This window comes from Lactuca saligna, chromosome 1 (genome assembly GCF_052625555.1).
Source record: "Lactuca saligna cultivar CGN05327 chromosome 1, ASM5262555v1, whole genome shotgun sequence".
Lineage (NCBI taxonomy): Eukaryota > Viridiplantae > Streptophyta > Magnoliopsida > Asterales > Asteraceae > Lactuca > Lactuca saligna.
The window spans coordinates 41,975,770-42,047,858 of NC_136417.1; the positions used below are offsets into that span (position 1 = coordinate 41,975,770).

Consider the following 72,089-nt stretch of genomic DNA (forward strand, 5'->3'; position numbering starts at 1 on the left):
CAATCTAAAAGAGAATCGAAGATCTCGTTCTTGGTATCGAAGCAACAAAAAGTTAGGCAAGAACGGACGTCAAACGAAGAAGTTATGAATTTATAACGAAATTTTCTGTCCCGGCCTATTAAAAATAAGTAATAAAAATAAAGTCAAAATTAGCCGACGGAGTCTAAAATAAAGTTGTAGAGCGTAGTCTCACATTCATGTGGAGATAAAGAACGTCGAAAACAGAGTTCGTATGAAGAATATATGAATTTTCGAAGTTTATTAAATAATTGATAATTAAATTTAACTATTAAATCCCGGTATTATCCGAAGACGAGTCATCGGACTCATCCGAAGTACGCCCAGCGTACTAGCGTACGCCCCGCATACAGCGAAGCATGACACGCCTCGCACTCGAGTTCTTCGGATGACGCATGCAGTGACGAATTCGGAGGCTTACGCCCCGCGTAAGGCTGTACGCCCAGCGTACTCCGAGGCTCCAGCGTCCTATAAATAGAATGCGAGGGGAGCCGGTTCTTTTGCTATTTTTCTCTCTTCTCTCTCCCGTTTTGCATCGATTTGCCTGCCAGAAGTACCCCGAAGCAAGTTTCGAAGCCCCGAAGATCCCGAGAAGTGTGATTCCTGAGCCGAAGCTCTGTCCGCGAGAAGTTTGATTTTTGTAGAGATCTTCCAGATCTGCTGAGGATTACTACTTCTACAAGAGGTAATGCTATCCGATCATCTTCTGATCAAGTGAGTGTGTAGTTACTTTCTTCTAACGCATAATTATGAAGTATTTTATACGAAATACGTGTTATGTGTATAATATTGTTGGTATATGTGTGAATTTATATTCATTCTCTTCTATCTCATGGATCTGATTTATTTTCTATGAAATACGTGTTATGTGGGTGTGCCTCTTCTGTTATGTGAAATATATATTGAATGAAAATGCTATACAGGTTTTAAACTATGTATAAGAATGTATATACTTGGGTTGTGGTGACTTGGTAAGGCATGTGGAAGATATGGTGGATAACCTATTGACCCATGTTCAAATCCTGGCACCACTCAGCCCTTGTGGCCATGGAGGTTCGCCTGCAGTGACTCCAGGGCATGAGGCAAAGCTTTATGTTTGCAGCGGGGGATTAGTCGGTGCGCGAAAGCTGGCCCGGAAACCCTCGTTAGGGAAGTTCCCCTTTCCAAAAAAAAAAAGAATATATATTTTTATCTACTAATATGTTGGGTAGAACATGGGTAGATAATTGGTGTGTAATAAACATATGAGAGGCCTCGATGTTGTTGTTGTTGACCTAGTTATTCAGCGGAGTATGGATAACGACCACAGACTCCTTCTAGACAGTCTCGTGGAACGCTAGCAGGTTCATAACCTGTAGGTGTTGTGAACGATGTGTTCACCGGTGTACTCTATCCCCCTCATGGTTGCCTTTAGGATATCTATTGTTGAGGAAACCCCTTAGCAGTAATGTCTGTCCCGATGAAAATCCTAGATTAGGTCCCTTGAGATAGATGTTGTTTTAGGGACGTAAAGTGAGGATAACGGGAATAGGTAATCGGGATAGTGATTGGTTGGTGAAATTAAATATAATTTATTTATTGTGGGTTTAAAACCCTATATGCTCACCAGGCTCCTAAGCCTGATCCACTCAGTTTTATTTGTATTACAGGAAGTGACGCAAGGGCGTAAGATGGATGAATCATCGAGTTGTTTTGTATACAAGTCTGTATATGTATATATTTGTTGAATGACTTGTAATGTTATCGTTTATGCTTTATGGTCTATATCAGAACATAACATCGGGAGTTTTGATTATATAATGAAAATGCATCTCTTGATGAAATGCTTTGATAAATATTATTTTATCATGTTTTGTTTTGGGAACAAATTCCGCAACACTTTTAAATCAAAAGGATTTACTCTGAAATTATTTTAAAAAACATAAATGAAATCGGTCTTTTCTGGCCGTGATTTTGAGGATGTCACAACTAAACTAGAATGGATTTGAACAAACATGTCCATATATACGAGAGAGAGAGAGAGAGAGAGAGAGAGAGAAAGAGAGAGAGAGAGAGAGAGAGAGAGAGAGAGACGTGTCATTTATTTTATAATAAAAAAATAAATAATTAGACAAATTAAGTGAGCTGGCATAAGAGGTACCAAGTTACCCCTTCGTTTTGGTAAAATGACATATTCGACCCAACAAAAACAATTTTGTTCATTTAGAGGGCAAGAAAAAAACTTAAAGGACTTAATGGGGAAAGTCAGAAAAGATAGTAGGGCCATTGTGTCATTTTCCCTTGTAAAAATAACAATTTTTATAATACTTTTGTGTAACATATTGATATCTTACATTAATCTTACAATATTTTCTTTGTTTGAAAGATAATATCTATTATGAAAACAATTTTTCAATTTTTCTAAATACAACAGTTTTTTATAAATTAATGTAAAATAACAATCCACTTTATAAAAACATTATAAAAATGGTTATTTTTAAAAGAAAAAAAACTATTTCACAATAAATATTATTTGTCAGACAAAAAAGTTTCATAAGATTAATGCAAGATAATACAATTCGTTAGCCAAAAACATTATGATTGTTATTTTTAGAAGAAAAAAAACTATTTTCATAATATATATTATATGTCAGACAAAGAAAAAGATCATAATATTAATATAAGATAATACAATTCGAAAGACAAAAAATATACTAAGATAATAAAATATTTAAAAAAAAATCAAAAATAGTATATTTTTAAAAAATCCTTATGTATTTGGATTTATTTGTGAAAAATCATTATATTATATTGGTGACTGATTTATTTGGTAAAAAGATCTAAATAAATAGAATTGTTAGTTTTTGAAACTTAATTGATTGGAAAAAAACATATCTAATGACTAAATCATTAATAGGACAATAGATTTCATTTAAGTATTGTTAAACTTTCGATTTCGTTTGGATCACGTTCACTTCAAAAACCCTACCCCATGTATGTGGCTATGTTTGACAGAATAGCTAAAAAGTTACTTGATAGCTGAAAATAGGGGTGAAAATTATTTGGTTCAGAACCGAAAAAACCGAAAACCAAATTGAACCAAAATTGATTTCAAACCGAACCATATTCAAATTTGGGTTTTGGTTTGGTTTGAGACCAAACTGAATTGAGAATTTGGTTTTTAGTTCAGGTTTCGGCCTCATGAAGTTTACACAAAACCGAACCATAAAACCGAATTTCATAAATCAATTAATTTAAAAATATATTTTATATTTATATCAAATAACAATTTTAATTATAAAGCAAAAATCATTTAACCCATTTACTCTTTGGATCATTTTGTATGAAACTTTATATCTTTTTGTTTGCAACTTTAAGTTTTTATGTTAAAAATATTTTAATTTATGTTTGAAAATTTTTTAAGTTAATATTTGGTTTCTTTGGTTTTCAAACTGTATTAGAATTTGGTTTTCGGTTTGGTTTAGAGTATTTGAATTCGATTTGGTTTGGTTTTCGACTTGGGCAAAAAATAGTTTTCAAGCTGAGGAAATCGATTCGAGGAAACCGAAAAAGCAAAAAATCGAACCGATTCTCACCCCTAAGAAACTAACTTGTAACAACCATAAATTTTACGCCAAATTTAAACTTTTTCAATTATAAATAAAAACCACACAACATTGTTTACAAAATGTTTTCAAATCATTTTCCGTCAGAGTGTCCCAAAAATCATAACATAGGGATGAGGAGCGATACGATCACGCCTTCGTCTTTCCACGATCTCCTGAAAACTGTAAGCTCGGGGGCTTAGTGAGCTACCCCCAAAATACCAATACCACACCGACAATACCACAACAATAATAATCAATTCAATCAACATGCATACCGGGCCATCGGTCTGACTGGACCGCCCTACCGGGCCTACAGTCTGTCTGAATCCATCCCGAGCCTTTGGTATGACTGGGCCGCCACGTGGGCCTACAGTCTCCCCGGACCGCTCATAGGGTATATTGGCCTACAGCACAAAGCAGGACCGCCTCAACCCAGCCACAAGCAAATAACCATGTGCGCATACTATCATATATAGTCATATATATATATATATATATATATATATATATATATATATATATATATATATATATATATATATATATATATATATATATAACATCAAACATATATGTCACACTGATCATCAATCATAGAACTCTCCCGTAACTAGAGTACCGACCTAGCAGGTCACTAACATATCAATCCCTTCGGATCATAAGAGCATAACATACTGTCTACCTCAATTCCAAACTAACAGATCATAACCACATTCAACATACCATAACAATAACAACTAAAGGGTCGGCCTTGGTGCCGTAGACCCTATCGATATAGTGAGGATAACTCACCTTGCAAATGTCGACTCGGAAGATACACTCCAACCCTCGGATCACCTAACACCAGCTCCACCACCTAAGATCATAGTACAATATGCTCATAAGTCCTTAACCTTATAAGGTACCCCATAACCCACTAGTCAACCCCTGGTCAAATTCGAAGTTCTTAGTCAAGGTCAACAGTCCATGTTGACCTTAACTCGCTGAGTACCCTTGGGTACTTGCCGAGTTCTCTGAAGTACATTCCAACTCGTCGAGTTCCTTCGATTCTCGATCAAACTTAAGGTCACCCGTCGAGTTCCCTCCTTGCAACTCGACGGATACACACTCATACATATCCAAGAGAAAACTCATCCGACTCGCCGAGTTGTTCTTCAACTCGTCGAGTCTTATGGCGATCTTCATCGGACTCGTCGAGTTGTTCATCAACTCGTCGAGTTCACGACCATCTTCATGTGACTCACCGAGTCTATTCAGTCCTCTTTCCATACATACTTGTTTTGAGCCCTGAAACTGCTCCAACTCACAGATCCAAGCTTCTAGGGCATGCTTATCACGTAAAGTTGCAAACTTTACATGCATGCATGGCCTTAAAGGCTCCAAATGCCAAATCTAAGTTCTTAATGGGGCTTCATGCCCAAGAGGGACCTCAATCACAACCAAAACTGTGACTTATGCTTCTCAAATCCAAGGAGGGTCCAGATCTGAAGTTACAACTTTAAATCTAGCCCATAGCTCATCATACCAACTTGAAAATCCATAAAAGCCCTAGAACTCAACAAAAGGGAAAAAGGGAAATAAGGATGGCACTTTGATACATCCAAAGGATGCTAGCTGAGGTAAATCCTGCTTCCCACTCCTTCCTTGCTTCAATTTCCTTTGCACTCTTAGCTTTCTTCCTCCAAGATCCTCTTTTCCAAGCTTCAACACCACACCAAGGCACACACACACACGAATTAGGGTTTAAGGGGGCTCTCAAAGACTTTAAAGAGGCCAAATGAGGCTAAGTCTCCTTTAAATAGATATGCAAACCTCGGGATTTAGGGTTTCCACTGCCAGCTCTTACTCACCGAGTTCCATCATGGACTCGTCGAGTAGGTCACTTAAAACGCGATCCCACCCCACTGCTACTCAACGAGTATGTCAACCAACTCGTCGAGTAGAGCTGAACCCAAAAAAAAATCTTATATAAGCAATACCTGAGAATCAGAACGTTACATAGCTAATAGCTGAAAAACTAGCTGATAACTAAAAAACTAGTTGCTAACCGATAAAAATGACATTTGATAAAAGATAGTTGATAAGCTAGCTGAAATATATAAAATAAATTTTAAAACTAAATTATTAGCTGCTTGGCTCGACAAATCATGAAAATTAAAAAATGAATTGGCTGAAAAGACATCTCATTTTATCATAAAGACACGCTAAGTAATTTCTGAAATATTTTTATTGGTTGAAATTGTATTATTTTCTGAAAAAAAAAACTGATTATGAATAGTTAGATTATAAATTGAATTTCTTTTAAAAATGATAATAAAGTATCTAACATTATTTCATTAAAAAAAAAGGTTAGTTGTTGCACGCCAAAAGTGTGAAAATAAATTTTGCAAGGATCAATAACCAAATAACATGAACTTTGTGCATAAGAGATTAAGAGATACTTTATAGCCGTATACATTATTTTTTTCTTCTAAATCTACTAAATTAGGGTGGACCCATTTTAATATTATGACCAAAGAACGTACACGTATAGAAAAAACTCAGAATGTCCACGATTCGGGCTCATGAGGGCCCAACTCAAACAGCTAAAAACAAGCTCTTGTCATTTATTGGCTTGTAGACCAAGTTGTAGCATGTTTCGCATCGGCCAACACATAGATCAAGTGCCCAGTATCGGGAACAGTTATCTCACGTCGAAAGTAGCAGAATTACGAGCCCCATCGATAGTCGACATCACTTTATGATACTTTTGAGCTCTTTTTAAGCTCACGATTCGGTCTCCATCTAACATAAACCAGAATCTGCAAACATGTACCAAAAACTTGATCCTCCCTCTCGAAGCAAAACCAGTGAAGCCATCTTATTGTGTTCGAGCACTCTTGTGGCTTTAGATAACCTAAACAGTTCAGAGGAAGTCGACTACTTTGATGGGGTGTTCAATTACTTGAATAAAATGCTCATGGAAGAAGATGATCTAACGATAAGGCCTTGCATGTTCATAGACAGCTTGGCTCTCCAAGCTACCGAAAGATTGTTTCATGATGTTCTTGTCGATAATCCTCCACGCACTGAAGAAACCGAACAACTGGAAGCATATGATTCTGCAGTTCTTTGTGAAGATGTTAACAATCTTTGGCTAGAGTCCAAGGCGTATCCGGGTTCTTTTCCTGAGTTGACTGACGGTAATGTGAAGAAGAAAAGGAAAAAGAAGGTGGATGAGATGATGGATTTGACGGAGTATTTAATCCAGTGTGCAGAAGCAATGGCTAGAGGTGATACAAACAAGGCTGTTCATATCCTGGAGAAGATACGAAAACATTCATCTCCTCATGAAAGTTCCTCAAAGAGAATGGCTCACTACTTTGCAAACGCCATTGACGCACGCTTGAGTGGCTCAGGAGCAGAAAAATACCGAGCATTTTCCTCCGCCACCACATCAGCCGCTCAAATCTTGATGTCTTACAAGGCATACATCACTGCATGCCCGTTCCATAGGATGTCCAACATATTTGCAAACAAGTCCATTGCAAAACTATCAAATGGTAGTGATAAGCTACACATAATTGATTTTGGCATCTTGTATGGATTTCAATGGCCTTGTCTCATAGAGGGTCTCTCTCTACGACCCGGTGGACCTCCTAAGTTACGCATCACTGGAATTGATCTTCCGCAGTCTGGTCTTCGACCCGCGGAGCGGATCGAAGAAACAGGCTGCAGACTTATGGAATACGCGAAGAGATTTAATGTCCCTTTCGAGTACCACTCGATTGCTAAAAATTGGGAAAACGTTCGGATTGAGGATTTGGAGATTGATCCCGAGGAGATGCTTGTGGTGAATAGTATATACCGGATGAGGAATGTAGTTGATGAGAGTGTGGTGGAGAATCAGCCGAGGGACTCGGTGCTTAATTTTATCCGGAGGTTAAACCCCGACATGTTTGTACACGGTGTCTTGAATGGAACATATAATACAACCTACTTTCTTACAAGGTTTCGAGAAGCGGTGTTCCACTTCGCGACACTTTTTGACATGTTTCAGGCAACTGCAGAGAATGATGATGAGGATCGGAAGTTGTTTGAGAAAGAGGTTTTTGGGAGGGATATAATGAATGTGGTTGCATGCGAGGGGAGGAGTCGTGTTGAGAGGCCTGAAATGTACCGGAAATGGGGAATGAGGAACTTGAAAGCCGGGTTCCAACAACTTGAATTGGATTCGGATCTTGTGAATGAAGTAATGTCAAAAGTAGAGAAACAATATCATAAAGATTTTGTGGTTCATGAAGACAATAGTTGGATGTTGCAAGGTTGGAAGGGGCGAGTCCTTTACGCACTTTCCTTTTGGACACCCGCGAAGAGGGAATAATCACCCCAACGAACATAAGTTAATGCGGGTTAATTAATTACTTTTTACTTTTAATGAACGTGTAAAGTTTTGTTGTTATGAAGGTCAAACGAATAATTATCCATCAACCTAGTAATAATTTCCAACAATAAAATGTTCCCGACACAAAAGAACAAATTCTAATTAAATACACTAGACACTAGTAAGTAGTAGATAATTATAAATGTAAATAAATTAGAGAATGAACACGTTACAAGAATTCTAGTAGTGGAACACAAGGTGTTAGAAATGAGATGTCACCTACAGGAAGTGCTTTAATCAAGTATAATTACGGATTTGAAGCTTTCCGAAACAAATAAGCAAACTTGCTAAGATGAAATAGTTAGCTTTGTAATGATGAAATACAATATAATGAAAAAAAAAAAAAAAAACCCCAATTGTAAACACTACGATTTAAGTCGTTCACATGCTACCCTTAAATGCTATTCTACTATACATGAATCACCTCTATTTAGCCGGATTTCACTACCTAATTGGCTACTTTGATATGCCAGAATGGAGTTCCTTAAAGGTGGGATACAAGTTGTTAGAAACTAAAATTTTACGAAACAAACAATTTGTTAGAAACTAAAAATTATGTCGTCTATGTAAATGTAAACTATCATTATATTTTCACCAATATTTATTTTTAAATAAAGTTGTATTTACTCTACCTATAATAAAACCATTTGCCATATTCATGAAGCTTGATTTCAACCATAAATATCATTATTCAACTTATAAACGTGTGATGGGACTTCATTGTTTTCAAAACCCAAATGTAGAGAGTAACATAGATTTCTGCATTAACAAAACCATTTAAAAAGCACAAGTAACTTGAAATGGACTTAGATTTTGAGAACACAGCAATATCAAAAGTAAAGAAACATTATAATAAGCTTTTGTGGTTCATGAAGACAGTAAATCGGTTGTTGAAACGAAAGGTACGAGTTATGTGCATATATTTGTATGGACACCTGACCGTTGTTTTTAGATCGTCGATTAAGTGGAAACTATTGTGATCCATATAAACGTAAGTCACTACCGATTATATTTTATTTCTAACATGCCAAAATACAAATATACCTCAAATTAAACCATCTCCTAAAACTCTAAAAGGCTACAACCTATATATATATATATATATATATATATATATATATATATATATATATATATATATATATATATATATATATATATATATATATATATATATTATTTTGTTTTTACTAAATATTGTGTGTCAGAATGCATAGATCTGAGCCAACGGATGAAATTAATCAATGGACATGATTTGAGAGTGTATGATATTACAATGGAGTAACATGTACCATATAATCACACATTTTTTTTTAGCAAAAAGGGTATTTTGGACAGTTAACTACATTTATAAAAGGAAAATTTCGGATTTTTTAGAGATGATTAATTCTCCTAATTTTAAAAAAATCTGATTTTTTTAATTAATTCAATTTCAATTTTTACCGATTTTATTCTATCAGAATATTTTTTGTTAGAATGATACTCTTTCAGAATTTTATTCTAATAGAATATTATTGAAGAAAAATAAAATTCTTGAATAAGATGTTGAAAAATAACAAACATTCTAATATATTCTTATATATCCGAACTCAAATAAAAATTCATACATATTTTTACAGACTAAAAGTCTTATACATTTTAATATAGTTATAAATATTCTAAAAGAATATCAACAAACACGAATAACATTCTTAAAAAATAACAACATTCTGCTAGAATACTCTCATTCTCCAGGTTTTCTTCTTGAATTTTTGAATTCTAAAAGAATATTGCTGTTTTTGGATGTTGAATCCTGAAATTCTGAAAAAATATTGTTGTTTTTTTTTCATTCTTTGAGAATGAAGTATCACATATCTTTTTTTTTTTTTCATAAGTTTCCTCATCATTCCTGCATCATCCTAACATACATTAAATTCTAACAGAATATCTAAGAAACACATGTTCAACAAAAAATACACACCAACTATTAGTTTTTGTTTTCTTCTTATTATCTACAAAACTCGGAAGTTTTTAGTTTTTTTTATATAATTTTACTCAATTCAAATGGTTTAGAAAAACAAAACAACTAAAGCCGGTATATGCAAAAAAAGATTCTAACATAAATTGACTTTTATATATAAAATCACTACAATAAAACGTAAAAGAACAAGTATAAAAACAATTCCAAACCAATTACTGAATTTTCAAAAGTCAAAGAGAAGAATTGATATTTCCCACTTGTTTACCTCTATTTCTATCGATGACGGTCAAGGAAGGCTCATCGGGAATCGATATTTTCCTCCTCTTTCGAATCGGTGAAGCACTGGAGGTGCTTCCTGATTTCTGATTCCAATCGTGCTTCTCCTCCTTAATCCGACGAAGATGAGCACCGGGGGATCTTCCCCTTGATCTTCTTTGCTGCAGACGACGGGAGAGGAACGAAGAACCATTGACTGCCTTCCTTCGCATCTTCCGCCATTGAAGAATTTTTCAATTGCAATTCTATCACCGGTCTCCGCCATTGAAGAATACGAGCAACATAAGAGGGATGAGGTGAATTTCAACGTTTGGGGAAGCGGTTTTGTGGTTGTGAGCTTCTTGTAGGAGACGTTTCCATGGCGGCAGAGTTGGCAGGGGATTGAACCTGGAGGTCCGGTTGGTGAACTTGGAGTGAAAAGGGTTTGAGGATTTTGGAGGTTTTATTAGACAGGATTTAAGAAAGAGGCTAGGTCAAATATACTTATTTTATTTCCTTAATTGCAAGATTCAATTAAATGATTTCCTTAATTAAAAGTATAAAAGGTCCAAAATACCCTTAAATGATTTATTTAATTGTTTATTATTTCTTGAATTCTCATTGGTGCATTTAAGCACACAATACTTGCTAAAAACATTCGAACCTATATATATATATATATATATATATATATATATATATATATATATATATATATATATATATATATATATGGGCTTAGAGAATATGTGGTTGTTATGTACCTAATATTAGGTATAGATCCATTAAAAATTACATAGTTTTAACAAAATACAATCAAATCTCTCTACCATCTTTCTTGTATTCTCTATTAGACTAGATGATAGGCTTTGTACATATTTTTATGGAGTTTTAAAATTTTTATTTTGCAACACAAACTATGTATAAGAATACATTATCAACTACCTATAAATCTTCATATTCAAATTAGAAATAGAAAACTATAGTAAAAGATTGAAATTATTTATTAAAAACCCAATAAACTTTTTCCCATAACACATCAAAAAGAACCATACAGGTATACATATGGTTGGTGTCAATGAAAGTTATGAAGCCTACTAGAGGTCTAATATAAAAACAAATTCGAAATACATAGATGTTGAGGATAAATTATGAAATCACAAATAATGTGAGCTCAAAAACAACAGGAAGAAGCTAACAATGAAAAAATATGTTTATTTAATCAAAATGAAGTCAATTTTGATGGTTCTATACCTAATATTAAATACTTGACAACCACATATTCACTTTTCTCATATATATATATATATATATATATATATATATATATATGTGTGTGTGTGTGTGTGTGTGTGTGTGTGTGTGTGTTTGAGAACTCCTGAATAAGAATATTTCCTCATACCGGTGGAAATAAACCATTTCGACCGAACAACATAAATATTGTCTTTATATGTGTATAATTTCATGAATTATCTGATTTACTTCCAAAAAAACCTTTTGCGATTAAATCATTGGTCTTCATGACCACTTCTTCAATCATCATATTATAAAAACACTTTTTTATTTATGTAATAGAATAGTTTGAGCTATTTGGGTTGTATTGACTTTGTAAAACATGTGGAAGATATGGTGGATAATCTATTAATTTATGTTCAAATTCTGGCACTACCCAGCCTTCGTGGCCATGGAGGTCCGCTGCAGTGACTCTGGTGCATGAAACAGAACCTCATACTTACAGCGGTGGATTAGTCGGTGTGCGAAAGTTGACCCAGAAACCCTTGTTAGGAAAGTTTCCTTTCCAAGAAAATAAAATATTTTGTAAAAGGAATTATATATCTTGTTTACACTACAAGAAATCAAAGCATTAGCGGCGACGCCTTTAGCGGCGACGCATAGCAATAGCGGCGACATGTAAATGACGCGTTACATGTCGCCGTTATTGCTATGCGTCGCCGCTAAAGGCGTCGCCGCTAATGCTTTGATTTAGCGATCCACGTCATTTTCACCCCATCCGACGGATTTTATTTTGATCTAACGGCTGTAGAGGAAAGCGGAAACGCGCATTTCCTTTTCCCTCCACATGTCGCCGCTACTGCCCTGATGTCGCCGCTATTGCCCTTGCGTCACCGCTAAAGGCCGTCGCCGCTAATACTAAACGCAGATTACCCCTTCACAGGTTCTCTTTCTGCCATTTTCTTCCTTACCTTCCACCTTCTCTCGTTTTCCTCTCTTTCTTTCTTCAATATCACGATTTTTTGACAAGTTTGTGGAGTTGGAATTGCTTCTTGGACCGGTGCTTGCCCCTCCTTCCCCCAAGATTGCCATAAACCGGTGATATTTTTGCAAATTCCGAAATTGCCCCTCCTTCCCCCAAGGTCGAATTTCTCATCTTTTTCTATGATTTTTCTGTTTTTGTGTTAATTAAGATGATAAAATGTGAACATTTTTTAATTATATTGAGTGATTATGTTTGTATTTTGAGATATGAAGTGGTTAATGTGAGCATTTTGTTGGATAATTTTGTTTGATTATATGTATTTTGTTGGATTATTTTGTTGGTTTGTGTGTGTGTGTGTGTTTTTTTTTTTCCAGATTTGTGGGAATTTAATTATGCATTTTGTGTATATTTTGATAATTATGTTTAGATTACATTGATGTATAAAAAAAAATGACATGAATATATACATTTGTTGGATTGAAATTTATGTTTATACCACATTGCCTGAAAATGAAATTTAGATGTTTATATTTGTATGAAGTTGGATGAAATTGGAATATACAAAGTGTTTAATTTTGTTAGTGACTTAATGTTTGGCCTACTTAATAGCAACATACTTTTAGTGACTTAATGTTGGTCATTACAACTTTAGCTTTAATTAGGTTATTAATAGCAACGTACTTCTAGTAATATTAATTTAATTATAGAATAAATTTAAATTAATTTAAAAAAAACATTAAAAAAATAACAAATTAGTTGTAAAATCAAGTTAATGTTAAAATTAAAATAAAATAAAGTTAGTTTAATAAATTAAAATTAAAATAAAGTTAGTTTAATAAATTAAACTAATAACAAAAGTTGTAAACAGAGGGGGATCGTGCTCGTATAGCAATGCATGTTTCAAAGAAGTAAGCTATGATATGTTTAATTGTTTATTTAAATTATAATTAATCTAATTTTTAATGTTAAATAGGACATTGCTTGAATCGAAGCATTTCGTAAGGCTAATACTGATCGCCATGGGGTGTTTAGTAGTCCTGCAGTCGAGCAACAATACGTAAGTGGTTAATTTGTATTTTCATATAAGTACTTATATCGTCAAGGGGTAGTTAGTAATCTAATTTTTATTATATTTTTTATTTTTTGAAAATACAGAATGCTTTACTCTTTGAGATCAGTCAACAAACTCAAGCTTCTTCTGAAGCCAGCGGTCTAACACCGAAGGATACACAAAATTGTTTTGAAAAAATATTGGGTGTTCGACGTGGCCATATCAGAGGCATCGGACGTAAACCTTCTACGGTTGTGTCGATGTACGATCAGGAACAACCACTAACACAACCACCACCACAATCACAGGTGACAAGACTATTTAAATTTGGTAATTGTTTAAAATGTTGGTAATTGTGGGTTTAGTAATAGTTTTAAATTTTGGTAATTGTTTGTTTGATAGTAGTTAATATATTGGTAATTGTTAGTTTTGTTATAGTTTGATATATTGGTATTTTATAGCTTGGTAATTGTTAGTTTGGTTATAGTTTGATATATGGAATGTATATTTTGTATATAGAATGTTATAATGCAAGTTTAACTTATAAGACTATGTTGTTTTATTTGTAGTTGGAAATGCTTCAAACAATGTTAAAAGATCCGGCATGTAGTGCTGCGCTTGAAGATTGGTTTCGTTCGTTGCCACAACGAAATGAAATTGGAGGAAACGAGGAGAGCGATGATGACGAGTAGATCGTTGTAGGATTTTTTTATGTTTTATCTGTGCAAGTATTTTAGACTAGTATTTTTGTTATTTTGTTATATGTTAAATCGGACGAGTATTTTAAACGGATACTATATTAATATTTTGGAATTGAATGATGTAGGATTAGATTAATTAATATCATACCAGTTTTTTTTTCAATTTTATTGAGATATATATATATATATATATATATATATATATATAAAAGAAAAACACCAATACCGGCGACGCCTTTAGTGGCGACAGTCGGTTATTACCGGCGACAGGTCTTTAGCGGCGACATGTCTTTAGCGACGACAGATAAGTATTAGCGGCGACAAATCAATCAATAGCGACGAAACATCAGCGTCGACGTTTTAGCGACGACACGTCGCCGCTAATGGTATTAGCGGCGACAAGTCCATCTTTTAGCGACGACACGTGTCGCCGGTAATACTCTAGTTTCTTGTAGTTTTTAATTGTTCTTCAAATACCAAAAGGCCATTGAACCCGACACATGATGAACAACCATCCACTCATAAAGTTGGAAATCCTACTTGGAGCATAGATACATTTAGATGTAGACTAATAGCAATTTAGGTTGACATGAAGAAAAAAATAAAGTTCTTCAAATTCACCATATAAGGTGAAAAAGCATCTTTATTTCATAAACCGTAACCGACTGGAGTCCATTTAATTTCGTTGTATAGATTATTAAATAAACGAAAAATGGCTCTATAAATATACATTTAACCATATATTTACAAAATCACCTGTAGTGCTTCTTGTAACCGAGAGTCATCAACGCATTAGAAGCTGGAATCCTTCATTATCGCTTTCGATTTCGTAGTCATATCCAAGATCGTTGGCACAACTACGAAACTCATTTAATTCAGTTGTCGGAACTTGAATCCCGATCAGTACATTTGCACCCGTTTCTCCCTTTTAGAATGGAAAAGCTTATGATTAAAATCTTTAATAACAAAACTGTGATTAATAAAGAGTGTAAGTGTTACCAAAAACTAACCTGTGCACGATAATGTAACAAGCTAATATTCCAACGTGGACTAATAACGTCCAAGAATTTCACTAAAGCTGCAGGCTTCTCAGGAAAAATAAATCGACAAAGAAGCTCATTTTCAACGTTTGATCGACCACCCATCTGAAGATTCAAATTAGTTTTAGTTTTAATTTCGAGGTAAAGAAAAAAGTTTATATGAATTAATAAAGATGGTACCAGATGACGCAAATGGTCTTTAACCATGTCGTTGTGCGTGAATTCTATCGTATCTAGTTGGAAAGACTTCATCCTCTCAATCATGGCTTGAAGTTCGCTCTTTGTATGAACGCCAACACTATATATGAACAAAAGAAAAGAAAATTGATTTTTTTTGCTCTTTGAATTATATGTAACATTCCTAAGATGAGCTTATATATATAACGTGCTAGAAATAGCACACCTATCTCATAAAAGTGTAGGGAATTTTAAGACTCGAAATTATGAAATTCGATCTTGCCTGTATAAAATTAGAGCTCGTTTTTTGTTAGCATCATATCTATACTTGAACTCGGTGATACTTATCGCTCCAACCTGCAAACAAGTTAATTCCTGTTAGTCATAGACTTCCACTTAAATCGAGTGCAACATTTGTTACGTACATACATTCATGAAACATGACTGGATGTGAGAAGGGTATTAATAAATCTATTTCACGCAAACTAGTGATCAAAACTGAGTCAATGTCACATCTTATTCCACTTTGTGGACAAAAAACATTGACATATTTCTCTTAATGCAAGCTAAACGTTATAACATGTTTTGTTCATTTGTTGTGTTGTTTACTTACAAGATTGTAGAACTTTTTAATGCTTCCAGGCTCTTCAGGCATGAAAGTAGTAAGCACAGCCTCTCGTTGCCTACCAACATTTGCAAGCTCAGTTACCAATCTCAATCTATCGAAGTTCATGTTAGCTCCACTGGTTATGGCTACAACATTAACATCCTTAAGGTTATAGAATCTGCAATATGCTTCTGCTCCAGCAAGAGCAAGAGCACCAGCTGGTTCAAGAATGCTCCTTTTTTCCTCGAACATGTCCTTCAACACAAACACACACATATATATATATACTATTTATTTATAAAAAAGAGAGAATAACTGATCAACACGATGATCAGAAACTGGTAATTAATGGCTTACTTTTATGGATGCGCAGATGGCATCACGGCTGACAAGAACAACTCCGTCGATCAGTTCCCGGCATAAACGAAACGTCTCAACTCCAACCTCCTTGACAGCAACACCATCTGCAAAGCCACCGACGTGATCAAGCATGACCCGTTGACCATGGTGCAATGACAGCGCCATTGCGTTTGCATCAGCGGGTTCAACTCCGATGATCCGAACCTCAGGGGAAACCCTCTTCACGTAGGCAGCAATACCGGCGATCAAACCGCCACCACCCACCGGCACAAATATGGCGTGGATTGGGCCTTGCAGCTGGCGCACGATCTCCATTCCGACAGTTCCCTGACCAGAGATTACATCTGGGTGATCGAAAGGAGGAATGAAGGTCCGATTTTCCTTTATCGCCCTTTTCTTAGCGTACGCTTGAGCTTCATCATATGAGTCGCCTTCAAGAACGACTGTTGCGCCAAGTCTCTTAACAGAATGCCACTGATCAACATAACGTTAAGTAAGCAGAAGTTCATAAATCAAGCATTCGATCGTAACGTGAAACATGCAAAATCAAACCTTGATACGCGGCGTGGTAACTGGCATAACGATAACTGCATCGCAGCCCAGTTTCTTGGCTGCTAATGCAACACCTTGCGCATGATTACCAGCTGAAGAACAGATGACGCCTTCTGCGAGTTGTTTCTTTGAAAGCTTTGCCATCATATTATATGCTCCACGAAGTTTGAAGGAGAAAACCTATAAAATCATTTTGTAATTAGAGTCAGTAATTAAGTATCTAATTACTATACAAAGTAATAAAAATTCAAACTTTATCTTTAATGACGCATTTTATCAAACTAGTTGGCCTAATTTGACTTTTCAATATCAATAATCAAATAAGGTTTTCAGAACACGAAACTCTAAACATTCCGATAAGATGGGGTTTAAAGTCCCAATGCGTTAGTATTATAAAAATGGTGATGTTAAATCTTTTAAACATTTTTATTAAAAAGTTAATCTATAATAAACTATTAAACTATTTACAATTTATTTTAAAAAAAAAACAATGTAAATTTAATTAATAAAAAAACTTTAAAAATCAAAAAGAATGTCTAAATGAAAAATTAAGGTGTCTTTTTAACCAACTTTTTATAAAAAAAATAGAATAAATGTAACGGGTAATCTTGTTTAAAGGCAGTTTGGTTGTGTTTTACGACGTATTTCCAAAACTAAAAGATAAAAAATCGAAATGTTGCTATGTAATTAACTACCTTATTTCTTGTCGTGTTTTATGACTTATTTCCAAAACTAAAAGATAAAAGAATCGAGATATATTACATGATGATGACTGATATTAATAAAATATATGTAATATAATAAAATATTAGTTATAAACGACTTATTTGATAATAATTTTAGGAAAAACCATATGGTATTCATATCGTATTGCACATGACCAGTCTTTACTAAAAAATCTTTTTTATTCGGAGTATAAATAAAATGATCTGTAAACGATTTTTTATTCTAGTAAATGTATAATAAAATTCATCAAGACTCAAATACATAAATTATAAATTTAGAAGCAGCATGTATAACATAAATTGTCAATTTGTAAGTTTTCTCAAGTAAAACTTATAATGAATTTAGAAAAGGACTGCACTATAATTGAGATAGGTCTTTATATTGTTAAGTTATCAGTTTAGTAAAAACACTTTGTTATTCATGAGACTGTATAGAGATTTTGTCATTTTATATATTTCGTTTTCATGTAGTCTGTAGAGTACTACAACAATTGACTGAACACAAAAAAGCAACTAATACCAAATTCTACCAAACATGCACTTACCGGTTGAGTATCCTCTCTCTTCAACCATACATCAACACCCAGCTTTTCCGACAGCTTCCCGGCGTGTTGCAGTGGCGACTCCATCGCCACCTCATAAACCTTCGACGTCAGTATGTTTGTCAGGTACTCCATTGCACCAACCGGCGGTGAGTCTGAGACACGACCATCGGGCACAGCTCCAACCTTACCCTGTTCATACTGCAGTGAATCAAAAGAGAACTGTAGCAGTGGCTGCAGTGGGGCAGCGACAACACCGGCGGTAGATGTAGCAGAGATCGATCTTGACACGGCGGTGACGGAGAAGGAAACAGTAGCACTTGTTTTGGTGGTGGTTCTCGTACTGAGGTAAGGGAGTGGTGGTAAGTTACAGGGATATGTCACAGCTGCCATTGTCGTTGATTGACGGTGGTTTGACGGTGGTGAAGATGGTGAAGTTAAGGGATACTGAATTACTTGAAGCTTGCCAACTTTTATAATAAACCTTACAGTCTTACACTCCACCAACCACAATTAATTATCGAATCATCGTGTAGATATAATAATAAGATACAAAATACTTAGTTGGAGTTTATTAGAGATTATAAATGTTAGAATTCAAACAGGCATGTCTTTTTCTTTTTAAAATATTTTCTACGTCTTTCTTATATCTTTATCAAATTTCAAAGGACACTACTAGCTAGCTAGAAACATGATTTAAAAATATGATCTAGGTCTTTGTTATATCCTTTATGTGTTAACGACTCGAAAATTCAGCATATTTTGTCTTGTTTATATAGGTTTATTAATTATGGAAAACAAAAACCCTAAAAATCATAAAAATACATAAAAAAAAATACTTAGAGACCTCAAATCTTTTTATATAGAAAAATCGCTATTTTTACTTACATTTCGCTGAAATTTTTTTTGAGAAAAAACAAAAGACAAAACTGTTTTTTTTTAACGATTTTATAAAAATACCTGTAATTTTTTCATTAAACATTTCAAAAAAAAATTGTAATCTTTAAGTATTTGGTTATGCACTTTTATGATTTTTAGGGTTTTTTTGTTTTTCAAATAACCATTCCATATATATATATATATATATATATATATATATATATATATATATATATATATATATATATATATATATATATATATATATATATATATATATATATATATATATATATATATATATTAAATATTTGCCATTTGAATTTGTTTCATTATAAAAAGTAATATTCTTGGTTGTTACAGATAATTTTATATTAGATAACGACTTATAATCAACCATAACAAAATATCATAAGTACACGAATTGCTAGGAAAATATAGTGTTTGTACATGTATCACTTAATGTTTTAAAAACCGGCTCAAACCGGCTGGTCAAAACAGTCGGAACGAGAACCGTGAAACGAGAGTTTTTGAACAATGATAGAATTTATGTCAACTTCTACACCAAATAGAATCAAACGGTATCTTAAAAAATCAAGTCGAACCAATGTAATAGAATCAATAAAAAAACATGTTTGAACCGATTTATTTTAAGAAAAATAGCAAATACCATAAAAGCCACAAAATTTTTACGCATATTTGATAAATGCCCTATTATTATTATTATTATTATTATTATTATTTTGTTGTCTCTGACAATAAATGGGACATAAAATTACCATTCTAAGCACATTTAACGATTTTCATTATTAAATCTTTTAAAAAAAAACGATTTTCATGGTTAACTGAGTTAAATTTTTTGTAAAATTGGTCCTAAAAGTACAAATTCTATCCCTATAGTTTACAAAAAAAATTGCACCACATGTCTAAAACTCATTTTTATTTTTATGTTTTTTAACTTCATTATTTTGATTTATTTTTATTTTTTAGTTAAAACTAAACTTGTTTTTATATTTTTTTCGTTTTTTATATTCTTTTTATATTTTTAGTTTTTTTTTTCATTTTTTCGTCAATTTGATAACTTCTTTTGATATTTATCAAAATGTTTAAAGTGTATGAATATATTTTTTTCATTTTTTTTGTTTTTTTTTTCGTATTTTTGTTACGTTTTGTTTTTCATCAATTTGATAATTTCTTTTGATATTTTTTAGAAAGTGTAAAGTATATGAATATATTAGAGTATATTACATTTTTGGTGTTTGAGTTTTTTTTGGTTTTCTAAAAAAACAAAAAAATATATATAAAGAAAAAACAATAATAAATAAATATGAAAAATAAATGAATATAAAAAACGAAAAAAAAAGAAGTTAAAAAATAATATATATATATATATATATATATATATATATATATATATATATATAAATTAAAAAAATATATATAAAAGCAAGTTTTGCATTGATTAAAAAAATAATAATAATAAAGAAGTTAAAAAAACATAAAAACCAATTTTTGGACATGTTGTGTATATTTTTGGAAACAATAGACACCAAATTTGAACTTTTATGACTAATTTTGCAAAAACAATTAACAAAGTTAAACATGAAAATCGTTAAAAGGGTTAGAAAGATAACTCCATGTCCCAATTTATGATCAGAGCCAAAAAAAATAATAATAGAGCTTTTCTCAAATACTATTATCGTTAGTTTTTAACCATTCATCTTGTTAACCACTTCTTCTAAATTACACGAATGACCCCTATGGTTTAAATTTCTTTTGTAGTTGGTTCTTTACCACCTACGGATTAAATTACACAACTAAAAAAATACTACATTTAGGAAACTCTAGGCACCAAAGTGACAAAAAAAAACATAATCGTGTTCTTTTTTTAGAACCGGTCAACAAAAAGAGTAAAATGTTGTTTGCATTGCAGATGATTTTTCTCCATCCAACCCACCAATCGGTCACAAATCGAGACATAGGCACAAAAAAGATTCGATCTCCGACCTTTTCTTCTTAGTTTCTGGCTATTCACTGGAACCACAAAGAAATTAAGCCCAACAAGTTAGGGGATCAATATAAGATTCTAGAAATCATCAACTCAGTCTCATGCGCATTATCCCATTGTCTCATTATCCCTATTACACACCTTTGTATATTGATTCCACCCCCAATTTAGATTGCAACTATAAGCAATAACAAAGAATTCCAATCAGTATATAGGATTTTCAATTTGAGTCGGATTATTATTTCAAAAATTCACAACCAAAAACAAATCAACTACAATCTACAACTCCAACCAAAGTAATACCTAAGCCACACTAAGAACATGGGTGTTCATATACTTTTCGTATCTGACTTCATTTCCTTAATCTCATATATCTATCTATACATTTTATTTTATCTACTAAATTGGATGGTTGAAAGAAGGGTATATCTAAACACATGCTCTTGAATCTAGGTAATTCGCAAATGGTGAAAGCCTGATTCCAACTCTATTAGTCCTAATCTTATTTACATTGTGTTCCACTACTTCTAAGGCAAATTTGCAACGATTCTCTATTGAGCCACCATACTCGTCAGCTGGGTCATTGATTTGATCTTTCAAGAACTCGTCAAACTCATAATTCTCAATCAATTAGTCAAACATATGTTAATCCTTTCATGGTAATACCTTCGTGTGATGAAAAAACACTGTGAATTTGCAATATTTTAATATTGTGTTAACAAGTTATGAGTCCTAATCAATATAACCAATCTAGGGTTTGCAATAGCCGTTAAAAATTGACTCCATAATAGAAACCACAGGTTCATGGTTGACAATAGCAGAGTCCGACCACAACCAGCCCCTACTTGCACCATATGCAAGCCCGCCAGTAGCATCAGCGAGCGTTGCTCTATCCTCCGTGCCCTTTTTCTCCGCTATCTTCGTCTCTTTATCGCACACATAAAAGGTGAGGGTTTACCCCTTTGGTTGCACTGTCGTCATCGTCGGTGAAAGGCCATTGGCCTCTTCTTTTTCTCGTTGTCAACTCACCACATACATGCACACATTTTTGTTTATGATTCTTTTTCCTCCAAAAAAAAAAACAAAGTAGGTAGGAATGGGGGTAGAATTATTTATTTAAAACTAGATTATAGTATAACCATAGTTACAAAGTTATATAATTTTTTATAGGAAAAATCATAATTATTAATTAATTATAAACTTATAGTAAACAATTAAATATAAACAACTTATTCATTATCCTTAGTTATTTGTAAAGATAGGTAGAAATTTTGTATATAATCTTTATAATAGTTAATTTAAATTAACATGTAAAATGGTATATATATATATATATTGAAAACGGCTAAACAATTTTATATAAGAGGGCAACCACTAGCAAGAAACTAGAGGAAACCAACAACAGAGAGTAGAGTGCAATTTAAAAGTAAAGAAGATTTAAACTTAAACTTAAAGAAAGTTACAAGCAAGCATATGGTGATATGCACCAATCACACCATCTAATAACCCCCAATGAGCCCCTGTGTTTTAACCAGAAGAACACCAATGCTTGTATATCATCCTATATTTTGATAAGGCTTGCCTTCATTTGTTTAAAAATTATGTCGTTGCGAGCTTTCCATAAACACCAAATTAATCCGTAACAGATCATCATAAAAACCTTGTGTTTCTTGGGACATTGACTCCAATTAGATGAAAAATCCAACAGATCATCTACGGTATTAATGGGTCCAAGAGTTACACCACACCATCTCATGATCCATTCATGATCCAAGGGGCGGCAGCCCCTGGCGGGGTCCAAGGGGCAGAGCCCCTGGCTGGGAGTAGAGTATTCAAGTACTTGAAAGGGACCATTAATTATGGTTTAACTTATAGTGGATATCCTTCTGTTTTGGAAGGTTATTCAGATGCCAGCTGGATTAACAACTTAGAGGATCACTCCTCTACCAGTGGTTGGGTGTTTCTTCTTGGAGGAGGTGCTATTTCTTGGGCATCTAAGAAACAGACCTGTATTACTAACTCAACCATGGAGTCTGAGTTTGTTGCATTATTCGCTGCTGGTAAAGAAGCTGAGTGACTAAGGAATTTGATTTATGAAATTCCATTATGGCTCAAACCAATATCTACCATTTCTATCAGATGTGATAGTGCTACAACATTGGCTAAGGCTTATAGTCAAGTATACAATGGAAAGTCTAGACATTTTGGTGTTAGACATAGCATGATTCGTGAGCTCATCATGACTGGTGTGATATCTGTGGAGTTTGTAAGAACTCAGTTGAATTTAGCCGATCATCTAACCAAAGGGTTAGCAAGAGATCTTGTGCACAAGGCGGCTGTAGGGATGTGTTTAAAGTCCACTTAAAATCTTTTATATTGAGATACCCAATTCCCATCTAATGTAATATTAGATGTTGAATTCAATGTGGAAAGCTTGATATTTGAAGATTGGAACACATTATTATCATCATCCCAAGGTATGTGTTCAGTATTGCAAGTAAAGGAGGTTGAATTTATATTCTTAATAGTTCTTTTGAAAAATTGCATTTGCAGCTGCAAGAATAAAAAGACTACCTATATAAGCATGAAGTTTAGCTGCTTCAAGAAGTTAGGACTTGGCTTTGATATGCTTATTGAAGGATGGGACACAAGCTAGTAAAATATAGTGTCAAGTTAGAACTTATGAGAATATAAACTGTTGTGTGTATTATTTTCATGTATTCACTATGAATAGAAAGGGTTCAATCCTTAGAGACACCCTGATATTCGAATATTTGGATTGAATAATATACTAATGTGAAATTTAATAGTCACAACATTTCATTTATGCATCAGTTTGTTGTTGTTATGTTTTGTTTTAAGTTAATCAAGATTACACTTAAATGGGGGAGGTTTGTTGGTGATTTTGCATCATCAATGTGTATTTAAGTGTAATTGATTGACTTGTTGACCAAAAATCAATCTTTATGAATATTAAACAAGTAAGGAAGGTGCAGAGTGCACATTTGTTTGAGTTTATTCAAGATTCAAAGTAGACTGTCATTTAGGGGCGAAACCCGTAAACGAATGGGGGTCCGGGGGCAGCGCCCCTGGGAGCGGGGTCCAAGGGGCAGAGCCCCTGGTTGGGATAGTTTGTGACTGTTATAAACCTTTTTGACAGTTGGAGTAGTTTTTTTGGACAAAGAAAACTGCCTTAACAGTTTTCAGACAAATGATATACATAATCATTCTTTGGTCATTATTTTCCTGGTACAAGAACAATCACAAAATCATAACTTCATATTCTCTATTCTAAAAACTCTTTTGAGTCTTATCCGATTAAAGGTTGGGAGTACCACCCAAATACTTTACTCTGAAAGTGTTTAACACAATTTTCAGGATTTCCAAGTCTTTCCATATCCCAATTTTATAACAGGGTTTCACTTCCAGAGTTAGCAACAACACTGGCATAACTCATACAACAAGATAAAAGTTATTATCTATAGCAATGCAAAACAAAGTGATCCAAATAAATTTCTGCAAAAGGGTTTAATACTAGATGTACTAATTGCAGCCTCTTACCTGCTAATATCACCCTTCTCCAGATCATTATTGTTAGAATGTGAAGCCTCATCAAATATCTTCCACGTTAAAGGAAAACTATCGGTTTTGGATTATGAAACAAAATTTTAAAAGAAAACTGGATCAATACTTCTAATTCATAGCAACAAGGTATGTAAGATGACAGATTCAGATGTACGTTTTACGTTTTCGTTTTTTACAATTACACAAAGCCATAACATCTTCCCATATGGATATTATTTGACAGATTAAGCTAGATGAGAGTAGATGCCCACAAAACACACACACCAGATATGAATAGAGCATCTGATAATATACTGGATGTCCAGAACGAGTCTGGTATTGGAAGTTTCATCGCTAATTAACTAAATTCTATGAATGTTAAAAGTTATCAAAAATGGAGGTTCACTAACCTGAATCTTCTCTACAGCAGCGGCCGATGCTCTGCTTCAACATCGGTGAAATTAGAAAAACCAGAATCGTCGTCTTTCTTTCATTTGAAAAGAAAATCGTAAAAAGAGTTTCTTACCGAAAAGACGAAGGGTAGAAAGAAAAGGACGGAAGCAAAACACTGGAGGTGTTCGATTGTATATGCAAATCCACTTTGCCACGTCACTCAATGACTCGACAATTTAGTCATTTTACTTTTAGCCTTTTTATCAACTTTTAACCCAATAACATTTTTCCTACATAAAAACAAAAACATGCTACGTCATAATATAAACTAGACAACCTTTTTAGTATTTATTCAAGTTCAGAGTTTGATACAATACTCCAATATTTCCAACACCCTCCCTCAAGTTAATTTCAACACGTCGGTTCAAAAAGTATGATGAAATACATTCGAGGCTTCTATAGTTTCTTTGATGTTGAGTGTTAATTTAAACCACCTTGAATACAATACACCATGAGCTACATTTTCACGAATAAAGTACATATCTACGTCAATGTGTTTCATTATTTCATTAAACACTACTGGATTGGAAAATTGGAAAGCTAACAAAATCACACACATGTTATATATATATATATATATATATATATATATATATATATATATATATATATATATATATATATATATATATACACACACACACACTTGTAAGGAACCCACACGATGCACCGGCGGCAAATTATTTTATTACGGCAAATAGCTTATTCGTAACAAATAGTTTCGGGACAACGATTAATTTTAATCGAAGAATAATTTTCTCTTAGAAGGTGTTTGGCAAAGTTTTTTTAAAAAAAACTTATGACTTTTTGACTTATAACTTATTTTGTGAAATAAGTAAAATAAGGAGTTTTTAATAAGTAAAGGATATGTTATTTATCACTTTTTAACTTATTAGAGGTTACCAACAACTATAAGTTGTTTTTATACCCAAACAAAATTTTTTGACTAATAGCGGTATCAAACCGGTAATAAGTCAAAAAGCTCATTTTTTACTTATTTACGAAAAAGTCCCAGACTAAATTTTGTTTACGAAGAAGCATGAATTACTGGTAAAAATGACGATTTAATCCATTTTTTCCGGTTTACCAGTTTTATTACTTACCTTTTTTCACTAAGGTCTCATTATTTTACCCTAATTTGCGAATAAGTCCCAAAATCACAAATTCTTTGTACAAAAATTCCTTCTACACATAAGAAATAGGTGGTGCACTGGATGGCGATAATGGCTGAAGATGGAGGGAACTTCTTAGTGCTTGCAGAAAGTATGGTGAAAGTCTTCTAGGGAGATGGAGAGTTGGCCTACATACCTTTTGGAGGTTTAGGATTAGGCTAAATTCATAGAGTAAATGCTTATCTCTACGATTATTCAGGTTTAAAGGAAAGATGCATGGTATATTGTATACTAGGTGTAATACCTAGTTCCTGGTATGTATTTTAATCTAAGTATTTTTGCTTTTTTTAGCTGGGACTCGACGAGTTGTAGGCCCGACTCTCCGAGTAGAGACGAGATATTGAGCACGTTTAAGTTGGCAACTCGGTGAGTCCATATCCTGGAAGCGGTGAGTCCACCAGTCTGGAAGAAACCTTAGATCCACGGGTTTTGCACCCTATTTAAACCATGTTATGAGCCCCAACCTCGCCTCCTTCACCCTCAGAGCATCATTTAGCAAACCCTAACCATTTCTTGAGCATTTTGAGCATTTCTTGTGTGAATCTTGAAGTTTTGAAGAGAAGAAGGAAGCTAGATCCAAGGGGTAGAAGGAGATCCAAGATCTTGCACCCACTACAGAGTTTATTGAGGTAATAATCAGATTCCTTCTGTTTCTATGATTGGTTCTCCATTATTAATCACATTTAAGCCATTTTATCCATTTCTTAGCTTGTTTATAGTAAGAGATCACATTGGGTTGATTATCCTTCGGATCTAGCCATGTTTCAATTCCAAAAACGTAGATCTAACACCTTTATGGAGCCATTTTGCATGAAAGCCCTAGATCTACTCTTTTAAGTGTCTTTTGAGCCATTAAATCCCTTTTATGCATTTGTACACATAAAGTTGGAAACTTTACGTGGTAAACAAGCCTTAAGAACCCAGATCTATAAGTTGTATGCATTGGTTTTGAGCAGAATCAATTGTATAGAAGTTGCATACAACCGACTCGGCGAGTCGTTCTTCAGACTCGGCGAGTCAGTAGGGTGACTCGGCTAGTAAGGTTGACCTGGAAGGTTGAGTTTGACCAGGACTTTGACCTTGACCAGGGTTGACTTGGTTGTCTTTCGAGGGTCAGTTAGACTTAGTGTTGCATTGATATTGGTAGTTCGGGGAGCAAGGGGAGCAGGAGTTCCGTAAGTTGTTGGGTAGCAGCTAGTGAGATCATCAGCAGGTTCAGCCAGTGCAGGTGAGTTTCCCTTTATGTGAATGGGTCTAAGGCCACAATGCCGGCCCATATAGCTATGAGTAGAAGACCCGGGGGTTAGCCCTAGGCACAATATGCTAGTATGATTTTCAGGACGAGGTCCAGTGATAGCAAGCGGGTGCCCAAGGATTTGTTTATATGATAGTTTATACTTGTTGTCTATGTGATACATGTATGTGCCTGGTAGGGAGGTGAGTGTGGGCAAGGTCTCGTATCTCACCAATAGCTGAGTGTGGATGGGGTTCCACATCTCAATAGTCGCATAACAGGGGCGAAGCCCAAGTTAGGGAAGGAGTGAGGGTGGGTTGGGACCGTATCTCACTACCACTAGGAGCTTGGACGGGGTTTCATGACTCATCAGTAGGAGTACATGGGTGAGGCCTAGGATAGGCGAGGCCTTAGGACATAACCAGTTGTCTGTGTTTAGTTATGTGTTGTGATATGTGTATGTGATATTAATTGTTGGCGGGCGAGGCCCTGTGACAGGCGGGGCCTAAGTAAAACAGATCTGTATCCGAGCGGGGCTCGAAGCCAGGCGGGGCCTGGAGCGGCGGGGCCGTGGTAGCGGGCGAGGCCCGAGGTAGGGGAGAGGCCCAAGATAGCGGGCGTGGCCCAGTATGTGTAGTATGTGATTATGCATGGTATGTGGTAGGGTGGGGAACTCACTAAGCTTCGTGCTTACGGTTTTCAGTTTTGGTTTCAGGTACTTCCGGTAGCGGAGGGAAGAGCTCGGGGTGATCGCATGGCACACACCATAGATTAGACAGCCTGGGAATGTTTACTCTGATAATGAACATGTGTTTTGAAAACTTATACTCATATTATGTTTTGGAATGATGACTTTACTTTAAGTAATGATTTATTAAAAGAAATTTTTGGTCTTAAATTTTGGGGCGTTACAAGTTGGTATCAGAGCCTTGGTTTGAGGGATTTGGACATGCACTCGGGTGTGTCTGAACTCAAACTGAGGATTTGGTATGGGAGTTTTCAAAACGAAAGGACAGTTTTGTAAAAAGAGATTTTCGAGAAAGAAAATGGTTTTAGAAAAGTAAAAAGAATTCAGAAAGAAAAGAACTTTGAAAAGAGAAAAGAGGTGTGGTGCATGCAATCAACCGAGCTCAAGTAAGTACCCCAAAATACCCATACAAGTTTATGTTTTGATTATCAGTTAATAGAATAGCATGCTAGATTAGGACTAAGGATCTAGGGAGGATGCCTTATGTGCCTGTTATATGTGCTTTTGATCTGCATGATAGTGCTGAATAGTCAGTAGTAGGATAGCCTGATTAGGTCATGCCTGAGTTTATGAGTTGTGTTGCATGCTAGTTCGGATTCTTGCTATGTGGATATGGTTGCTTGAGTATGATATGGTTAGATTTTCCCTTTGTCTGAATGCTGCTTGCTTTGTGCATGGTGGGATTCTGAGTGATGCAGTTAGCCATTAGGTGGATACGGTACATCACATGTGATCAGGGTTGAATAATCTCAGAGTGTTGGATTTGGTTCTATTGCACAACTCTTGTTTGAGTCCAACCGTTGTAGGAACGAGTCCTCTACTTGAAGGATTATCTGAGCCTCGTCACATGTGATGGTATCCAGGTGATGGCTAATTGGCATCACAAGGGGACCTTCAGCAGCTGAGGGCTGGTTTGAGTTGAGTCAGAGGTTTCCCTAGGGCAAGCCTAGGATAAGGTAGTGCTGGGAGCAGTAGAAGTAGAAAAGGGACCTGGTGGAGTCAAAGCAATTCTTGAGGAAAGTACAGATAGATGTGGAAGGTAGTATGGGCCCATACGACTGAAAGTAAAGGATCCGTACTCAATTCGGGAAAGGCCGAGACAAGACCGGGAACCTGGTAGTGAGTATGTTTGGTCTCGCAGCAGTGAGGAGTATTCTGATAATGGTTATGTTATATGTTTCAGTATGGTGACATTACAAGAGGGACCAGTGGGCGGATCAGGCGCCGGAGAGGGATCGGGCTCGGGTTTAGGGGCCGAACAGCTCGAGGAGCGGATGAGAGAGTTGATATTAGCCGAGGTTACGCGCAGTATTCTAGCTCAGACTCCTGTGATCTTTGGTACGGTCAAGGAGGGTATATTGGAGATTTTGGATGAGAGGCTGGGAGCCTTCCGTACTGAGATGATGGCTTTTTTAGGAGCGCGTACCTTGACATTTTGGGTGTTCAGGGCTTGCGGGGCACCAGATTATCATGGGGCTAGGGACCCCATCACTAGTAGCAGATGGTTGGCTGATGTTGCCAACGCATTCCTTACGAGCCGGTGTCCTGAGAAAGACAAGGTCAGACTCACTTCCTGTCTTCCGAACGACAGAGCGAGGGATTGGTGGGAAGAGATTGGTCATGCTTAGGGTGATGATGCCGCGTTGGACGCGATGACTTGGAGTGATTTCTCAGCTAGGTTCAGGGCGGAGTTTTCGCTGATTATTGAGGTGCAGCAGTTGGCCCGGGAGTTTCAGGATTTGATGCAGACTACTGAGACTGTGGCGGAGATCACCGCCATGTTCAGGGAGAGAGCCCTTCTTGTTCTGCAGTATGTCGCGGATGAGGAGACGAAGAAGGCACGATATCATGAGATGTTGAGGGATGACATCAGGGAGTTCATGAGTAGGTCCGGCTGTAAGACGCTGGAAGATATGATTTCTCGGGCCAGGGAGAGGGAAATTGATTTGGAGCAGATCCGGAAGAGGAAGCCGGATGAGGTTCAGGTAGCCGCGAGTTCGGGAAAAAGGCCCAAGGGATCGGATTCAAGATCGAGGGATCATCAGGACCGCAGTCGATGTGGAAAGTGTGGTAGGACGCACGGGGGCGTGTGCAAGAGTGGTAGTGGTGGTGAGTCTGGTTGCTTCAGGTGCAGTCGGACTGGTCATTTTAGCAGAGATTGTACTCTTACCATCACTCAGGGATCATACTTGATATGTTTTCACTGCAATCAGAGGGGCCACAAGAAGGCCCAGTGCCCCAGTTTGTTTTCAGCAGGACGGGTGATGGCACCTGCCCCTGCAACCTTGAGGATCACAGAAGGCCGTCAGGGCCGTGCGGAGGCGCCTGCGGTAGGAGGCAGGGCTTTTCAGATGGCTACCTTGGAGATGCGAGCAGCGCCGGACATTGCAGGTATACGATTTCCGTTTTCAGTTCTTCTGTTTATGCATGATGTTATATTGTTATGGTTCTGCATCATTATCTGTATGAGCATTTCATGGAGCGGTTTGATTGTGATCGAGTTATATGTCATTTGCATACCTTGGATATTTGGTTAGTAGTTAAGGTATGGGTTTTATCGAAGAAGGTTACTTAGGGTGCAGTATTTGTAGCATGCCTTGGAAGGACTCGGTATGTCTCGCTAGTTCGGAGTCGTATAAGTTTTCGAAATGGACTGGTTAGATCCCTAGTTACGGTAAGCATGGGATTCCTCAGCAGATTAATTATGGAATGGTAGCAAGGATTTGGAATTCTATTCATTGAGCAGCTAGGTGTGAGCAGGATCGAAGTGGGGGAGAATCCTTCGAATGAATAAGGGTAAGAGCACGCAAATCCAGAACGAGTATGTGACTTCTGAGAAGGAAAAGAGGTAGTTCAGCGTTTGAGGGATTGAGTAGTTCAGGGTTGGGAGTTTGAGAAACTCCCCATCAGTCCATGCGTGTAAATGGTAATGGTGAGTTTGTGGTTCGGATTCAGATTGAAGGGTCGCCTGTAGGACCCGTGTGAGTCGGAATGAAGATCTTGAGATCTGATAGCATGGGGTATTTTCGTGTTAATAGTCAGTAGCAGAAGCAGCATGTAGAGCATGGATGAGTGGCGGGAGAGTCTCAGCTTTCTTCAGCAGCAGTCAGTAGTGGAAAGTGTTGTCAGACTACGGGGCAGCCGTAGCATTCACCAGCAGACGGCGATAGAAGGTGATGTGAGACTGCGAGTAAGCCGTAGCATTCCATAGTAGCTTCGTTGGCGAAGACGGGGCGAGGTCCTTATCTCCTAGCATTTAGATAAGGATCGGGAATGGGTAATGGATGAGAATGGTAAGGAGTTGCCTGTATAGCCCTTGAGAGGTGAGACCTTGGGAGAGGCCGCTCTAGGATATAGTCGGGTGAGACCCGTGGGCGAGGCCCGTATGAGAATAGCAGTATAGGTGAGACCTGAGAGCAAGGTTGCTCAGTGGTATGGTTGGGTGAGACCCGTGGGCGAGGCCCGTAAGTTTTAGCAGCACAGGTGGGACCTGGTAAGGATCTTAGTGTCTAGATAGGGGATCGGGGATCCCAATATATTGTAGTGCCAGCCTGGTAGAATAGATTGAGCGGTATAGGTGGTGGGAGTTTCTTCGAATGTCGCTGGGAGCGACTAGTGGTTGTGCTGGGTCAGCAATCGGTGAGAGTCGTTAATCCAGATATTGATAGGTTGGTAGGGACCAGGATGGTCTCAGTTCATCTGGAAGCCAAATAAGGAATAGCAGGATTTCTAGTCAGTAGCAGTGCGGGTATGCAGAGTATGGTGGAATTCAGTTAGTCGATCGTGGGGTGCTCGACACCGAATGATAGTAGAAAGAGTGCCAAGTGGATACTGGCAATGATGACTCAGTGGCAGAGGAGATAAATGGTTATGGAGTGTTGCCTTGGGAAGGTAAGGAAATCGCGCAAGGAAAGAAGGGGTGAACCCCTATGTTTCAATACTCGGAGAATACCAGAAAGATTGTCAATTGAGTAAGTTGTGTTTCCAGGATGTTCAGGGTCAGGATGCACCCGAGATTATTATCGGTAAGGATTTACGTTAGTCTGAATGACTGAGCGGAAGGCCAGCAAAGTTAGGCAGCTGGTGTTAGAATGAATGGTGGGGTATTGGAGGCAGATCGCAGGCAGTGGAGTATAGTAAACTTCGAGGAAGAAGTTTAGTTTAAGTGGGGGAGAGTTGTAACACCCAAAGTTTTTGAAGGCTAAGAAAGGAAAGAAAAGCCCTAATTTTAAGGGTAGACTCGGCGAGTCCAAGGAGGGACTCGGCAAGTCCGAGCGGGATCCGGGTCGAGGAGTAAGCGACCGACTCGGCGAGTCGGCCAAGGTGACTCGGCGAGTCTGGTCTGAACAAGGAAAACCCTAATCCCGGGAGTTGTACCCTATTTAAAGGGTGTTATGTCCCTTCCTCAGCCCCCATATCACCCTAGAGAACCAGTGCACCCTTGATTTCGTGTGAGCTTCCATCATTTGAGAGATATAGCTTGGAGGAAGGAACTTTGGGAAAGGAACTTGAAGATCAAGAAGGTTGCTTCAAAGGAGAAGGTGTAGATCCGAGATCTACTTCAGTGGTGTTCATCTTGGAGGTAACAAGCTACTATTTTCCCTTCTTTGCACCTAGATCTATGTGTGTATTTGGGCATTCATGGCACAAGAGTAACCTTTCGAGCTAGGGGTTCAGATCTGAGGTTGTTACCTTAGATCCATGCTTATTTTGATCTAAAACCCCGTAAAGTATCATCCCTTGAGTTGATTTTGAAGCCCCTTGGCCTTAAACCCTAGTTTATGGCACATTTTGCCTAGATCTCCTTCTCTACACGTAAAGTTTGCAACTTTACGTGAGGAATAGGCTTGGGAAGGGTAGATCTACAGTTTGGAGTCCATGCATGACTCAAAAGTCCTATGCATGTAAGGAGAACTGAAGGGACTTGGTGAGTCCTTTGAGTGGACTCGGCGAGTATCATGAAGTTGTGGAGAAACTCGACGAGTGGGATGAACAACTCGTTGAGTCATATGAAGATTGCCTTGTACTCGGTGAGTCTATTCTTGGACTCGGCGAGTCAGGTCGCGAAACCCCAAACCCTTCGAGTTGAGACTCGAATCAGTGACTCGGGTGGAGACTCAGTGAGTTGGACAGGTTAGGACTCAGAAATTGGCAGACTCGGCGAGTCAAGTTGCGAATGGAAGGAATCTGATCATTTTGAACTCGGCGAGTCAGTAGGGTGTCTCGGCGAGTAAGGTTGACCTGGAAGGTTGACTTTGACCAGGACTTTGACCTTGACCAGGGTTGACTTGGTTGTCTTTCGGGGGTCAGTTAGACTCAGTATGGCATTGATATTGGTAGTTCGGGGAGCAAGGGGAGTAGGAGTTCCGTGAGTTGTCGGGCAGCAGCTAATGAAATCATCAGCAGGTTCAGCCAGTGCATGTGAGTTTCTCTTTGTGTGAATGGGTCTAAGGCTACAATGCCAGCCCATGTAGCTATAAGTAGAAGACCTAGGTATTATAGGAATTATAGGGCCCATGTAGCTATGAGTAGAAGATCAGGACTTTGACCTTGACCAGGGTTGACTTTGAAGATTTTTGAATATTTTACGATCTTAATACTGAAATCAAGTATAGTTTCGGTATAAGCTTGATTCTTGTATCCAAACCAATAAGAATTTAACAAGGGATGATTTTAAACTTAATCATACGTTATGAAGATCAAATCCTTTTTAAAAGCTTCAAACTCGAGCTTTCAAGACCTTCATTCTTTTTCTCTCTAGAGTTTCTATGGAATTGTTTGGTTAATCCTTCTACAACACTTGGAGATTTATTTGGATGATTGGAGAGAAGTCTTAAGGACATATGATCTCTCTCTCTCTCTCTCTCTCTCTCTCTCTCTCTCTCTCTCTCTCTCTCTCTCTCTCTCTCCGCATAAGTGCATAGACTCTTTTTCTTCTCTTGTTTTTACTAGCAAATAGTTTCGTATACATTAAACATTAATTAAGATATCTATACAATATATATGCTCTAAATTCTTAACCATTTAATTTATATATACTTCACATCATAATCATAAGGTTCTTACTCTTGTTTAGGGTGGTGTCCATCATAAGGTGGCATCGAAACATAACGTTCAAATACATACCCAATAGTCTTAGCCATCATATCCCGTGAACAAGTCACCCATACCCTATGCATCTTCATTGTTGCTTCGCACACTTAGTCTCTTTACGGTTAAGTTATACCATGGTCTTGCGTAGTACGTAACTCCTTTGCATTTGGTAATTTGTCCAAATACCTTGTGCAAATATATATACATACATACATACACTACTTATAATTTTTCACAATACGTTATCTTGAGACATCTCTAATTCTTAAAACTCGCATTTATCAACATTATGTCATTGCATGAGTATGTATACTTGATGTGCCTACGGATCCGTCCTCCATGGACGAGAGTGACTCCTTTGAAGTAAGCATACCTAGAGACACAAACAAATCGTAAGTTGATGACCGGAGGTGTTCCTGGACCAAGGCTCCGATAAAGTCAAAGATTATTTTAGGATAACTTATTGTAAATTATATCTAGTCAATGGCGAGATGTAGCTTACCTTGTGAAATGGTTTTAGTGGTTTATTTGTAGCCAATATGCTAGGATAATGACCTCTTCCTCTACCGACTGAGGTACTGTCTCATTTATGGTTTGTAGCCAATATTAGCCACCTAATTAACAGCTATTCCTTGGAGGTCAAAGGATATGTCAAACGTCATTCATAATATGAGTTCCAATGCTCTTTGGTACTATTATGACATCATGTACCCTATTAATACTAAAAAAAAACAGTACCATTAAACGATATATCTCATTAAAAGTTTTATATATAAACAAAATATAAAAATGCAATTCCAAAAGAAGGTGCAATAATCATCCAAATCTACGGTAGTTTGATGCCAATCAAAAGTTTATAGTTTCAGAAAAACTAATTAAATTAATATAGATATAAGTGATTTTTCTCTCTCAGTTGACTGCAACCCCAGCAGATAAGATACTGGGATGACTAATAGTCTCTTGACTGGCAGTGGTGGTAGACACTTGGGTCTTTGTAAGCTTCAACACCTGCACAGCTTCCTCCACCTTAGCAGCCAAAGATTCCGGCGACTCCGAAAGCAGAAGCAGTTCGGAATTGTCCATTTCCAACAGCATTCCGGTGATCTTTGCAGCAAGATCCGGCTGTAATACATATTTTAACCACCAACAACAACAAAAAAAATTGAGTTAACCATATCCAGATTTATATATATTACAAGTCAAATGTTTACCAGAGATTCTTATATATGTAATTATGTATACCTTGTGTTGGTTGACGAGGGGGTAGAGACGTTCCCCTAGCATCTGTTTTTGAATCTCCGGGGAAGCAGCGGCAAGCATACTGCTCAACATCTCTGCTCCTTCGCCGGAATTTGAAGGTGAAGAAGAAGATATCGTTATTCCTTTGTTCATGTCACGTGCACTTCGTCCGTTTGGTGCATACTTCGCCTGTCCTGTTCGCTGCATGCATATATAATTTGATAATTAATTACCACAATTTGTTGAAGAAAAACTAAATCATTAATTAATTATCACTATTATTATAAAGTAGCAAATGAAGTAGATGAACACCTTTTGATTGCTAGGTGATTCCTTTGAAGTCTGATGATTAGGATTAGGCTGTTGCAAGTGTGGCACATATGGAAGAGTATGACCACCCTGTGGCGGCGGTGGCGGCTGCTGCTGCATATGTCCGTTCATCCTCCCTCTATTTTGTCTATGCGGTCTTACACTGTTAGAAATCTGAAAAAAAAAAAAATTAAATGCATCGAAAGATTATGCATTTTACTATTGTTCCTTATCGTTGAGGAATACGCTTAGTGATCATCACCATGTGAAAGAAACCCTAGAGAACTTACAAAAGTAGGGTATGGAGATGGCTGAAAAGTGGGTCTTGTTGGAGGTGCAAAAGCATTAGCCCTAAATCCTGGTCTGATTGCCATAGGTTGATACATGATCCCTGGTTGTGGAGCTACTTGTGAAATGATACCAGAAGGAGCTGTATAGTAATATGGAGAATAGCCACTAGGGATCATAGAAGATGGGCCCACAAGTCCAGCCATTCTTTGTGCGTAATGAATCTGTAATTGTGCTTGTCTCTCTTCTTTCCTTTGAGCAATAGCTACATACAATGGCTTTCGATGGAACATGTATCCTGTAATAAAGCATCGTACAAGAAATTAATATCAATAAATAAAAGAAAGCAATGATGATTGAGCAATGAGTATATGGTAATTTAGGTAATTGATCACCATGTAAGGTATTCACAGCCTTGGTTGCTTCGTCTGGTGTAGAGAAGCAGACAAATCCAAATCCTTTGCTAAGTCCTTTGTCATCACACATTAATTTTGCAGATGTGATTGTGCCACACTGACTGAAGTGTTCTTGAAGCTCATTTTCTGTGACATCATCATCAATATTCTTCACATAAACATTTGAACCCTGAAATTAAAAAGTACCGATCAATTTCGGATGAAAAGGTTAGGGATTCGGAAGGCCATCTGGGTACGACTCCTTTTGGTTTTCTTGCATTAAAGCAATTCACAACCTATCACTTATTGATGGAAAAATATTTGCGAAAAAAAAAGCAGTAAAAAGTGTTTGACTTAACATTTCTCAAATTGACATGGAATTCGATCAAAGGGGGATTTCGATTGCGAGTATATTTAAAAGGGTGGTGAGTATAGGGGACAAGACTTCTTTTTGGAATGATGTATGGTGTGGTGGTATAGTTCTTAAAGAAGCTTATCCACATCTCTATGAAATTGAAAGGAAGAAAGATTGTTTAGTGATAGATATAGTTAACCTCTCGATCAGATCAGTTTTCTGTTTTATGTAACTGCTCGAAAGATTTTCGGTTTACTGGAGGTTGTGATTTGTGGCTATGGAATGGCGATGGCAGTAGTGATTTCTCAGTCAAATCCCTAAGAAAAATCATTGCTTTGCATTCATACGATGGAAGGGTGGAGCCTTTCAATTGAAAATAAATGGAATCCCCACTTCCTTAAATTTGATAAAGAGGGGTATTATTGCCTCTTCCACCTCCTGCTCATTTTGTCGTGCTTTAGATGAAGATGACAGGAACAATTCATTTGTGTGGATATCGGGAATTCTGGTTTCATGCTCATGGCTTCTTTGTTCTTGCTACTTGCTATTAGCGTATATGCGATTTTCATGGTGCTTTTTATCCGAAAGCCTGTTGTGATGGTCCTTGATGGTTATTTTCTTTTTTCAGTTGGAGTATTATGTTCAAGGTTGCAGTTTGGAGGATTAATTTCATGCCATTTGGACCTTTTTACCCCAGCTTGGTTGCTTCAAGGTGTGTCGTTCTTCTGGGCATGGTTGGGCATGGTTGGTTGTTTTTTTTTTATTAAAATGATGAACTTGTTTAATATAGCTCAATACATATCGGTAGACGGCAACCACCATCAAGTTGCGTTGCTAGCTCTTTTTGGATGGCAAAATTAATCTTTTTGAAAATATCTATGGATCTAGGAGATATGATATTAGAGTGTATAACCCGTTGGACTCTATTAAGGAGCTCCACCGCCTCTGGTGTGAGAAAACCAAATGTGTCAAATGCAAAAGCTACAAAAAAATATTGATTTTCTATATATGCATTCTCATGTTTTGCCACTTTGCACGCAGCGGCTTTCAAAGCGGCATGCCCTGCTGTGAAACCCACCCTCCTCAAACCGACGAGAGGAGACACCAGTAAAATCCACACATGCGTGCGCCTCCCTCCTATCCATCCAAAGACCAATATGTCAGTCGGTAAGTGTGGATCTCCCATCCTACACGCCGACAAGCATCAAAGAGAACATCCCTGACCACATCATGTCTGTACTTGAAACCAGAGAGCTCTCTACAATGAACCGCATGTTCCCCAAAGATATTCAAACATGCTTTGCGGCAAACTGGGCATATCTCGTCAATTGGGAATAAAGGAATCATGAGACGGTAACGAATGATAGTTTGGTACGCCACAGGAGACATATGTTGGTCAAGGTCATCAATGGGGATAGTTAGCAGAAAATCTTGAGATTGAGGTGCCTGAAGACACTCAAAAACTGCTTTCTGTCTAACAGTCATGTCGAAGTCGACTTCTATATATTTGACGATTTTGCTAAAAAGGGCGCACACCAATGCTTTTTGGGATTTAGGGGGGCGGTGTCCTTATTAGTGAAACCGCTACAGTCGAATCCTTGAATCGTATCGCGAAGACGAGTCATAGCACATAGGTAAATAGAGTTCATACCACATATGCCACTGTCACGTAAGATGTCGTCTTGTAATTCTCAAGATTGGTCCCTCGAGGCTACAAACATGTAGGAGGAAACCTCGTATGCCGAGTACGAACTCAAACCACTGAAACGAATAGGTAAGGAAGTCAGACGCCATTGAATGTCTCCAAAAAAGGAGCCTCCACATACCACCATATCCTCGATAGACATGCGCAATCCTTTGTCAAAGAACAAAGTTGTCTCTTCTATCTGCACAGGCTGGCAAGTCCTTAAACCTAAGAAAAGATTTACAATGCTCATACATGATCGAAGAAAAATGAGCTCACCTTGCGGGCCACATAGTTATGGAAAAAGACTCATCAAATCAACAACATTGACTCCTTACTAATCTTGTGTACAGGCAAGTGCAAAAAGAGGGCAAAAAAAAAGGGCCCAAAGGGTCGCTTTGCTGCACCCCAATGGTAGACCATATATATTGGTCTCCGATATAAAATCTCGTTGCTTGCCGGTACAAGAAATTCACCCACAAAGAAATAGAGTGGCACATCCACTTAACCCGTTGTTGTGTAGAATTTTAATTAATGATATTGCTTGGAGATTCAAATTGATTATGAAGGCATGTTTCTCATGTTCTTTTTATAGTTTGGCTATTGTCTTCATTAATCTTAATTTCTACCCCCTTATAAGTTCTCAATTTGGTTTTTTTGTGTCGGAGGCTTAGAGTCTTGGCTATTGGCAAGGTGAGTTGTCGCTATATGCCTGTTTAGTGTTGTGGGAATTTTCTTTATTTTTTTTTTTTTTTGTGTGTTTTCGTCTTTCTTCCATACTTTTGTAATAGTTGTTAGCACCATTTTTTACATTGGTTTATTAAAAATAAACATGAAAATCTAAAAATTTATAAATTTCAAATTTATAAGAAAAAAAATTATTTAATTATTAAAATTTAAATATTTGTTTATATTTTAAATTTAAACTAATAATTAAAATAAATAAACAACTAAAATAACTAGATTTAATTTACAAATTTAGAAATTACAAATAAAGTTGCATTTATTACATTTAAGTATTATATGAAATTTTATAAAATAGAAAAAACCACAAAATGACATCATACATACTTATAAATCTAGCATTTTTTCTTGAATTTCATGCATTTGAAACCCCCATATACTTTTTCCTTTCACCACATTCATTTGAAACTCTCATGATTTTTCAATTTCTTTCTAATAATAATTACAATTTTGTTAATTAGGTTAAATAATTATCAAACCTAAAGTGTAATCATATATAAACTAAATTTCAGTATTAAAATAATATCTTTACTTCTACTAATAAAGTCATGTTTTTTTAACTTATAACATATTATACTTAATTTATTAGTTTTAATATATTGTTGATGTAAACCATTATCATTTTAAAGATACAGTTTTGGAATAATTTATATAAAATACTTAAATTATTAATTTTAAATAATTATCAAACCTAAAGTGTAATCATAATAAACTAAATTTCAATTTTTAAAAAAATATCTTTATTTCTACTTATAAAGTTATGTCTTTAAATTTTAACATATTATAATTAATTTATTAGATTTAATATATTGTTATATGTAAACCATTATCAGTTTAAAGCTAGAACTTTTAAACAGTTTGGACAAAATACTTCAATTGTGAACTTAAATATAACATTACAATATCAATTTAAATATAAATTTCAGTTCCACTTAAAAACTAAAAGTGATAAATTGTAGTGATAAATTCAAAAACTAAATTGTAATCTCAATTTAACTAAAATATTTCATAAATATATTTTTATAATCGTTAAAAGTTTTTACATAAGTAGCTTAAAATAACTTACAATAACAGTAGTTAAAAATAAATCTATATAAATAATTATATTGTTACCTTTAAAATAAAAAATAATGTTGATGTTTTAAATAACTATATTGATAGAAATTAAAACATTAATCAAATAAATTTTAAAAAAAATAGTTAACAACTACAACAACTATAAATAGCATTAAACCATATATTATATTTAATTTTATTCGTGTGTAACTCGCGGGTAGAAATCATTCAAACGATTGAGAATATGAAGTTGTAATACATGTTTATATGATTTAAAATAATAAATATATTATATCAATTTAGTATAAAAATTATTATAATAAATTTAACAACAACGTTATTGTTATATTTTAAAAAATAAGATATATTTGTTAAAACTTCAACTATATAGGTGTTTCTACGTATTATAATGTCAACTTAAATATAAATTTCACTTCCACTTAAAAAAAAGAAAATAATATTTTGTAAATAGGTAAAAGTGATAAATTATAGTGATAAATGCAAAAACTAAATTATAATCTCAATTTAACTAAAATATTTCCTAAATATTTTTTATAATCGTTAAAAGTTTCCAAAAAAATAGATTAAAATAACTTACAATAGCAATAGTTAAAAATAATTGTATAAAAATGATTATATTGTTACCTTTAATATCAAAAACCAATGTTTGATGTTTTAAATAATTATAATGATATAAATTAAAACATTAAGAAAATAAATTTCAAAATATTAATTAACAATAACAACAACTATAAATAACATTAAACTATATATTATGTTTAATTTTATCCATGTGTAACTCGCAGATAAAAGTTATTCAAACGATTGAGATTAAGAAGTTATCATAGATGTATATATTATCATATAATACAAAATAATCAATATATTATATCGATTTAGTAAAAAAATTATTATATCAAATTTAACAACAACGTTACTATTATATTTAAAAAAAACATATATTTGTAAAGACTTCAATTATATAGGTGTTTTTACGCAATGCATTCGCCTAGTATAGATATTATTTAATCTAAAATTATCACAAAATGACATGTGGCATAATCACGGCTCCAAAGCTTGCACATGCCGCCAAGCTTTGCCAAAACGCCGTATTAACTCATATATGTGTGTATAAAAATGAATAACATTTGAAAATACATATAAAAATATTAATTATATAGAAAATTGTCACCTTTAGTCATGTCTTACAAACATCGTGACTCGTCAAGGCTCGGAAAAGCTTAAAGTTTGACATTGTCGCGAAATCACACCTTACGTTATTTAGAACCGTGGGCATAATGCATAAGAGAATGACAAGTGACAAAATTTTCATTTATTTGGAAAGGATTAGGGTACAATAAGCAATTTAGGAGTATTTATATAATTCATTTTTTTTACTTTAAAACTATATTTATCACCAATTAATCACAATTAATTGTTTTCATTCAATTAATTGTTTTCATTCAAATAATCAAATTAAATTTTCAATCATTTAGTGTTAGGTTAGTGTGTTCTATCTATTATATGAATGTAAGATTGATTATGAACCAATTATTTTAGTTATTTTAATAAAGTAATTAATGCATATTATGTTAAAGATATAATGAGAATTAATTAAATCTTCAGTATTTAATAATGCATTAATTACTTTTCTTAAAATAACAAAAACGATTGGTTTAGAATCAATCATGCACACAACAATAGATAGTAGAAACATTTGAACCTAACACTATATATATATATAACCAACCAAATTAAATTTTCAATCATTTATTGATAACCTAACAAAAACAAAAATATATCATGGGAGTTTTTAGATGTATTTATAAATTATATCAAAATTTATCTATAATGAATTAAAAACCATAAAAAATTTGATATATTTTTTTACGACCCAAATTGGTAGGTTTGGTCAAGTCTATCAAAGGCGCATGAATAATTTAGAATAGGATAATTATGTTTTAAATTTTGTCTTTATCTTTATAGGATTGCATTGCTAGCTGTTTAGGTGATTTTACTATTATTGTTAGCAGGACACTATAAATGGTGCTCCATAGATTTTGTTTGAATTGCCTGAATAAAATAAGCCTTGTGGATTTTAGGAGTTTCCTATGGCTCGAATAGCAAGCTAAGTTCTTAGGTTTACTTGGGAACGTATTATTAGACTTAAAGTCTGGTTATCATCAAATATGAATGAAAGAAGAAGATGTTCCGAAAACGGCTTTTAGGCTTTTACGTCGTTTTGTGCTTGCTTTCTTCAACGACATTCTGGTTTATAGCAAAACTAGGGTCAAGCATATGGAGAGCTTATCGACTGTACTACAAGAAATGCAAAAAATAAACTTTTTGCAAACCTAAAAAAATGCTCGTTTGCTCAAAATCAAATCTAGTATTTAGGTCACTTGGTGTCCGCATAGGGCGTATCGGCTGATCCAACAAAAATTGAAGCTATGTTGCAATGGATAAAACCAAAAACACTGCAAGAATTATGTGGGTACTTAGGACTGACGGGCTACTACTACAAGTTTGTAAAAGACTATGGAAAGATTGCTTGGCCTGTCACGGAGCAACTCAAGAAATATAATTTTCATTGGAATAATGAGGCTTCATAGGATTTTTAACAATTAAAAGCCGTCATGACTCAAGTTCCTGTGATGGCGTTACCGGATTTTGATAAGACATTTGTGGTGGAAACCGATGCGTCGGGATTTGGATTGGCAGGATGCTCGTCTAATTGCCTATTATATTCAAGCTTTGGGCACTAGGGCTTGTTTGAAGTCAGTGTACGAATGCAAATTAATGGCGATCGTTTTTGCGATCCGAAAAATGGAGACCATACTTGCTAGGACGACGGTTTGTAGTTCGAACCGATCAACGGAGTTTAAAATTTTTGCTTGAGCAACAGGTCGTGGCTGAAGATCATCAGAAGTGGTTATCCAAACTCTTGGGCTATAATTTTGACGTCGAGTACCGACTGGCCTGAGACAACAATGCAGTGGACGCATTGTCAAGAAAACGTGAGGTGGAATTTGAAGCACTAGATACGGGTTGCAAGATTGATTGGGGAAGGCTGTGGCAGTAAACTGAAAATGATACTGAGTTACTCGAGCTCAGACATCGTGTTAGTACTGGTAAGCACAGGTACCAACTAGGTTTTCAGTTGAAAACAACCGACTGTTGTTTAAGGGTCGGTTGGTTTTGAACCGCAACTCGTCGTGGGTTCCTACGTTTTTTCACGAGTTTAATGGAAGCTCGATGGGAGGGAATTCGGGAGTCCAAAAAACATATTTTCAAATGTCTACAGAGCTTCTTTGGTGCAGGATAAAGGAGACATAGCCAGGATGGTCGCACAATACGATATTTGTCAACGTCAGAAATATTCCACCATGGAGCCTAGCGGGTTGTTGCAGCCTCTTGAATGACCAAATAAATTTTGGTTAGAAATTACTGTGGATGTCATTAAAGGCCTTCCTAAGTCAGAAGGGTATTCCGTTATTTTTGTGGTTTTAGATCGGTTAAGTAAATACGCCCATTTTATTCCGCTAAAACACCTCTCTCAGTGGCTTCGGTTTTTTAAGGTAGGTTGTTTGTTTGCATGACATGCTGGAATCCATTGTTTTAGATCAAGAAAAAGTTTTTTTAAGTCTTTTTTGGCGTGAAATTTTTCGTTCGCAAGCTAAGTGGCTATCTTGGGCAGATTTCTGGTACAATTCATATTTTCACACTTCAACAAACACCACTCCATTCTGGATTATGTATGGTCGAGATCCACCCCACTTGGTTTACTATGGCAGCCAACATACTTCGGTGAGTATTGTGGATGAGTATTTGGAGGAACGGGATATCGTTTAATGGGATCTAAAAGGGTATTTGTTGCGTGCTCAACAACTGATGAAGATTAAGGCTGACTTGCATCGCAAAGATGAGGAGTTTTCAGTTAGGGATAGAGTTTTTCTTAAGCTACAGTCATATAGGCAACATTCGGTGGCCCGTCGGGTGAATAAGAAGTTATCGTCCTATTATTTTGGTCCCTTTGAGGTGTTGGAAAGAATTGGTAAGGTGGCTTATCGCTTGAAGCTACCAGAATCATCGAGAATACATGATGTTTTGCACATTTCTCAATTGAAGAAGGCTATTGAGAATCAATTGGATCTTCCCAGCTTACCTGCTACTATGACCACAGATATGGAAATTTTGTTGCAGCCAGAGCGGGTGGAGGGGGTCCGTGACGGGGCATCTGGGCGGGAGGTTTTGATCGGGTTGAAGGACTTACCAACTTATAAGGCTATATGGGAATTGTTTGTTTAACGTGATACAACAACAGTTTCTGGCTTTTCACCTTGAGGACAAGGTGATTGTTTAAGAGGGGAGTAATATTATGACCCAAACCGATAGGTTTGATCAAGTCTATCAAAGGCGCAACAAGAATAATTTAGAATAGGATAATTATGTTTTAAATTCTATCTTTATCATTTATAGGATTGCATTGCTAGCTGTTTGAGTTATTTTAGGGTTATTGTTTAGCAGGACACTATAAATGGTGCTCCATACATTTTGTTTGAATTATCTAAATAAAAGAAGCCTCGTGGCGTTTTAGGAGTTTCTTGTGGCTCGAATAGTAGGCTAAGTTCTTAGGTTTACCTGGGAACGTATCATATTTATTATATGTTTTCAATAAACACATTATCTAACAAATAGTTATTATAACTGAAAAAAAAAAAAAAAAAAAAAAAGGGGGAAAAACATGACCATTCATAATCTGCCTCATGTCTAGGCAATCAGGTTGTAAAAATTGGTTTGCCATCTAACCTCTTAATCAATCATTTAGGGCATGTTCAGGAAAAACTAGTTGGTATCTGAAAGAGTTTTGTTAAACACTATTTGTAGTAGTTTTTAAATTTAGAGCATTCTGTTTAAACTAATCCCTAAAAGCTTGGTGTGCCAAACGAAACTTTTTGTTCAAAACCAAGCATTTTGTTAAATGCTAGAAACTCCTAAATGCTCACAAACGTTCTATGTCGAACAAGTCCTTAATCATTGTGAACTTTATTTATTTAATTTTTTTATTATTTTCTTCAAGCAATCGGTAGCCAAACACATTAATAAATATAGACAAATGTGATCTTTAAATAATCTTGGTAAGAAAAAGGTTTATCTTATTTTATAGTTTATTTGTTTAACTTATTATCATTATAATTAGTAGCTTATTTGTTTTGTTTCTATTGACAACTCAATATGTAGTGAATGGTTATATTTTCTTGTTTACTTTGAGGTTTTGTTTTATTTAGTTTGTACTCTGAGGTTTTGTTTTATTTAGTCTGTGCTTAGAAAGAGCTTATTTTATAGTTTATTTGTTTAACTTATTATCATTATAATTAATAGCTTATTTGTTTTGTTTCTATTGACAACTCAATATGTATTGAATGGTTATATTTTAGTGTTTACTATGTTTAACTCCCCTTATCTTTTAATATTATTTTATTTTTGAAATGAAATTTATAATTATTATATAATATTTTCAATCTTTAGTTTTTTTTATACTTATGATGCATTAAAATTTTCCTATTTTACTTTTAAAAAATAAAGACTAGGTATACTTTTATTTTTATTTTCGCATGTTTGCAACATTCAATGTTTATAAAATATGAGGTTTGTTAAAAATGACTAAATAAATATAAGAGATTTATAGACCATTTTAAATAGATAAAAATAGATTAGATAAAATAAAAATAAAAATATTGGAAGATGTAACCATTCAAGAGATTTCATAATAGGTAAAAGTTAGTGAAATGATGAGATAACAATAATTTTTAAATGATAGTATAGATTAACTATTGGATATGATGCTATTAATTGAACAGACTTTTAATATGATGATGCTATTAACTGAAATCAAAGTGATAAAGTCCATTTGATTAATAATGATGTCTTATTTTCACATCCAATGGCATTAGAGCATCCACTATGCAAGAATTTTAAGGTATATATGGAGTAAGCAAAATAAATGTTTGAACCAAACGTAACTAGAACCACATGGAAATCGGTTATGCAATTTTGTTCGATCCTTGTGTTTCTTACAGGTATGAGGTATGACTATACAAGTATCAGGTACTATTACGAAACTGGAATTGAAATACCTTCATAACTTTTTTATCATTTTTTATGAGTTCTTTTTTCCAGCATTTACTTAATTATCTTGTCTCCATTTTAGGCTCAAAAACCATCTTTTATAAAAAAAAAATTGTATGAGATCGAATGAAAACCCAAACCCATCACACACCAACAACACTAATTTAAAATCATACCTTAAAATAAATCAAAATGAACAAATGATAGAGGAAGCATGTCGTTGTGGCCGGAGGTGTAAGGGAGAGGAAGAAGTGGATTCCATGGTATTGGAGAGAGAGAGAGAGAGAGAGAGAGAGAGAGTAGTCGTTTCGCGAGTATAGGGCGGTATTTATATGGCAAATGGAGATGCCAAGAGAGGAAAGAAGAGTAATTAGGCGTTTGAGGTATCTATCAATGGGTTGGAAGGTTCTTTTTGTTGTTTTCAATAACGTATAAAAATGATCCTTAGGTTACAAATAATGTCATGACCCACATGTCAAATTTTTGGAAACCATTGGAATGAACCATGTCACAAATTCAAAAGTTTGACTAAAACTGCATATGGGTATCAACCACAAGGAGCAATACTGTAACTGAGTCTTATATTAATTAATATAAGTTGATGATGTGGAATGACAAATGGTAAAGTGCCATGGAGATGCTAACTCTCCCATTTATTCATATCAACATCATCCCTTTCTCTCCTTCATTCAACTCTTATTAATCATGCATTGGGGATGCACTAACAACTAAATCAAATTTGTAACTATTCATACCTGATATTTTGCTATTTGTTCTTTCCTCATATCCTCAAACTGACGCCTCAAAATTTGTTCTCTTTCTGCTTTCTTCTGAGCCCTCGCAACATATAAAGCCTTTGAACCTGAACACACAACAAATACCTCTGGCTAAAATAACGCTAGCAATTGCCTATAAAAACAAACAAACACCCACAAACATAATCATATATACCAAGATTCATCCCGTTCATATCTTCCACAGCCTTCTTAGCATCATCTGGATTTTCAAAGTTCACAAAACCAAAGCCCCTTGAAACACCATTGTCATCTCTTGATATAACCAAGCTCACAATTTTTCCAAATTTTGAGAAAGTTTGATCAAGAATGTCTTCTGAAATATCCAAATCTAGATTCTTGATGTATAGATTTGTGTACTTAGCATCAGGAGTAGGTAATATTCGATCACTTTTCTTCACAAACTTCCCTACATATCTATGACAAGTAATGGAAAATAAATAAATTAAATACTTTATTGTGATCAAGAACTAATAATGCATTTTCAAATTCCAAATGTAATGCAAAGTATTGGGGTTGATTAATTAGAATTAGACATACATCTGTTTGCCTCCAATACTAGTGCCATTAAGTTTCTCAATAGCAACATTTGCACATTCCACGGAATCAAACTGAACAAATCCGTACCCTTTGCTCTTACCATCTTCATGTGTAACCACTTTACAAGACAATATATTACCAAATGATTTGAACATTTCTTGAAGTTGTACATTATCAACCGACTCATTTAAATTCTGCAAACCAAATACAAGATTGATTAATTAAATACAAAACACCAAACATATAATTAATTAACAAAAATACTGCTCATAATTACCTTTACAAACACGTTGCCAATGCCACTTCTTCTCACATCAGGATCACGGTGGGACCATGTTACCCTTATCATTTTTCCATACAACATGGTGTTGTTTTTGGACTCGATAGCATGCATAGCTGCCCAAGTTAAATGACATCAAACATTCAAAATCAGTAAATGGTACTAAGTGATCGAACTACTTTATAAGAAAAAAGGGTTACAATACATGCAAAAGATCATTTATAACTATTATTCATATTTCTATGTATAATCGAAGTACTTACCAATATCCCAAACAATTAATGCACTCCATGCAACCATAACAGTTTTGCATTCATGTTATTAATAAGTCAATTACATATCGATCGAGATATATTTAGAATGGTGTTAAAAACAATAATAAAGATCTTTGTATGTGAAAATAGAAAAATCAACACACAAATCACACGATCAGAAAATCACTCACTTTCAATGTAACGAGGGATTGTTTGTAGACAAATGAAAATTATCATCAATTATTAATCTCCCACAGATGATAGTAAACACGCCTTAATTTCTCACGATTTTCTAGAGTTATGCATGCATGTTGCAATACACTTGTTTATAATCCAAATGTCGACCGACGACTTCATATTCATAAAAGATACATAAAATATAGTTAATTTGTAATTCTCTTCATAATCTACGAAACGTTCTTTGGGATTCTAAAAGTTACAAAACGCACTCAAAACTTATCCAAATCGAAAACACAAACAAGGATCAATAAATGAAAAAACTATCACTCGCAAACAAAAGATTTCTGAATTCAAAAATCAACAAAAACCGCTGTGAAAACAAATCAGGCAATTGAGATGATTAACAACGTAAAAACGTTAAACGATGTTGTTTATGATCGATCGGATATATATAGAATAAACATACCATCTTGAGGAGATAGAAAGTTAACGTATCCGTAACAGAGAGAGCGAGCGGTGGATGAGTCTTTACAAACGCGTACAGACGTGATGCTCTTATACTCGGAAAAGGCGTCGCTAAGTTGCAGATTGTCGATCTGCGGATGCAAGTCCCCTACATACAACGACGCCGGTGGTGGCGTTGTCTTCGAAGGCGTAGATGGTGGTGGTGTGGCCGCCATTGTTGAATCCCACTGGAGAATTGTAAATTTTCCGAAGACAACGTTAGAGAGAAAGAGAGAATGGGAGAGAAAGAGAAAGAAAGAGAGATGGAGGAAACCCAACTACCTAAGTGGCGTTTCGGTGACGGAATTAAATTTGGGGACTAAATATGGAGAGAGGAAAACTTATTTCCTTAAAATGAAGCGTTTTTTAGGGGATGTTTATTAATTAAATTTAATTTTAATAAATATAATATATTTTGTTTATAATTGTTATGGATTTTGCATGGGATTTGCTGGTTATCGTTTCTGAATTCCGATATGCGCTAAATCCCCTCACTCTCGACTAAGCGGCGCGTGGTAAACATTTTGAGTAAATTATATATGCATTGTTTCTGTATTTTTTTTAATGGGGTACGATATTTCTATGGTTTTGGTTTATTCGCTTAAAAACAAAATGTTTTGACTATTATACCACTAATTTAATTAAAGAAAAAATCAAATCAAGTCAAGTCAAAACACCTTGCATTTAAATGGATGAATCAAAATCACAACTGAAAATATCTGTTGACACAACTACATTTTTTTTAGTTTAGTTTTAATCAAATTATCTATCATAAAACAACAGAAACAACTACAATACCTTAGATAGCATTAAATTAGACAAAAAAAAATTATGTAAATATTACTCTTTTCTTACAAATTCATTCCATTCAAGAAAAGATTAAATATAAAATTTAAGCCTCTAAGTCGCCCAAATGAGCCAAATTAAAAGTTGTCCCTAAGGAGCAAAATGGAGGCTAGCCGATCACCTGAATAAAAACCAGCCAACCGAATGGACATGTGAAACAAAAAATTAATAGAAACTATTTCCCAAACTACTAGGTTTCATGTCACCATAATAAAAAAGACCAAAATGACCCTACTAATATATGCACCAAAAGAGCTTCAAGACTTGTAAACCCTAACAAAATGCCCGCACTCCACTGTGCTGCATTCATGTACTCGTTTTTGTTGGACTTTATTGAGACATTTACATCAGCCGAACCTGAACACAAAGACATACCAAATAAGTTTATAAATTAAAACCACCTAAATGAAAGTTATTAAGCCTCAAGGGTAAAACAGTAATTTCATAAAAGGGATGATAATCATATGCTTACAGTCGTAATCCGTCCATCCGATTCGGTTCCTCGATAAATCATAAACAAAGATCTTATCTTTTAGAACAAGATCTGCATTATATCAATACATCATACGATATAAATTAAATATAAATTAGATTTGTCAGGCTTCAAGGGTAAAATAGTCATTTCATTGCTATATGTTAACCGACCTCCAAGAACTGTTATCCCGTTGCTCGCTTTTTGAAAGGCAATGCACTGCGGAATACCACCATCCTGTAGAAAATCCATTCAACCATTACAACATTGTACTTTCACTTTTTCATATCAACTATTATAGCCTTGTAATTTTCCTTTTTCTTATTAGGACACAATATTTTGAATATTTTACCAAATTATAGTGGTAGAAATTCAGTAGATTTTTCAAGGCTTAATATACAGAAATGAAAGTAGAATGTTATAATAAATAAATCAATGGAGGTACATTGCTATTTCTTTCATTTAACCATATCTAAAATAATCTAAATCATGAAATTTCGCAGAAAATAAAATACATATTGCATTTATTTTGTAACAAAAATATAAACTCACAATAGGGTCTCCTGGCACAAGGTAGTTTTCAGGTTTTAGAATCATGGATGCACTGCCTGCAAAGTTTAAGGAAACCTTGGGAAATATCTCGGTTGTACTGTATAAAAAAATAATAAAATAAAAAATAATTACTTATATGTCTCAAATGGAAAAGTAGATTAACCATTTAAAAGAAGAATAATAAATAAATGTTTGGAAACTACCTCGACGCCATTAAATAACATTGACCTCCATTTAAAAGGACCGGAGTTGCTAACTCTGACACAACAGCTGTAATCTGCAGTCAATAAGTTAGACATGACAGAACAGATTGTACTGTGTTTGAACTTTGATGTGGTGTCAATGAAACAAAAATTGCAATTTTTTGTTTCACCCAAAAAGATGGGACTGGGATTCACTCACGATCTCTTGTATGTGTAAAAGACAAAAATGCCCTCCTCATGTGCATTATTAAAAAAATATGCGAGAAGAAATTTATAGTAATTTGAAAGAAAAACTAACCGCATCAACAAAAGGATCAAATGCTTGTGGGACAAGATATGTCAATGTTGTTCCCGTATCAACAATGGTTCCTTGATTGTCAGATGTCACAAAAACCGTTGGATCAATAGCCAACAACTGCTCACCAACCACAATGCTTTGAAGATCAAGATTATAATGAGGCCTGAAAAATAACAAAATTACAATATTACCCCTCTTGCGTTTTCTTCTTTTCTTTTCGCAACCATGGTATCTGTGACACTTTTGACCAACTAGTTTTATTTACAACTTTACATTGCCATTGAAAGATGAAAATGACTTAAATGCCCTTCATTTGACTCTACCCCCTCATGCAATTTGATGGTAATTAAGTAATTTAAGCAAATAATAATACGTACTGTGATGGGACAAGGGGACTATAAACCATGGTCGGAGCCAAAATCTCACCAAGAACAAGTTTGCCCCCACCAGCTCCATCTCCACGTAAGCAATGGGAGAATACTTTTGGTGTAATTCCTTGAGCAGATAATTGTGATACAACAGATAGATCGTGTTGCCCAAATCCGAAAATTCCATCCATTGCTTTATCTGATTTCGTTAAGCCACCAGATTGATACGTACTACACCTGTCACCAAAAGAAAAAAACCTAATTGTTGGAAAATTGATCAACATTGAATGTATAAAAATTGAATCTTGCAAAAAAGCGCACCCAAATGTAATAGAAGCTGATGAATTGGTAATGGTGGAAGGGTCGACAACTGTGTCAAAATGTAGAAAATCTGTAATGTAATGACCAGATGTCCCGCTATCGTCTGCGTAATGAAACTGGTAACCACATTGATCGGTTTGATCTGAACATGATGTATCGGCAGTTTTGAAATTGGAAGAACATATGGAGTCTGAACATGACACCAGAGAAGCAGTTGAAGATGTTGTAGAATCGAAGAAATTGAGGGGAATCTGAAATTGGAAACAAGGTGAATTAGCATTTAGTAAGTGTTGTGATGAAATTAAGCGATTTTTAGAAGAGCTAGAAATGGAAACGTACACCAAATCCACTCAATTCCGGACAATCAGTGCAAGAACTGCAGGTAACCCATAAGATGTCGCTTCCGGTATCAATCTGCACATTGAATTCTCTTGGTGGAGACCCTAATTTCACTTTTGTGAAGTACAACCTGCAAAATTAAGAATTTATGATATGGGCATATCGAAAGGGGTGACCTTACAGTATGCTATTTAATGCAAGACCAATGAAATTTGCCCAAAAATGGTGAATTTTGGAAATCAAACTTGGTGGGAATAATTTGGTACAGAGAATGAGAAACAAACAAACGAACACATCATACGGATTGACCCAAGAACAAAGAACGACAAAGTTTCATCGAATAAATAACTGAAAAGTGATTAAAATCACAAAAAGGTACAGTAAACACAGACAGAGAGGGGAAATCTAGGGTCAAAATGTGCTGAATTCAAGTCTAGAAGGAGGGATTACGAAAGCATAAAACACTGACAAACATAAAAGTGAAATGTTTTAAGCCGCTTTAGTTGTATTTTTTTAAAGAAAAAGTTGATATGAAATTATGATAACCGGAAGAATTTCCTTTTTGGGATTTGATTAAATTACCCGCCGTAGTAAGGATCAGAGGTACCGGAGACGGTGAAGTCGACAACGCCGCCGGCGAAGCCTTGCAGGATTCGGGCGTGTCTGACACGGTCACGTGCTTTAAGGATTTCCAGCTCAACCGTCTTGTTCGCCGGAAAAGCCCTCACCAAAGTTAGAACCGTCGTCGAATGTTCACCTCCGCCACCATACGCCACCGAAGCAACCGTACCCGCCACCAACAAAACGATCAATAGCACAACGCCAGTTTTCACCGGCATTTTTATAATGAATTAAACCCCAAATGCTTCCTTTTTGCAAATTTCTTATGCAACGATAACCATCTAGATCAGTATATGTAGAAATTTTATGGGCGTTTACTTGAATCTAACTAGAACAGCGTTTACTTACAGCATTCCTGTATAGAGAGAGAGAGAGAGAGAGAGAGAGAGAGAGAGAGAGACTGGAATGTGTAATACTTGCAGAAGTCTTGCGGAAGTCGTCTATATTTTAGTCGTGTGTCGGATGAGTGTCTTTTCTCATGTTGTATTTTATACAGTATTTTAACATTTGTTAAATATTTAAATTATCAATATTTTTCCAAATTACGTTACTATTAATATATTGATGGAACCAATATTCCTTTGATCCAAAGTTTATAACTTTATTTAGTCCCTTGTAGTATAGCTCAATCTTATCTCATCAATTCGTGTATGATGTAAGAAAAGTAGTCCAAGTAAACACACTCAACCACTTTTTATGGTTTTCCCAATAGAGTGAATAAGACTATCATCAACTCCTTGGCCCATATCAACTGGACGGTTTTTTTTTTTGCCAATAATTGCATCTAACTATCATCGTTATTTGTGAGGTGCGATAGTTTACGAGGAAAATGATTTAAAAGCCCAACGAAGTTTCGAAACCTTTCAAAAAACCTCAATCATGTTTTGTCTGTTCAAAAAAACCCAACGAACTTAACCTTTTGTCTAAAAAGTCCAACAAAATTTCAAACCGTTCAGAAAATTCCAATTTTGTTTTGTTTAAGTTCGTTGGGTTTTTTTTAACAGTCAAAACATGATTGGAGTTTTTTAAACATTTTGGAAACTTCGTTGGTCTAACAAGTCATTTTTCCGATACGGTAATAAGTCATGTCATCTGTTTCTCTTATTTGACTTTCGAGAAAGTGTAACTTAGTTGAGCTTTTTAGATAAAATGTTAAGTTTGTTGGGTTTTTTTAAACAGAAAAAACATGATTGAGGTTTTTTAAACGGTTTGGAAACTTCGTTGTCATTTTAAGTCATTTTCCCATAGTTTATGAATTATGCCTTGATCATCAAGAGTTGTATCTTGTTTTGTACTAATTTTGTCTTCATGAAAAACTTGAAACACCCTCGCTACGTTAGTTTAAAAAATGAATTATAAAATCAATTTGTTTTTAAAAGGTTTTAAATCTAAAGTCTAAAATAAAGTTTTTTTTTTTTTTGTTTAGAAAAGCAAGGTAATTGTCGATCACAAAGTTCAAATATAACCGAACAATATGTGGCCTTTAAAATGTAATTGTTATCTTATAAGTTATAAGCAACTCCTAATCTTGATCTTAGTACAAGTTAAAATACAAATTAAAATACGGAGAAATTAAGAAATCTAACCAATATAAATGGTTTTTTAAAAGAAAATAATCATTGTTTTTAAGTTTTTGAAAAATAACTACTTCCTCTGGAATGCTTAATTTCGGATTATTGTTCATATTCTAGAGCTTTTTTTTTCAAAAAATTTCTCTTTTTATACCTGAAATTGAGATTATTAATTAATCTACATGTCATTGGGGGTTACTTCCATTATATAGATATAAAATTTACAACAAACACCCTAGAGAATAAGTAAAACAATAAGAGTACAATAAACTATGTTAGTCTAATATTCCCCTTCAATCGGAAGGTGGCGAACCAAGACGCTGCATGCGACGGAACTGCTCAAATTGTTCTTGAGGAAGACTCTTCGTAAAAATGTCCGCTACCTGAAGTTTGATTGGAATGAACATAGTGATGAGTTTACCGAAAGCCACAAGTTCACGAACAAAGTGGTAATCAAGATCAATGTGTGTGGCGCGTTTATGAGCAACCGGATTGTGAGTGAGGAATAATGCACTTTGGTTGTCGCAAAGAAGAGTAGGTCGATCGGATAGCAAAGCATGCAATTCACGAAGGAGATGTGTGAGTCACATGAGTTCAACAGCGGTGTTGGCCATGGCTCGATATTCAGATTCACAACTGGAGCGAGAAACCGTAGGCTGCTTCTTAGCACTCCAGGATACCCTGCAAGAATATCGAGTACCCAAAGATAGAGCGGCAAGTATCAAGGCAAAGAGCCCAATCAGAATCAAAATAAGCAACAATGGTAGTAGACGGTGGATGCGAGAAGGTGAGACCATGAGTGAGAGTGCCTTTGACATATCGAATTAGTCGTTTTCACGGATTGGAAGTGAGCAACAATCAGGGCGGCAAGGAATTGACTGACTTGATTGACAACGTGAGAAATATTCGGCAGTGTAATTCTCAAATATTGAAGTGTGCCAATTAATGAACGATAATAAGTAGGGTCCTTGTAGAGAGGACCACAACTCACAAACAAGGTATTCGTAGCAAGGGGTGGTCATAGGCTTCGCATCAATGAGACCCTGCACGTGAAACAATATATGAGCATATTTAGCATGACTAAGAAACAGAACGTTTGGTAAGGGAGACGCCTCAAGCCCAAGGAAATAGTTCAACTGCCCAAGATCTTTAATGCGGAACTCAACGTGAAGCTTATTAATAAACATAGTCATAATGGAGGTGTCGGACCCGGTGAGGATTAGATCATCCACATACACCAATAAGTAAAGAATGCACTGATCACGGCGAAAGATAAAAGGAGATGGATATGTCCGACTACAAGAAAAACCGTTGGCCACCAGAAAAGAACTCAAGCGATGAAACCAAGCCTAAGTGGCTTGTTGTTAGGTTTGCAAAGATGATCCGGGAACCGAGTGTCGACAAAATCAGGCGGTGGGTGCATAAATACCGTATCCCCAAGTGTGTCGTGTAAAAATGCTTTGTTGACATCAAGTTGGAGTAAGGACCACCCATTATTGATGGAAAGAGTGAGGACAACGTGAACCGTTGCAGCTTTGACAACCGGATTGAAAGTGTGAGAGTAGTCAAGACCCGAAACTTGACTAAAACCTTGAGCCTCAAGCCGAGCCTTATAGCATCAATAGAACCATCGGACCAATATTTAGTGCAAAACAACCAACAGCACCCAATAACATTCGAACAAGAAGAACGCAATACCAAGGTCCATGTTTGATTATGATGTAAATCATGCATTTCATAGCGCATAGCTTCATGCCACTTAGGATCACGCATGGCATCGAAATAGGTGACAGACTCCAGAGAAATGAGAACAACAGACAAAAGGCCACGAGGCGCAACATGCATGAGATCAACCCAATAGCGAGGTTTAAATATTTCGGCTTTCCCCGAGTGATCATCGGATGAGATAGAGCATGGGTGGAAGCATGGTCGGGTGCCGAAGGAATTCCCACATCAGGCGAGTTTGTATTGGAATCAATAACAGGTGTATCGGACGTGGGATTGGTTATGGTATCAGGATCGGGTTCCGATCGGTAGCAGGTGCAGAATCGAGAGTCAGCTCAGGCACCGAGACAGTTGGAACTGATGGCATGGGCGGAGCAGGATTAGCGCAGACAACACAAGGGGGTTATGGAGGTCGCATGTGGAATCGGTTTATCAATAGGAATTGAGGATAGGATCGGGGTGATTGAAACATCCGCAATAAATTCTTGTAATGAGCGTGAGGCAAGAGGAGCCGCCGTAGAGGAACCACCAAGGGGAAAATTGAGCTCATCAAAGCGAGTATGTTGGGAAATAAAAAAATATGAGACGTAACCGGGTCAAGGCATTGATAGCCTTTGTATTGAGAATGATACCCAACAAATATACATGGGATGCTTCAAGGAGACAACTTGTGAGCTGAGTAATCACGAAGATACGGATAGACCTAGCACCCAAACGAATGAAAAATGGCATAAGTAGGGATCCGATTAAATAATATCTCGAACGAGATGTGAGCATGAACCCAATATTGAGTCGGAATGTGAGCATGAAATATCATGGCAGCCGGTTTTCACAATGTGACGATGTTTTCGCTTAACCCGACCATTTTGTTGGGGTGTATAGGGGCATGATATTTAATAAAAAGTCTTGTGTTCTTGTAATAATGTTTTAACATGATTGTTTACAAATTATGTACAGTCGTCACTTCGAAAAGTTTTAATTTTAGAGGAAAATTGATTCTCCATAAAGGTTATAAACATCTCAAAAACAATATAAAAGTCGAATTTGTTTTTAAGCAGATAAAGCCACGTAAACCGATAGAAATCATCAACAAATGTAACAAAATACCGGTACGAATCAACAGAAGTAATCGGAGAGGGTCCCTAAAGATCACAATGCACCAAATTCAACATACAAGTGGCACGTTTATCATTATTATTAAAAGGTAATCAGTACGACTTCAAAAGTTGGCACGGTGAACATATAATCGGCTTAGGCAAAATAGAAGAAACAAAAATGTGACCAAGTTTATTTAAAGTAAAAAAGAGTGTCAAACGACACATGCCCCAAACGAGAGTGCCATAATTCAAATGAAGCTTTAGATCCACGTCTAGCAAAAAACGCACGCACCACCGGTTGATTGGAAAGAACATATAGGCCATGATTACACCTTTCTTAAGCTAGAACCTTTTTCATTTCCCGATCCTGAATATAACAAGAAGATCTAGAGAAAAGAACGTCCACATCATTATCATATGTCAACTTAGTAATGATAATAAATTTTTTGAGAGATTGTGAACCACGAAAACATCATGTAAATGAATACCATTAGTAAGAAAATAAGAGCCAATAAAAGAAATAGGAAGGGTTGATGGGTTTTGGTCATAAGACATCCTATGTGCTCATACAAACCCTAAAGCTTGGATCTAGGTTTCTCTATTGTACATGCTTTGAATCCAAGACTATAAACCCTAATTCTAGCATATGGAAATCGATATTAACATATAATTAGGTTTAAGAAATTACCTTGATTGTTATGTAGCAATAACAATCCTAATTCCTCCTTGAATTGACTTTGGAAGGCTTAGAGTCACAAGTGTCACTCCTCTAATGGCTTACAAACACCAAGAGCAAATGGAGAAGTTATAAAGAGAGAGGAGAGGTATAAGAATTCGTCTCTAGGACCTCTTGGGAAGGGATACACGAATTCATGAGCCTTAGGGGGTTTATATAGGTGTAAAGATTAGGGTTTTAGTCCTTATCCTTATCTAGTTGCTTGCCCACCAAGTAACCATAAGATAAGTCTTAGAAACCCTTATCCTAGTCGAATTCTAAGGCCTTATCACCTTAGATTCGTCCAACCCATTAATAAGATAATCCTTACCTTATTTTGTAACTATCACATAATTACAATTCAGCCCCTCTAGTTTAATTAATTACACTTGATCACAAAATTAATTCTTAATTAATTATTGACCAATATTAATTAAACAAATATGATTTCTCCTTTAATATATAATTCTTATAACATATTAATAAATCATAATAACCTCTCTCTCTTTATTTATTTCTCCAATCAAGTTGCTTTGGTGAAGGCAACCCAAAAGGACCATGCACCATCGGGTCAAGTACATACCAAAATAGTTATGGACTTAGACACTAATCCAACAAGGGAGTCACCATTGCCAAAGTGAACGGAGCCATATCCACCAAACGGCTCGGGTTGATTAACTGAAACCGAGGAGGAAACCATATAGTCGGATGCACCAGAATCAACATGTAACGCTCTGTTCCAAATCGTTTCCCATTTCAAGATGGTAACCAAAGATCGGGTATTATCAGGCTTAGGACCTTTGAGGAAATGAGATTCTGGACCTATTTGGATGTGGGTGATGTAAATTTAGATGACCCGACGGTTCGGTTTGTGTTTTGGAGCCAAGGAGTATTTTGGTAAAGTATCAGCTCAGACTTTTATGGAAATTGGATGTGAGGTGTCCAACTTATAAAATATCAAACTTTATATATATATATATATATATATATATATATATATATATATATATATATATATATATATATATATCCCTATTATATAATAATTATAATAAAAGAATAGTTTTAATATCCTTTTGATACGTGTCATCATATTAGACCTCCTAATTAATATACATTTTATTCTTTCTTTTTTTTTTTTGCCATCTGTCACCTCATTAAACCTTTTAATTCTCTATTTCAAATTTTAAAATTTTCATTTTAATTACAATAAATTAATAACAATGCAATAAAATTAAAATAAAATTAATACAAATTATAAGGTGATATAATTTCACATATTTATTTAAATTAACGATTATAATTGATTAATAATTTTGTGTTCTAACTATTAAAGTTTAATTAATTTTGTAGTCGTGGTATGGGTTGTAAACTAGTGTGTGTGTGTGTGTGTATATATATATATACACACACACACACACACACACACATATATATATATATATAGGGAAATCTCCGGAAAAGTCCCAATATTTTACCCTAATTTACGAAAAAATCCCAAACTAAAATTTGTTTATGAAAAAGTCCTAATTACCGGTAAAAATGACGATTTGACCCTATTTCCCCGGTTTATTGGTTTCATTACTTAAACAGTTTTAAAAAAGTCTCATTATTTTACCATAATTTACGAATAAGTCCCAAATTATTGTAAAATAATAGGACTTTAATGAAAATAATGGTAAAATAATAGGACTTTAATGTTTTCCGGTAAGTAATGAAACCGGTAAACCAAGAAAATAGGGCTAACTCGTCATTTTTACCGGTTTTTGGGACTTTTTCGTAAACCAATTTTAGTTTCGGACTTTTTTGTAAATTAGGGTAAAATATTGGGACTTTTCCGGAGATTTCCATATATATATATATATATATATATATATATATATATATATATATATATATATACATACAAGTTTTATCTAGTGAAATCCAAAGAGTCCAAAAACTTTTAGATGACTTATTAAATGATACCATATAAATTAATAACTCGTTTCTACTATTTTGAGATATTATTTTCATAAAATAATAATTATTTGTAACACTTTGTTTTCCGTTTAATTATTTAATAGGGGATATAGATATAAATGCAATTAAATAATTAAGAAATATGTAATTGAGGGATTTGTAATCATTTTTTCCAAAAGAATGATTGAAATTATTAACTTTGAAACCTTGTGATGCAAAGATTCTTGTTTATGGGGACTAAAACTACAATTATGGCAAACTTTGGGGGCTAAACTAGAGTTTTGGAAATTACAACCATGTTATTGATGGATTAAAGGCCTGGATTGGACCTCTTTTGTGGCCCTTTTGTTGGGTTATGAGCAAAACATCAATCCTATGGTGCACATGCAAACCTTAAAGCTTTGGATCTAGGTTTTTCTAATTATACATGCAATAATCATCCAAAGCTTGTAAACCTTAAATCTAGCATACAAAAATCAAAAAATACATCTAATAAACAAGTTAGAATGTTACCTTTGATTGTAGCTTGATAACCTAGCACCTCAAATGCAATGTCTCTAATAGATCACAAACACCAAAGCAATTGGAGAATTTTAGAGAGAGAGAGAGAGAGGGGAGGCTCAAAATTCGGTTGGCTATCCTTCTTAGGGTCTAGTGGCCGATTTTGGCTATCCCAAGGGTTCCTTATATAGCTGAGCAGTTAAGGTTTCAGTCAAAACCCTAATCTAGTTACTTAGTCCTTAAGCAGCCTAAAGGATCCCTCCAGAAGGCCCATTAGACGATTTCTATGTGGACTTCCACATAGAATTTGTCCATTGCTTCCTTATGGATGGATCCTTATTTGTTTAGTCAAGTTGCTTTGGTGAAAACAACCCAAAAGGATCATGTTACAATCGGGTCAAGTACATACCAAATATAGTTATGGATTAGACACCTAATGTAACACCTTTTTCAAATAATTATTCCAAACATTTTGAGCCCAAAAACCTAACTTCTAATTAGTGTTAGTGCATGATTTACCTTGCGGCCGAGAGATACAGGGAGCGGGAAAGAGATTAAGAAAGAGCGGGAAAGAGATTAAGAAGGTTGTAATGAGAGTAATCAATTTTGGAGAGGGAAGCTTGTGTGGTGGTGTAGATATTTTCTTCAAGTTGATGGGTTTTCTAAGTTACAAAAAAGATTAGATCTACGCAGCGGAATCATAAAACCATTTATGGGTACATGTAACCTAGAGATCTATGACATTTTCTCACTATGGCAACATATTTATGAATCAATGATCTAGTCTACTTATTTGGAATAATAAATCATATTAGAAAACATACATTTGATATAATTGAATATAGAAAACCTTAATCTTCAATTTGTCCTTGGAAAGCAATCACCAATAATGTGGATGCCTCTAATGGATCATACCCAAAACCATAGAAAAACTAGAAACGAAAAATATAGGAGAGACGAGGGAGAAGGAAAATTTGATTCACGCCTTTAGAATGTCAGGGTTTGAAAATTGCATGCCAAGGATGGTGGAACCAAATCATTAGCTAGCTCCACTAAAGATACCACTTATATATTTTACATGTTATAACATTCATATACATACGGAAAAATCTCTTAACAATTAAGGGTACATGCAACCTATAAGGATCTATGTCTTCACGCAATGAAAACAACATACAATGAACAACAAGAACCCTAACCCTATGAAAAAACAGAATCAACAAATTAGGGTTACATATCTTCTAAATTTTTATAACAAACAATTCCTAAAATCCTTTCTTTAGTCTTCAAAAAGCAAGCACCAAAAGTATAATGCCTCTAATGGCTCACACCCAAAACCCTAGAAACCCCATAATGAAGAGGAAAGAGATGATGGAGGAAGAAATTTTCATTCATGACATTTTAGGAAGTTAGAACCACAAAAATAATGAACCAAAAGGTCTTATTTATAATTTAGGTAACTTGCTGATGAATCCAGTTTTGAATTAATTAAATAATAGATTTAATCACAGTTCAAATATTTTTTTTATCTACAACTAGGAGGCTTCCATACACCATAGAAACTCCTACAAAACCGTACATACCATGGATGGTTCTAAAATTACTTCTTTTGTTCAACTATTGAACAATTTCAATTATGTGCGGGATTAACATGAAGGCGACTGGCCGAGGAGGTTTAGATCCGATCAAATTTTTGAGTTTTCAGTTATTTTGGTTGATGTGAGGGGTTTCATCATGAAGTGGAAGCGAGAGCTGATTTTGAGGATGGAATCTAATTTAATTGGGGGAGAATTGTAACATCCTGTTTCCTGTCATTTTTTTAGTCGTGGGCTGAAATTCGATTGTGTAAGACTTTGGGCCTTAAGGAGGCAAACTTTAGTCCTTGTGGAAGGAGATAGTGATAGTTAAAATATTTAAGCTTTGAATTGTGTTTTGGGTCGAAGGGTAGAAAGGGAAAAGTCATAGGTCGGGTTATTGCATGAAATATGGATTTTTGTTCGAGAAGTTTTTAGTCAAAGATATTTAGATATTATTGTGGGGCTCGTCAACACCTTTCCATGGATATAAAGATCTTTGAAATTAGAGTTAGAACAAAGTAGATATGACCGTTCGAAGATAGGGAGATTTGGGTTTAGTCTAGTACGTTGGGCGTACAGGGTGTACACTAGGCTTACTAGACATGACAAATCACGGAGATATAACCTAGTACGTTGGACATGCCAAGAGTACGTTGGGTGTACGCGATAAGCTGTTAACCCCTAATTTGAGGGTTTTGATCCCTATCTAAGCTCCTTAACTCCCCCAAACCCTTTCTATTCTCTGCCTCCACCCCTTCAACTTCCTCCCTTGAAACCCTAACCTTAGTTTGAGCCTCGTGAGCAAAAGAATGTGTTTTAAGTGCTTTGGAATGTTCTTGGTGCATTATAAAGAAGAAAGAGTTCATTGGATAACTGTTGGTTGCATTGGAGCTTGTAGATCAAGATCGTCTTCACCTTGATGGTTCTTCTAGAGGTATACAGTTTGAATCTTGGTTATGCATTTGCTAGATCTAACTATTTTTGGGTGTTATGAGATTTTGATCACTTTAAGTGCATAAGGTTTAGATCTTGAAATTTTGTGACCTTGTTATGGATAAATTTGGAAACTTTATCCATCTAAACATCATATTGATTCAGATTTGAAGGTTGGAGACATGGACTTAATGGATTAAGTTTAAAAAGATGCATTTTTGGTCCCTTTAAGACTTAAATACTATATTTTGTTTGTTGGGGCCATTCCAAGGGATAAAGTTGGAAACTTTATCCATTATGAAGTTATTGAGAACCATAAAATGTGATCTTGGTCCTTCTATCCCTTCCATGTAAAATTTATGATGTCTTAATGGATTAATAAGTTAGGGTTTTGGCTTTTGGACCTTTTCTAGCCATGGAAAGTCATAAAGGTGGAAACTTTATGACTTAAGTTGATGTTTTGAATCTAGATCTGACGTTTAGAAAAAAGGTCTTAAGTGATAAAGTACTTAATGGAGAAATAAGATCAAGTTGCGTACATTGGGCGTATGCAGCTGCCATGGACTTTGACTTTTTTTTTTACTTTCGTTGACTGTTGACTTTGGTCAAACTTGAGGGTTTTGGATTGTTAATTAAGGTATTACATGGTTTTGGTGATTAGCGGATTCGCGGGAGCACGTGTTGCAGAAAGGGAAACGCTTCTCAGTTTTTCAGGTTTCTTCATTTTAGGTGACTTTTGCCTCATTGTACTCGTAGATCGAAGGCACCAATGTTGGCCTACTATTTTTGGTTACTTTTTAGTAGATGGATGTTATAAAGACTGTATAGTCATGTATGATAAACTGAGGATTCTTAATCTAGGATTTCTTGCATGTTCCTTGTTTGGTTGTGGCACTAGAGTAGGATCACCTATATGGGTTTCTATCTCACCTTTGAGTATATACGGTTATGTATTCCTTGGATTTTTGGTATGTAGGATGTTGATATGTCGTAGTGTTCTGTTAGATTTGTATCCTGGTATATAGGATGTTGCTATGATGTACTGATTTGCAGATCTGTATCCTAGTATATAGGATGTTGCTATGTGGTAGTGATTTGTAGATTTGCCTGTTGTCTGTGGACTAGCTATATGATTATCTGTTGATGGATTATTTTATTTGTTATATATATTTAACATGGTATGGTGGGGTTGACACTGTGCTGCTTTGTGATGTCAGTCAAAGACCGGAGCATTCCAATCGGGAGGTTGTGGGCCAAGGGTAATCCAACCAGGAGGTTTGTGGACCCGATATATGTTTGGTTATATGCTTGCATGGTGGTACTATAGGGAAACTCACTAAACTTTGATTTATAATTTCATTTCATTTTATTGTTTTAGGTACTTCAGATAATCGTGGCAATGCGGAGGCGTGATCGTGTACATCCTTCAAAGTTTATGTTATTTGGATTTTGGGATACTCTGATTATTGACTATCACTTTTGAAACAATGTTTTGTAAACAAATATGGTCATTGGGTTGTTTTTGAAAATAAATATATTTTGATTTTTGGGATGTTACATTTAAATAGTTAAAGTCAATATATTTGGGTTCCTCGATGATTTGGTGTTGACATTAAAATACATAGTCGCGCTCAGACTGAATTGATGAATCAATTATGCAGTTTGTTTTGGTTGATACAAATCAGTTTCGAGAAACAGAATATTGCATTCTTGAGATTGAATATATCCATGTCTCGCGTTTATAGAGATATCTTGAAGAATAAAGGAATATTTGATCACTTATCTAAGGGTTATGTCATGAATTTATGTTGTGAGTATCTATTTATATATTTTATAAAGCTAGCATTTTTCCTTGAACCTCATGCATTTGGAACTCCCATACATTTTTCCTTTCACCACATTCATTTGAAGCTCCCATGACTTTTCAATTTCTTTTTAATAAAAATTATAATTTGTTAATAAGGTTAAATAAATATCAAACCTAAAGTTTAATCATATATAAACTAAATTTCAATATTAAAATAATATATTTATTTCTACTTATAATGTTATTTTTTTAATTTTTAACATATTATACTTAATTTATTGGTTTTAAAATATTGTTGGATGTAAACCATTATAATTTTAAAGATACAATTTTGGAACAATTTGTATAAAATACTTAAATTATTAATTTATATATAACATTACAGGGTTAACTTAAATATATATATTTTAGTTTACCTTAAACAACCCAAAATAATATTTTGTAAATAATTAAAAGTGATAAATTATAGTGTCTTTATAATAATGATTATAAGTTGGTTAATAAGGTGAAATAAATATCAAACCTAAAGTGTAATCATAAATAAACTAAATTTCAATTTTAAAATAATATATTTATCTCTACTTATAAAGTTATGTCTTTAACTTTTAACATATTATACTTAATTTATTAGATTTAAAATGTTATTGTATGTAAATCATCATCAGTTTAAAGTTACAACTTTTGAATAGTTTGCACAAAAATACTTAAATTGTTAATTTAAATATAACATTATAATGTCAACTTAAATATAAATTTCATTTACACTTAAAAAACCACAAAATATTTTATAAATATTTTAAGACAAAATTGCATAAATGGTCCTGTGGTTTGATCAAAATTGCACGTTTGGTCCCTAACTTTTTTTTTGCACTCAGATCGTCCATGTGGTTTGATTTTGTTGCATTTTCATCCCTTACATACATAAAGTTAGGGACCAAACATGCATTTTTTACCAAACCATAGGGACGAAAAACGCAACAAAATCAAACCACAGGGACGATTTCAGTAATTTACTCAAAAATTAATTAACAATAATAACAACTACAAATAACATTAAACCATATATTATACTTCATTTTATTCACGTGTAATTCGCATGTAGAAGTCGTTCTAAATATTGAGATAATACAGTTATAATAGATGTGTATATATATATATATATATATATATATATATATATATATATATATATATATATATTATCATATAATTCAAAATAATCAATATATTATATCAATTTAATATTCTAATTATGATATCAAATTTAAAAACAACATTATTGTTATATTTTAAAAAAACATATTTTTGTAAAGACTTCAACTATATAGGTGTTTTCCGCGCAACGCGCGGGTATTCACCTAGTGATGAATATATTTGATGGTATACTCTCTACTCGTTACTAGTGAATATTAGACCATATAATGTTGGTAACTTGTGCAAGTGGGAGTGATGGAAAATGGTGCCCATCGTTACAACACATTTATAACCTTTGGTAATATTATTATTAATAGTAGGGTCCTTTTGGGTTACATGTTAGGATAAAAATAAGCAATAAATGACATAAAACAAACTATAGGGACTTGATTTGTTAAGTAATTAATAGTCTTTAATTAATTAAATGAAATCTAGAACTTCTGGATGTACTAGAAGATAAAATAAGACAATTTAAGCAGTCAGATAATTACTATTTATATGGATAGTTATTAGGTGACTAGATAATTGTCTCTTAAATAGGGGTGACAATTGTTGACACGACACGATAAAAATACACGAAACGAAACAAAATTGGGACGAAATTAAAATTCAAATTTGTGTTCGTGTCGTGTTCGTGTTAAGTGTAAAAAACACGATGTCGTGTTGTTTCGTGTTCGTGTTTAAAATTTGATACAATTAACATTTATTTGTCGTGCTTTTTTCGTGTTTGTCGTGTTTTCCGTGTTATGTATGATTAAATATTAATTAAATAAACTAATTTTTTATTATGTTATCTTTGTCGTGTCGTGTCGTGTTTGTCGTTTTTTAATCGGTTCGTTTTCGTGTTAGTTAAAAAAAAACACGACATCGTGTTGTGTCTTGTTCGTCTTACATAAAACATTATCGTGCCGTGTCATGTCAGACAAAAACACGACACGATGACCTGATTTGCCACCCCTACTCTTAGAGTTATATATCATTCCCTATAAATAAAGGGATCCTCGGAAGTATTATGATGATGAATTTCACTCAAACCCTTAGAGAAAAGTCAATCCTACCTTGTCATTCCCAACACCTTCAAAATCGTGACGCCGTGTTACGGTGGCTTCATTGCGACAACGTGGTACCTGAAGTTCCAACCGTTTTGAATTTTTGGAGCTTCGTTCATGGTGTTCATTGCATGAGTTGTTGTCAGATGTTGTTGATCTGAGTTATTTGGAAGCGACTACAAACGAAGAGTTCTACGTTGGACTCTTAACTCCCATCAAACAATCAATCGAAGAATGGTTTCTAAAAACCCTAAAAGGTATTAGTACTCGTGTATTAAAGTTGTATTAGATAGGTTGTTCATAGATTGAGTTTTTGCTTCCACTATCCCTTTAATGTTGTTTAAGGATCTTCAAACTCACGAATTATCGCAATGTATCCTTAAAGATGGGAGGCCTTGTGTTATAAGTTTAGATAACTTGATTTTGACAAGTTTCAGATCATTATTTTTTATTCATGTTGTTTTTTCTTATGATTTATATTGAGCTATATGATGTTTAGAAAAAATATACTTTTTTATTGCAATGTACCAAGAAGTTTTAAACGACTTAAGGAATGTAAACATTTTATGGAGTTGATGATGAGATATAGTCTCACACCTATGTTTTTTCAAATTAACCCAATATTTAGGTTATGTAAACATTTTATGGAGTTGATGATGAGATATAGTCTCATACCTATGTTTTTTCAAATTAACCCAATATTTAGGTTATGTATAGGTATGGAATCCACTAATTCTTATTTGTAATTATTTAATCTTTTTTATTGATTTTTAGTATTTATGTTGATCTGGTAAATAAATAATGATAAAAACAAACAGTAAAAAATATTTATTTTCTCTCGGTATAAATATAAAATCTAACAAAAGAAAAGAAAAAAAAAAAGCCACATATCCTCACCATACTTGAACAACCTTCCGCATATGTATAAACCTCTTTTCTCAAATCGATTTCACATATCGCAAATAACAATTACAGTCAACTGAACCCCACCATGAGCGACACTGCGTCCACCGCCGCTACCGCTACCGCTACCGCCACCGCCACCGCCTCCTCCACCACCACCGAAGCCTCTCCGATCACCAAAACTACCGTTGTCGGAAGATGGGCTGACGAGCCCGACGACGTTGTAGAGGAGCCCGAAGCAACATCCACTTCCTCTGCCACCGACGGAATTGTACTGGACTCTCTCGCCATCGATGAGTCCAAAAAAGTTAACAACTTCCTTGATGATCCTGAAGATGCCAACATTCAAGCTGTAAAACAAACACACTCCTTCATATTCATATTTTTCTTTATCCGATTCCAGTTCTAATTAAATTTACTTTATTAAGCTAGGGTTTTTAAATTGATTTTAGGTTACCTCCGGAGAAACACCGTATACATCTGCCGTGAGATTCGAGGATTTAAACCTTTCACCGGAGTTATTGAAAGGACTATACGTGGAGATGAAGTTTGAGAGACCGAGTAAGATCCAATCAATTAGCTTGCCGATGATTCTAACTCCACCTTTCAAGAATCTGATTGCTCAGGCACACAATGGTTCTGGGAAAACAACTTGTTTCGTGCTCGGTATGTTGAGTCGCGTTGATCCAAAGCTAGGCGTTCCTCAGGCACTGTGTATATGCCCAACCAGAGAATTGGCAATCCAGGTTACTCTAAACTTCAAGTTCTTGCTTCCTCCTCTTATATCCAGATTATAAAAACGATACAGATCCATAGATATTTTTATTTTTCAACAGCTTCCTGCCTCTTGAATCTGAGAGTCTATCTAGATACTTACTGATTTCATTATATCTTAATGATGATTCAGAATATGGAAGTGCTACTGAAGATGGGAAAGTTTACTGGCATAACATCAGAATTAGGTCTTCCTGCAGATAAAGCCAATTACATGCCAATCTCCAAAAGAGCACCAATTACAGCACAAGTAATTATCGGCACACCTGGTACAATTAACAAATGGATTGCAGCCAAGAAACTGGGTACCTCTCAACTAAAGATTCTTGTGTTTGATGAAGCAGATCATATGCTTGCAGAGGTGATCCTGTTATTAATACTATTTAACAATCTAGCTTTTGAGCTTTGTTATAGTTAGTGATTACTCATGTCATGTAGTTTATTCTACTTTTAGGGAGGTTTTAAAGAAGATTCTGTAAGAATAATGAAGGAAATCGTGAGGTGGAGTCCTAAATGCCAGGTTTGTTGTTGATACTTGATACAATGATGAACAATCATTAAAATTCAATTGGATTATTTGTTTTTAATGGTGTAACATAATACATGAAGCATTTAATGCACAGGTGCTATTGTTTTCTGCTACTTTCAATGAGAATGTGAAGGCTTTTGTATCAAAAATTGTTAAAGATCTTTTCAAACAAGAATACAATCAACTATTCGTGAAGAAAGAAGAACTGTCATTGGATTCAGTGAAACAATATAAAGTGAATCTACCTGATGAACTTTCAAAGATTTTGGTAATTAAAGACAAAATCATGGAGCTAGGGCAAAAAGTGGGACAAACAATTATTTTTGTTAAAACAAGAAAAAGTGCTGGAATGTTGCATGATGCACTTTCTGGCTATGGTTATGAAGTAACAACAATTCAAGGTGCTCTTACACAAGAAGATAGAGATAAAATTGTTAAAGAATTCAAAGATGGATTGACTCAAGTTTTGATATCAACCGATGTTCTTGCTCGTGGGTTTGATCAAGCACAGGTTTTGTAAAATTACAATTCTACCCCTGCTTTTATCTTTTGTGTTCTTTTTTCCTTTATAATTTATATATAATTATATCTTTTTTTTTTTTAATCAGGTCAATTTGGTGGTTAATTATGATCTTCCTATAAGACATGATCATCAATCTGAACCTGACCATGAAGTGTACTTGCATCGGATTGGAAGAGCAGGGAGATTTGGGCGGAAAGGTAATTTTACTTTTTTTTTAATATTGTAAAATTATAATACTTGAAATGGTATTAAATGAGTACATAAATACTTTATAATGTTATGTAATAGGAGCTGTATTCAACTTGCTATGTGGTGAAAGGGACAACATGATCATGGAAAAAATTGAGAGACATTTCAACCATTATGTTACTGAGGTAAAAATAAATAAAAATTATGGAAATATTTGTAAATAGTTTGGAGAATGTGTAGTTAATTTGATTTATACATTTTGTAGGTAACCTCATGGACAGATGATGAACAGTTTGAGGATGCTTTGAAGAAAGCTGGTTTGATGTAAAGATTTTACATGTTGGACATTTATTTGAAGCTGGTTTAAGTTATTTACTAAACTGCCATTTAATGGTTTTTGTATTGTTTGGTTGGGATTTTATATTTGTGACAAAAATTGGGAGTTATGAGAAGATTTAATTTGGAATATTTAGTTATATTGCAGTGGTGATTTTGATGTATTCATAGTTTTTCACTTTTGAGGATTGTGGATCTTCTTCAAATGGATTTCTTTTCTTATTTGGAAACAAGACATATTTACGAGCCTCTTATTTTTTGAAATATTTTTACTAGCAATATGTTTAAGCCTCACATTACAATGCCAGATAAATATATCTTTTAAATACCATATGAAGTTATACCTACAAATAAAATGATGATCTTATATAAAAAATGGACACTAGTTTATATCATATGCACACAAAATCATATCCGTTTAATATAAAAACATGTACTTTGATTATTATAGATCTTTTACCATTCTCCCCAAAATAAACAATACAACAAGAATAAATGGTGTGGTAGAAAGGCATTAGTTTCTTTGTTTTGAGGGGTATTTTAGTAATTCACTTGGTTTGTATCTAATACCCTTTCAGAGGTTTTACCTTTTCTCAAGCATAAGCTTGGATAACTAACAATAATTTCGAGAACACCGATTCAGAGGTTTTATCTTTGACCATGTCAACTGTAAAGCAAAACACATAAGAAAGCCTCGCTTAGCTACAATACAATCTCTCATGTTTTATTCCATCTTTGAGAAGTTGATTTAGATCGAGTCCTTTTAGTTTAAAAATAAAATGTAGTTTTGGTCCTTAGCTCAGATTATGTCATTTTTTATATATATATTTTTTTTCTTTTATTTACTTATAAAACCTATTGTTTTGATATAAAAACCCCACCTACTCTACACCCCTCACTCACCCTGCCGTCTTTTATCTCCATCATTCCGACATCCCTTGCTCGATGTACCCTTCTACTCAAACTAGAAGTCACTATACTATGACTTCCCTCTTATTTTTCTTATATTCACCCGACAAATACTAGAGAATCTCTTCTTCTCCCTCACTACAACCAATATTGCACTATTGGTTGTCTGATTTTGGCAACCTTCTATTAGATCTAAAGCAAAGGTTGTCATTGTTTTTTCAGGATCTTCATGTTGAGCGACAACAATGATAACCTTATCCTAAAGCAACGTTCCAACATAATTAAACCGATAATGAAGTTAGGAAACCCAAATGATGATTTCGAAGAGAAATGAAATGTTTGGAGTAGGTTGAAGACCATTTGGCCTGAAGTTGTATGGGGTGGAGCCGCCCGATACAGACTCGATAGTTGTTAGGGTTTTCGGTTATAAGTGTTCATAACTAAGTTTTCCAATGTATCACTTTCCTAACAGTTGAGTTGAGTGAGTAATATAAGATATCTATCGATTTTATCTGTGGACGTATGTCACATCGACCGAACCATGTGAATTCCTTGTGTCTTTTTATTGTCTTTCTGTGATTGTTTACTTAACATATATTAATTAAACACTAGCACTTTTTTCTAGTTACAATATTATGAGTATTTAAATAATTTAAC

The 72,089-nt window shown here is 34.9% G+C and overlaps 4 protein-coding genes and 1 pseudogene across 4 annotated transcripts; 2 read left to right on the forward strand and 3 right to left on the reverse strand.

Moving 5' to 3' along the window:
* The first annotated feature begins 6,414 nt into the window (after positions 1–6,414).
* LOC145005339 (scarecrow-like protein 30 pseudogene) lies at positions 6,415–7,968 on the forward strand (annotated as a pseudogene).
* A 6,853-nt stretch (positions 7,969–14,821) lies between these two features.
* On the reverse strand, positions 14,822–18,766 carry LOC144997550 (threonine dehydratase 1 biosynthetic, chloroplastic-like). The gene is made up of 8 exons (XM_078957450.1): positions 18,220–18,766; positions 16,950–17,129; positions 16,395–16,871; positions 16,044–16,292; positions 15,714–15,787; positions 15,434–15,551; positions 15,224–15,358; positions 14,822–15,138 (listed from the first exon to the last, which is right to left on the reverse strand). The coding sequence occupies exons 1-8, from the start codon at positions 18,607–18,609 to the stop codon at positions 14,998–15,000; spliced, it is 1,764 nt and encodes a 587-aa protein (XP_078813576.1). The 5' UTR covers positions 18,610–18,766; the 3' UTR covers positions 14,822–14,997.
* A 16,401-nt stretch (positions 18,767–35,167) lies between these two features.
* PAB7 (poly(A) binding protein 7) lies at positions 35,168–49,399 on the reverse strand. The gene is made up of 10 exons (XM_078957459.1): positions 49,081–49,399; positions 48,178–48,296; positions 47,901–48,094; positions 47,518–47,777; positions 47,322–47,428; positions 36,599–36,788; positions 36,206–36,501; positions 35,919–36,089; positions 35,610–35,807; positions 35,168–35,489 (listed from the first exon to the last, which is right to left on the reverse strand). Exons 1-10 carry the CDS (start codon positions 49,292–49,294, stop codon positions 35,277–35,279), a joined length of 1,962 nt encoding a protein of 653 aa, XP_078813585.1. The 5' UTR covers positions 49,295–49,399; the 3' UTR covers positions 35,168–35,276.
* Positions 49,400–49,964: 565 nt separating this feature from the next.
* Positions 49,965–53,571, reverse strand: LOC145034071 (aspartic proteinase 36-like). The gene is made up of 10 exons (XM_078982486.1): positions 53,100–53,571; positions 52,518–52,647; positions 52,179–52,429; positions 51,867–52,094; positions 51,490–51,652; positions 51,192–51,265; positions 50,989–51,085; positions 50,610–50,673; positions 50,437–50,508; positions 49,965–50,321 (listed from the first exon to the last, which is right to left on the reverse strand). The coding sequence occupies exons 1-10, from the start codon at positions 53,354–53,356 to the stop codon at positions 50,167–50,169; spliced, it is 1,491 nt and encodes a 496-aa protein (XP_078838612.1). The 5' UTR covers positions 53,357–53,571; the 3' UTR covers positions 49,965–50,166.
* Positions 53,572–68,191: 14,620 nt separating this feature from the next.
* LOS4 (P-loop containing nucleoside triphosphate hydrolases superfamily protein) lies at positions 68,192–70,687 on the forward strand. The gene is made up of 8 exons (XM_078982490.1): positions 68,192–68,524; positions 68,625–68,918; positions 69,080–69,307; positions 69,401–69,466; positions 69,570–69,986; positions 70,084–70,195; positions 70,287–70,372; positions 70,453–70,687. The coding sequence occupies exons 1-8, from the start codon at positions 68,261–68,263 to the stop codon at positions 70,513–70,515; spliced, it is 1,530 nt and encodes a 509-aa protein (XP_078838616.1). The 5' UTR covers positions 68,192–68,260; the 3' UTR covers positions 70,516–70,687.
* The last annotated feature ends 1,402 nt before the right edge of the window (positions 70,688–72,089 follow it).

Coding starts and splice junctions, on each gene's coding strand:
- PAB7 (XM_078957459.1), bottom strand. CDS start 49,294: ATGGCGGCCACACCACCACCATCTACGCCTTCGAAGACAACGCCACCA. Junction 36,789..47,321: donor AACAAATAGCAAAATATCAG/GTATGAATAGTT, acceptor TTTTAATTTCAG/GGTTCAAATGTTTATGTGAA. Junction 36,090..36,205: donor CATCTCCATACCCTACTTTT/GTAAGTTCTCTA, acceptor TTTTTTTTTCAG/ATTTCTAACAGTGTAAGACC.
- LOC145034071 (XM_078982486.1), bottom strand. CDS start 53,356: ATGCCGGTGAAAACTGGCGTTGTGCTATTGATCGTTTTGTTGGTGGCG. Junction 51,266..51,489: donor TTGATCCTTTTGTTGATGCG/GTTAGTTTTTCT, acceptor TATTGACTGCAG/ATTACAGCTGTTGTGTCAGA. Junction 50,674..50,988: donor TTGTGCCAGGAGACCCTATT/GTGAGTTTATAT, acceptor GATTTTCTACAG/GATGGTGGTATTCCGCAGTG.
- LOC144997550 (XM_078957450.1), bottom strand. CDS start 18,609: ATGGCAGCTGTGACATATCCCTGTAACTTACCACCACTCCCTTACCTC. Junction 17,130..18,219: donor AGAGAGAGGATACTCAACCG/GTAAGTGCATGT, acceptor ATGATTTTATAG/GTTTTCTCCTTCAAACTTCG. Junction 15,788..16,043: donor TTAAAAAGTTCTACAATCTT/GTAAGTAAACAA, acceptor ACTTGTTTGCAG/GTTGGAGCGATAAGTATCAC.
- LOS4 (XM_078982490.1), top strand. CDS start 68,261: ATGAGCGACACTGCGTCCACCGCCGCTACCGCTACCGCTACCGCCACC. Junction 69,308..69,400: donor CAGATCATATGCTTGCAGAG/GTGATCCTGTTA, acceptor TTCTACTTTTAG/GGAGGTTTTAAAGAAGATTC. Junction 69,987..70,083: donor GTGGGTTTGATCAAGCACAG/GTTTTGTAAAAT, acceptor TTTTTTAATCAG/GTCAATTTGGTGGTTAATTA.